The sequence below is a fragment of the Elgaria multicarinata genome, chromosome 2, assembly GCF_023053635.1.
Source record: "Elgaria multicarinata webbii isolate HBS135686 ecotype San Diego chromosome 2, rElgMul1.1.pri, whole genome shotgun sequence".
In the NCBI taxonomy this organism is placed as follows: Eukaryota; Metazoa; Chordata; class Lepidosauria; order Squamata; family Anguidae; genus Elgaria; species Elgaria multicarinata.
Genome location: NC_086172.1, coordinates 84,515,642 through 84,587,730, shown reverse-complemented (window position 1 = coordinate 84,587,730; position 72,089 = coordinate 84,515,642). Strand labels below are relative to the sequence as shown.

General features: G+C 43.0%; 1 protein-coding gene across 1 annotated transcript; it reads right to left on the bottom strand.

Annotated features, from left to right (window-relative positions):
- Nucleotides 1–27,917: 27,917 nt before the first annotated feature.
- LOC134393681 (SITS-binding protein-like) lies at nt 27,918–67,391 on the bottom strand. Its single transcript, XM_063118743.1, has 10 exons — nt 66,776–67,391; nt 58,047–58,218; nt 55,415–55,622; nt 53,532–53,682; nt 53,210–53,413; nt 50,865–51,133; nt 49,671–49,807; nt 40,361–40,482; nt 38,001–38,180; nt 27,918–28,185 (listed from the first exon to the last, which is right to left on the bottom strand). The coding sequence occupies exons 1-10, from the start codon at nt 67,238–67,240 to the stop codon at nt 28,012–28,014; spliced, it is 2,082 nt and encodes a 693-aa protein (XP_062974813.1). The 5' UTR covers nt 67,241–67,391; the 3' UTR covers nt 27,918–28,011.
- Nucleotides 67,392–72,089: the final 4,698 nt, after the last annotated feature.

Below are 72,089 nucleotides of genomic sequence, written 5' to 3'. Positions count from 1 at the left end.
AGCTAGTGTGCTGCTGATACACCAAAGCCGATTTCAAGAAAAAGCGGAGAAAAGCTGAAAGCGATTCTCAATGTACTGGCATGAAGATGGCCCCGGAGACAACCAATCCCCCACTTCCCCTCCAACAAATAGAAAAGTCCCTTCTTCTATTGAGCAAAATCAGAGCCAGAGAAGGAATTGCCTTTGAAGGGGTAGGGCTCAGCCTTGGCAGACACATTAGGAGTGGAAAGTTTTTTTACTTCTTCTGCTTCACTTAACTCATTGTCAATGATCACAGGGCTCCACTAGTCTCTTCTCTCTGATTCACACACAGAGAGAATACCCAGATGTTAATAAGCAAATTATCAGCACAGACCTATACATGTCTACTCAATGAACTCCATGGGACTTATTCCCAAGCCAGTGTATATAGACTTGCAATTTAAAATTGAATATGAAAATATTATGGGGAAAGCATTAATGCCAGCACACACTGGTTCCTTCTTTCCAAATAGGAAAGATCAATGCCAGCCAATGGTTGTGATTGATTCCTTTGCTAAGCTGCTCACTTGTCAACAATGCCTGTAATTGTGGTAGATATCATCACAATTCTAAACAAACCAGAGCGACCTTCCTCCCCACCCCACCCCACCCCACCCCACCCATTTATTTTGTTTTCATAGAATCATAGAATAGCAGAGTTGGAAGGGGCCTACAAGGCCATCGAGTCCAACCCCCTGCTCAATGCAGGAATCCACCCTAAAGCATCCCTGACAGATGGTTGTCCAGCTGCCTCTTGAATGCCTCTAGTGTGGGAGAGCCCACAACCTCCCTAGGTAGCTGATTCCACTGTCGCACTGCTCTAACAGTCAGGAAGTTTTTCCTGATGTGCAGCCGGAATCTGGCTTCCTTTAATTTGAGCCCGTTATTCCGTGTCCTGCACTCTGGGAGAATCGAGAAGAGATCCTGGCCCTCCTCTGTGTGACAACCTTTTAAGTATTTGAAGAGTGCTATCATGTCTCCCCTCAATCTTCTCTTCTCCAGGCTAAACATGCCCAGTTCTTTCAGTCTCTCTTCATAGGGCTTTGTTTCTAGACCTCTGATCATCCTCGTTGCCCTCTTCTGAACACGCTCCAGCTTGTCTGCGTCCTTCTTGAATTGTGGAGCCCAGAACTGGACGCAATACTCTAGATGAGGCCTAACCAGGGCCTCATCTAGAGTTTTATTTTTGTTTTGTTTCTTGCCAAAAGGGAAGAGCTGTTTGGGCAGTCTCTGAATCATAACCAGCAGGCCAAAGACTAGATCAAGGTAATGATAAATAAAATGCAACTCTGACTTATTGATCAAAGCCATGGCTAATGTTGTAGCCAAATCCTCTCAGCTGCTGTATTCTGGCCAACCTTTTAAGTAATTTGGGAAGCAAATCCTTTGAGCATTTTATTTATATGTATGTGTGTTTCTGTGTCTGTCTGCAAGCTTCATCCCATCTACACTTTTGTTCTGGCTCTCCCTCGAATTATCCCACTTCGTTTATATAGCATATGAAAACTTACACCTCTGCTATAGCGCATTGCTGTGATCTGTTGGGGTTCACTCACACACCTTGTTATCCCCATCTCCCAGATCTCCTTTGTACCTCCCCTTACAGTTTATTGGTTGTTTGAAGTGGAACAACTCCCCCTCAGAATCCTTTTGGTCAGAGGTTCTAACTTAACCTGCATCTTTTTCTGTACCAAGTGCTTATTGAAGGAATGAACACCCATGCTTTTTTATAGTGGTGCTGTGGGAACATTTATATTGTTTTTGAGTGTTTTCTTTTACTCTATGTGTATATTGTATTTGTCCTTACTTGAAAATCAATAAAAATAGTATTTTTAAAAAAAGAAAACAGGGTCTTGCACTGTGATTTGCTTCTCTTGTTACTGAGCTGCTGCTGAGGAACAAGATTATTAAAAAATCAAGAGATCTGGCCTGACCCCTTATGGCTAAGACAGTGAACTGGAAAGAAAGGGGTGGGAAAGCTTCTAATCGTTCCGCTATCAATAATCTGGTACAAGTGAGTGAAATGCTTAAAAAGTCTTTAATATACTACCCTGTTTCCCCAAAAATAAGACAGTGTCTTATATTAATTTTTGCTCCCAAAGTTGCGCTAGGTCTTATTTTCAGGGGATGTCTTATTTTTCCATGAAGAAGAATACGGTACACATTTATTGTTGAACAAAAAAAAAAAGGTCTTACTTTCGGGGGGATACCTTATATTACAGCGAGAGGCAAAACTGGAAGTAGGTCTTATTTTGGGGGGATGTCTTACTTTCGGGGAAACAGGGTATGTACCAAAAACGATCTGTATACCTCAAATAAATCCTAACTGTGTAATATCATATATACCCTCAAATAAAAACTTTAAAACCAAAACAAACCAAAAGTGTTTCGACCCAATTTGGGTCTTCCTCAGGGGTATAATGGAATTTACATATATATACAATACAGAAAGATATTTTGGATTCGTCTTAGCCTGCAAGTAAAAAAAGCATGGCTAAGATGAATCCAAAATATCTTTCTGTATTGTATATATATGTAAATTCCATTATACCACTGAGGAAGACCCAAATTGGGTCGAAACGCGTTTGGTTTGGTTTTAAAGTTTTTATTTGAGGGTATATATGATATTACACAGTTAGGATTTATTTGAGGTATACAGATCATTTTTGGTACATAGTATATTAAAGACTTTTTAAGCATTTCACTCACTTGTACCAGATTATTGATAGCGGAATGATTAGAAGCTTTCCCACCTCTTTCTTTTCAGTTCACTGAACAAGATTATTATTATACAGGAGCATCCAGGCATTGATGGAACAAGAGCCCTGACAGATAGCCCATTCACTCCACAACCCTAACTGGCCCCATTCACACATATTTGATTGCAGCTGCTTTTCTGGGTGAGATCCCATGCTGTTCAAGAGTGTGTGTGCAAACAAAAATTACATGGGTTTGATCAGTGATGTGGGTCTTTCCGAAACTATCCTTGCTTGGATAGGGATGAAGAGCACTGATTACACTCAGTTTCCCCCGTGTTTAGCATTCCCCCATTTTGCTCGTTTCTGTCTCTGCTTCCCCCTGTTTGTGTCTCCTGCCATCCCTCACTCAGCTTCGCATGATCAAAGGAATGGAACTGCACTCCTACCATCCTTAACATTAGTGAACAACCAGGGAAAATGTTTAAGGGGGGAATTTAAAGAATCATAAAAAACCAACGGATGACCCAATCCAATTCAAATTTGGTATGCTGAAAGCCCTCCTTAATAACTATTAGTGTGCCAATTTTGATCTCTTTATCTTTAAAACTTAAGCAGATGTAAGCATTTGTTTAATTTCTATTTAAAAATAAAAGATCAATGGATGATCCAATCAGATTCAAATTTGGCATGCTGATAGGTCTTAAGGAGGGCTTTTAGCATACTAAATTTGAATCCAATTGGGTAATCTGTTGATTTTTTTTTAATGACTTTTGAAATTTCCTCCCCTTAAACCCTTTGGAGCTTATAGACCGGAGCTCTCTTTCATTCAACCCTGCAGCCAGGAAGTAGCAGGAGGAAATTATTTGAATAGAAATTTAAAAACACCCACTGGAGAAAAGGCACACCCCTCTCTTTTGTCAGCAATACCGCCCCTTGAAAACTCACCCACAAAACATCAGATTGAAATGAGGGTTGAAAATACACTTTGAAGTTTGAGCACATTCCATGAAGAATTGGACTTTCTGCGGAGCAAAATACTTCACTAAAAAGGGGGGGGCATCCGCAATCACAGCAGGACACGGTCGACATCACCGGAGTGTTTCGCAGCGACAGCAAACTATAAGGTTAGCGTCATATAAGTCCTTTGCATGCAATTCACCCCGACAGCAGACTATAAGGCTGGTGTGATGAAGCTCTGCATGTGTTATATACAGGCTGGGGGAGAGAGAGTAGTCCTGTTTGGAACTTGTGCCAATCATACACAAGTTTTTTTAAAAATTGAAATTTAAAAATAAAAAAGCCGGCCAGCAACAAACCCCATTAACAGCAGCAGCAGCAGCTTGCAGCGGAGTGAGGATACAGTTAGAAAAGATATTTGAGGGAAGGGGAGAAAATGTATCACACAGAGTATAGCAAAAGTTTCAAAGTACAGCAAAAGCTACAAAAGTTGGAGTAAGTGAAGTTAATTTCAGATACACTGAATGTCTCACTTGTTCTTTATTTCAGTGATTTTAACATTAAGATGTTATGTAGAACAGTTTTCTCTAAATTGTGTGCTGTAAAATCAGATATGTGATGAAGGCTATGTTCGGGTGGGCACCCCGCCCCCTTGGGGCTGGACGCGCCCCCTGGGGCCAGACGTGTTGGTGGGCATGCCCCCTTGGAGGCCGACCATGTTGACCTCCTAATAGTCAGCCTAATGTATACAGCTGTGGGTCTGCAGTTACACAATCTTTAGTTCAACATGGGAGGTAAGTTATGTTAAGCAAGTGTTTTATTGTTTGAGTCTTTTAAATACTGATTCAAGGTATATGTCAGGAGCACAGAATTCTTGGCCTAGAGGCATAATCCAGCAGACCAGACTCCCCAATCTGGCACATAGAGGTTCTGGGGTCCCTACAGGAGCCATGTCCTGCCCAGGAGACTGTTATCCACACTGTTATGTCCAATCTGTTATCTCTGTTGGGAGGGGAATCCCCACTGTTATCTCTGATCTCATATAAGAGATAATTGTGGGGATGCGAGTGCTAGGAAGTGCAGCCTCTGTCCCCCCCCCCCCCCCCGGCAGAGCCCATAGGGGAACATTGGGCATCACCAGGCTGTGGGGACTGCCTGTGCAGGCAAGAGCGCCGGCTGAGCCACTTCCTGCCTTGCCCACACAGGGACACTGGGTACCACATGACGTCTGGATCTCTGCCATTGTGAGAAAGAGTGGCCGCTCCTCCTGTGCCAACCGATTCCTTTCCTCCGTGCTGAGGGAGGCACGGAGCACTGTGCTGAGAGCTCTGCTTTTCCCAGCACGGAGAGAAACTAAATTTGGCTGCGGCCAGTGCTGAGTGACATTAGTGGGTGTGGCAACACCCACAGGTCATCCAACCTGCAGAGGGTCTGGTGAAAGGCAATCCAGCTCTGCACTAGGAAAAAATTCTACAACCCTGGTCTTTATAAGCTGGAATTCGCTACAGTGTGAGAGCTGATAAGGAGAAATGAAGAAGCCCTTTTCATAACAAGCCATGTAATGAAGGAGGATTTCTGTATGTGTTGTGTATGGTTTGCATTTATTCCTTGTTCAAAGGTTTCTTTGTCTCCTAAGGGATTTGACTTTTCAGGTTAAGCTTTTTGTCAGTGCAGTTTCCCATGTGTGCTGGTATCAGTGATTGATAGTTGGTTTATCCAGCCCTTTCCAGTTTGGGCTATTAGACGTATATTCACCAATAAGTAAATAAGTAGATCTTTATGGAGTAGCTTGCTGTGCTCATCCATAAATGTACTGAGTAGTGCCAACTAAGGATTTGGTTTGAGTCTTTGACCAGTAAGTTCACCCAATTCTTGTTCTAGCTCCAACGAAAAAGCTGTAATCACTAGGCACCCCCATCCTATATGTAGGTATTTGCCAACCACCATGCACTGGCTCCAGCAAGATGATGTGCAGGGCTCCCATACGAGACAATCAAAGGAGGTTCAAGTACTAGGAATGTATCAGCTTAATTGAAATTTCCGTGATCTGTACCAAGACAGGTTCCTTTTCCATATCCCCTCCCATTTTTCCAGTGGGTATTTGGTTCCAAATGCCACTCCCAAACCAGTTTTGAACTGTGAGAACCCATGTCATTATTAATGGTCAATATTTTATGAAGTAGAAATACTACTCCTTTACAGGGTTTGCATATAGCTGCCGAGCGAATGGACCCGGCTTCACATAGGTTGGAATTACCTTTAGGTTGATACAGAGAAGCTTTCAAGCAAACTTACACTGCTGTCAGAGTTAGATGCATTGGGCCCGCCTGGCATGAGTGAAGCCTGCTCGCACCCCTAGGCATGGCCCCTGCGATGGTCCACTCTTATAGCCCCTTGATGGAAGAGACTCCAACCCCCTTAGATGGGGGTATCAACTCCAACCCCCTTAGATGGAGCCTCCCCACAGCAGAGGGGAGGGGGCAGGCCTGTAAATTGGCCTATTAATCGTCCCCAAACTGTACTTGTTCTTTTTTTCATACTTCTACATGGTGTTTGTTTGTTTTTCAATATTTGGAGCTTGATTTTATTTTTAATGTGTAAAAAACATGAAGAACATGAATGCTGTATAGTTAAAATTTGTTTGCTGCAGTGCTGAATCATGATGCGAAGTTTAGTTGAAATGGATCAAATGGTATTGAAGCAGTAAAACTTTTTTAAAAATTAATTTGCTGCTTTTTGGATCAAGATGGCAGTTGAAATTTTTACTATGCCTAAAACCATCACAGATAGAGGTAGAACAAATCATAAACATTTCATAACAATCGGATGTATGGTTTTTGAATCCACCAAGGACATACAATTCAAACACTTCCTTTTATTTATATATAAGATAAGAAGAAGATAACCAATTTTCAAATGCAGTGAGTTCCTTGCTCACTTTATTTATTTATTTATTTATTTATTACATTTTTATACCGCCCAATAGCCGAAGCTCTCTGGGCGGTTCACAAAAATTAAAACCATCATAAAACAACCAACAAGTTAAAAATACAAATACAAAATACAATATAAAAAGCACAACCAGGATAAAACCACGCAGCAAAATTGATATAAGGTTAAAATACAGAGTTAAAACAGTATAATTTAAATTTAAGTTAAAATTAAGTGTTAAAATACTGAGTGAATAAAAAGGTCTTCAGCTGGCGACGAAAGGAGTACAGTGTAGGCGCCAGGCGGACCTCTCTGGGGAGCTCATTCCACAACTGGGGTGCCACAGCGGAGAAAGCCCTCCTCCTAGTAGCCACCTGCCTCACTTCCTTTGGCAGGGGCTCACTTGTTTGTTGACCCTTGAATTGGCCATAAAGTGAAGCATCTGATGGATGTGCAATCAACTCATTCTGATGTCCCTTAGTTTTTCTTGGATTTGTACTCCACTCAGAGGCCTACCTTTCAGGAAAAGGTCCTGGAGTTTATAGAGCCCATATCTCTCCCAGTGCTTGAACTGAAGGCATTTTTCAGGTTGATAGAATTGTGAGTGATCCAAAATCAAGATCAAAGGGGAAATCCCTGGCACAGGATTTTTGGTCCAACATTTCCAAATCAGTAATTTGATTTGAGGAAGGGTGTGTGTATTTTCTTTGTAATATTCAATGTGTGTATAAAGGATAATCCCCCATAATGCTGTTCAGAGATCTCCATGAGGACCAATGGTTTATCAGGATCCTTATTTAGAAATGAAAGAAAGTGCCTTAGTTGAAAGGCCTCATAATAGATATGTAATTTTGGCATACCATGGTAACCTTGATTTGTAGCCCTGTATAAGATGCTATTGCTAAGCTGGCTCTTTTACCATTGTGTATGAAGCTATATACGGGTAAAATTTGAAAAAGAAAACATTTTGGGGGTGGCAGACATCTTAATAGCTGCTATGCACCCCAGGCAAGACAGGTTGGTGCTTAAGATCCTGTCTTATTTCACTCACTAGTGGTCCAAACTTTTTTCTAAAAAAAAATATAATTTGGAGAGTTGAGGCCAAGCCCCATTAATCTGTATATGTCATGTTGCGACTTTGCTGTCATATTAAAATATAGGACTTCTATTTCTGTCATTGCAGTACTAATGCCCTTTAAGGGATTGGTCAAGAGTAGGATGAATTTTAGGATGCCTTTTAATAATGTGCTGCTTTTAATTATGTATTAGGTTTGAATGTTTTAATTATATGTATTTTGTGGTATTTGCATTTGTGTTGTGCCCCACCTCAATCCGGAGGGAGAGGCGGGTAACAAATAAATAAATAAATAAATATTATTATTATTATTATTATTATTATTATTGCAAAGTCTGCATATAATTTTATCTTATGTTTTCTATCCTGTTTTGTAAGCCCCTGAGTTGGATTTTCCCCCAGTGTTGGATTTTTTGTTTGTTTCCACTCAGACTCAAATGCCTGGCTCTGAGGAGGTTCTCAGAGCCAGGCATTGCCTGTTCAAAGAGATCTCCTCTGCTGTACGCCATTTCCTGCAATGCCTCTCTTCCAAAGCTAGAAAGGTGGGAGTATAAATACTCACAGATAAATAATTATGTGGCTCCTGATGTAGGAAGTCGAAAATATGGCTATATGGATTTATGGAGTTTATGGAGAAGCCAGATACAAGTCATTCTCGAAAGCAATTGCTCCATACATAGAGGCATGGAAGTAACCATTTCCAGTCTACAGGATTTATAATGAAAAGTAACTCTTTTCCACACAAGCTTAATAAGTTGTACATTAGTGCTCCTTGACATATTTAGAGAACTGGTGTAGTGAAGTGATTTAGGACTGGGGAGACTCAGGTTCAAATTCCCACTCAGCTATGAAGTGAATCCTTTATACCTCACAGGTTTGTTGTGAGGATAGAACAGGGAGAGAGAGAGTCATGTCCATTGCCTTGAGCTTCTTGGAGAAAAGGCAGGATAAATATGTATAATAAATAAAATATTATACAATAATAAAACACAGATTGGCAAAAACATGTACATTCTCTGTACTATGTGATATACGTGCACATGCTGTCACTGCACAGGACCAAGTAAATGTTTTCTGGTTTATTTATGTATTTATTACATTTATATACCACCCCATAGCCGAAGCTCTCTGGGCAGTTTAATGTACTGAAAATTAAATGTTGATGTGTTTAGCTGAGTGATTTCTTGTCAGGAGTTGTGTGAAGAGTGAGTGAAAATAAGATCATAGGGACTAAGGATTGTTATTATTAGATTGGTTACTACCAGTATTATTAAGAATAGGCAGGATTGGAATATAATTCAAAGGAACTAAGAACTGTAAACTACAATAAAAAATTTCTTTATTTTGCTGCCATAAAACCACGTGTCAGTTTGGCTGTGTCTCCTGCTCTATTAGTTCATAAATAAACGCATTACATTAAACCTTGAGCCTGCTACATTCACAGAAAAGCCTTTTTCCAAATCTCCTTACCTTTTCCCTCTGCTATAAGGGAAAGGTTACACTTGTCTTTTTACCCCTTCCTCAGGTATTTAAGTGGTGGCTTTTAGCCGGAGGGAGGTGTGCGCGTTAAAGCCTTGTGTGTGAGGTGGTGGTGTCACAGAGTTGTATCTATATGAAAACACAACGTGTGAAGTAGCAGTATGCATCCCCCCCCTTCTTTTCGGTGCAGTGACCCAGCTATTACATAGTCACTATTGCCATCTACTGGACAGAATCATCGTAGCATTGCTTAATGGTATCCCATACCTGGCAGCTGGAAGAAATGTACTGAAATTAAAATATGAAAATTGTGTTTGCTATTGACTCAGAACAAGTTGTTACAACCCTAATAGAAACTACGTTTAAGGTCTATCTACAAGCTTACTACTGAGGATATCGCTTCCAAACAAGGGGTGGTATCCATTGTTAATCCTACATAGGGTGTGTCCATTAAAATAATGAGACTTTAGCGAAGTTACAAATAAGTCCCATTCCTTTCAATGGATCTACTCTACAAAGGATTAACATTGAATACTACACAAATATCCATCCCATGATAAAGCTAACATGGTAATATTTAAATATTCAGGGTGCCAGAAGTCATGGCTGGGATGTGTGTAGCACAGTGGGGGAGAGTAGACTTACCCAATGCCATATCCTATCCTATACTCTTTGGGGCCACAACCAGGGCCACATCACTGGTGCTTCTTTATACCCACAACAGAGCTGGTGCAAGGAAAATCACCCCCACTGAACTCAATGGAGAGGAACACTTTGTTAATAAATTTAACAAAGTCACTGCTTCCATATGCACATTGCCACAATGGATATAGGATATGGTAGAATTTTGCATCCAATCACTGCAAACCAACCTAGACATGGAGCCCATAACTCAGATGATGTGGCATAGGGTTATATCACTTTGGACTTAGATTGAGTACACAAGGGAGAGTTCTTGTGATGGGAAACTTGAAGAAAGGGCATTTTGCACAAACAACCTGGCCTCAGATCACACATAAGGGCTTGTTAATACTTCTCTTCCTAGAACCTTACAAGTACATTGCCTTAGGATTCAAAACACAAAATAGCATTCCTTCACTGCACCTCCACAACTGGGGATGCAAGGGATGAGCATACCACACAGGTAAACTAGAGAAGGAGGCATTCATGCTACAAAGTAGAACTATGCAAATGTCTCCCATCTCTCTCCCATCATCCCCTCTTGGTATATATGAATACTGTGTCTTGCCTAAACTCTGTTGCTGTAACACATTTCCCCTGCAGCAGTGTGGAGCAGTGCTTCTCACACAATGGAAGCACTCACTCCAAATTCAGATGAGCTCTCTGTTGGTGAAGGCAAGGCACTCCTTTGCAGCCACTGCCACTACTCATGAACATTTTTGCCTGGCAAGATCACACCTTGGGTGCATGGAGGAGAGGAAGCAACCAGAGCAAGCATGGAGTTCCACTGACAACCTACAGGGGAAGGGGTAGCTTCCTTCACTGCATTCTCCCCCGCTTCACATGGGGGGAAGCTGAGGCATGAGTAGAGCAGTCAGGTGACATCACTCTCTCTTCTCTTGCAGACCTTCACCAACCCCTACAGTGCATGATCTCTTCCGGCAGGCCTACCTAGTCAAATTTTAAAATGTTTGCCTGTTATTTTAATAATGTATTCGTTTTATATGTTTTTAATCACTTTTATGTATTGTTGTATTCAATGTTGTTCCCTGCCTCGATCCAGAGGGAGAGGTGGGTATTTTATTTATTTATTTATTTATTTTATTATATTTCTATACCGCCCAATAGCCGGAGCTCTCTGGGCGGTTCACAAAAATTAAAAACATTCAAAGTATAAAACAACAGTATAAAACCGTAATATAAAATACAATATAAAAGCTCAACCAGATAAAAACAGCAGCAATGCAAAATTATGAATCTAAAACACCAAGTTAAAATTTATTTATAGACTGTTAAAACGCTGGGAGAATAAAAAGGTCTGCACCTGGCGTCTAAAAGCATATAATGTAGGGGCCAAGCGAACCTCCTTAGGGAGCTCATTCCACAGCCGGGGTGCCACAGCAGAGAAGACCCTCTGAGAAGGGTAAGAAATATATCATTATCATCATCATCATCATCATCATCATCATCATCATCATCTCTTTCTTGCTCATGGCAGTTTTTCTAGACCGACATGATAGGGATTGCCAAGTCATGTTGTCTTTTACAGATTCAGGAATTTCCTGACAATTGAGCATGTTTTAAGTATGACTGCTTTCTGGATGTTGGTGTGGGTGTATTTTGGTAGGCCCACAGAACACCTTTCTGAAGGTTTTCTGTGTAGTTTTTTGATGTGATGCCAGTGACTGATGTGACTAACAGAATTATTATCCTCCTCCTCCTCAAGTCCAGGGATGATTTTACCAGCCACTGATCCTTGCTTGTTACTCTCTTGGTGCCTCCGTTTGCTCTCCATAGGAGTCTCATAGGTACAGGGCCTATCCATATCCATTGGGTGGGCAAAACGCAAACTCCCATCCAAATTTGTGCCCCCACTGCCACCCTGCAAAATTTGCTGCCAGAATTTGGTGATGCAGCAGGATGAGCCCACAGGGAGTGGGATGACATCCATTTCCCTTAAAACAAGGCATGTGAGTGTGATTTTGTTTAAAACAAGGTGAACACTCCCTGCATGCATTGTGTTCAAGGGAAATTAGTGTTTTTCTCCTGCCAACATGCTGTCAAATTTCAGTGGCAAATTTGGTGATGCGGTGGCAGGAAATTTGGGAAGGGTGGTAGCCCTGCTGTTTTCTGGGGGTGGGGGAGGTTGAGATTGCACTCCAGACCACTAATAGCTTGGGCTTAAGTATGTTGGAAAGTCTGGTGTGACTTACTGCAGAGTTACCTTAGATAAAGCGTGGCAACAAAGCATTTAGTATTGGAGGCAATGAGGGCAGACTAGAGCCAGTTTAAACAAAGTTCAAATCAACTTACTTAGTTAGTGCTCTTATACACATCTTCAGAGAAGGCTATGTCTGAATTACAACCACCCCTTAACACTGGATGGTACCTTTTCATTACCCTTTCTATTATAATGTAACATACATGTTACTCTTTTTTTTTGTGGCGTGGGGCCTCTGAATCTTGGCATGGCTTAGAGCCTCAGCATGTCAAAATCCAGCCCTGGTCCTAATTAACATATGTGAGATCAGTCTAGGATTGCCTGCACCAAGCATGAAAAAGAAGGGTTCAGGAAGCATTCGATTTATTTATTTATTTATTTATTTTAAAAGAACCCTCTTTATTTCATTCCTTTTGTTGTATTAAATAAAAAGCATTCAATTTGGGCTTGTTTGCTGATGCTCTGAGGAAAGACTCATAATTCGCAACACACTTTCACTTGCCATGAAATCAAATCCAGCCTGGGCCAAAACCAGACCTCCTCTTAGCCAATTATATGATGTGTAGAAACAAGGATCAGATGGCACATGAGGCTAATGTGTGGCCAATTACAGTTGCTCTGGATTTTTCCAGAGCAAATTAACATAAATGTTACCCATTTGTCATACTCCCCCTTGTTTCCCATTTTTGTTTTTTAATATTAAAGCCTACTCTCTGCTATGTTGGCATGGAGCCAGTTATAACAATCTGGGCAATTACTCATCTTGAGTAACAAATTAAGTTGTAAACAATAACAAACAACATTATTTTCTAGGGTAATGTTATTTATACTTTCAACTGTGAGACGCTCTTTCATTTTCAGTTGTTTAGTTTCTGCTCATGACAAAAATGTAGCTACAATTTGAAATATTTTTTTATTTTGGCCAAGCTTTAGACTTCTCATTTCAGAAATAAACACGGATACCTGTATTTCACCAGTTCACAGATGGCTTGGAGAGGCAGTTCACATTTATTAATGAAAGCCAACAACACAGTCCAAAAAATGTTTGCACCCAAAAGAAGTGAAGTTTCTTATCTAAATGTCATATGATCTGACCTCGGATTCTGTCAAAGTGATCAGCTTTCAAATACCATTTTGCTGCCGGTGAAGGTTTTGCAATGGTTGTGAAGTGTTCAGTGGACTTTGTCCTTATGCAAACAGAAACTGAGCTGATGGGGGGCAAGTTCACCCCTGGTGTAATAAGTCCGATGTCTGCAGTTTTAAGGAGAGAACAGGTTTGATGCATTAAAGCTGAAAAGCATGGTGCTGATAAAGATCCAAAAAACCAATACGTAGTTTTGTAACCGCAGGCTGTAAACATGTTTTGCAAAGTATCTACCAATACAAAGAAAGAAAATCATTTGCCACATCACTTGTGGACTTTTTTTTTAATGAAACCAGATGGACTTTGGAGAAATGTCCACATTTCCCAACATGTTTTTAAAATACTGTGAACACGACACAAGAGATAATGAAGAAATACCTAACTGCATCACCATTGCTTACATCACAATTCTGAAAACATTTTTAAAGTAGGGTGATCCTATGGAAAGGAAGACAAGGCTCTTGTATCTTTAACAGTTGTTTAGAAAAGCGAATTTCAGGAGGTATCTAGCGTGACCAGATACAAAAGAGGGCCGGGCTCCTGCAGCTTTAACTGTTGTGATGAAGAGGGAATTTCACCAGGTGCTGCATGCATACAAATGGCACCTGCTGAAATTTCCTTTTCTGTACAACTGTTAAAGATACAGGAGCCCTGTCCTCCTTTCCATATGGTCATCCTACTCAGTGATAAGATCAGTAAATGACTGACAGGCCTCTCTTAAAGACATCTTGCCTACCATTAATGATCTGGCGAGTGTTGTTTCAGGCACACTCTTAGTTCATGTGGACCAATGGTGCCGCTCGCCAGCATGCACAAGACTGTCCAGAGGCAGAGACGACTGGAGCAGCAGAAGATCCCCCAACATCACACCTGCTCCTGGCCCCAAAAATTCTCTGGGTATCCCTGAACAGGTATGACTATACCTCACATGAACTGGGTGTGTGCCATAGAACAGGACTGGGCATAAAATAAACCTCCAGAGGTTTTGGACTTCAGCTTCTGACCACTGGCTATACTGGCAGAGGCTTCAGGAAGTTGAAGCCTAAAACTCCTGGAGATCTACCTTTTGCCCACCCCTACAAGAGAAGACATCCAAGAGCCCTCTGTAATATACTGTGTGATGGTTTGGATGGCCAAAGATGTAATCTGAACGGAACAGAAAGAGGCATGGAGAAGAAGGAGGACACAAGCCTGAGGCTCCTTAAATGCTTGTTCTTGTAGCATTAAGCCATGGCTTGGTGTTACTTTAAACTAGCCCTCTGTTTCCATAGCAGATGTTCATGGGTTCCTCAGCAAGTGAAGCCATGGATTTTTAAAAAATTGACCTCCCTGATCCAGGAAATGTGAAAGCCACTGGCCTAGAGCATCCCTTTGTAGAAACTCTTCTACTGCAGCTGCAAATAAGAAATGTTCCTTTCCAGCACAGCCCTTGGGCACTGCTGTCGCTGCCCAATAACATCAAAGGGGGGGGGGGAATACTCAAGGCAGCAAATATGCAAGAGTTCCTGCTGGAAGGTAAGTGGTAAGGAGGGTCACATTAAGTCATACACTTTGCCATATGTTGGCAAAGATAGGTGAGCAGTATCCCTCTGAATACGCCTACAAAGCTTGACTAACCCTAAACCAATTACGAGGGAATACCCATTAAGAATTAGATCAGTGGGATATACTTCTGAATAAAACGGGTAATATTTAGGCTCCAATACTTTGCACACTTACCTAAAACAGTGTGACTGACGTCTGAATAAACCTAGATAGGATTGCCCTTTATAAATATGAATATGTAGCTATGGCTCTGCCAACTGTGCAGAGGCATAGTGGCAAATGTAAAAGCCCAAGACAGCTGCTACTGGGGGGCTGTCTTCAAGGCGCTGAGTTGGTGCTGCACCACTGCCAAACCATACAGCATTGCTGGTGTGAGATGGCATTGAGTAATCTAAATGAAGGGAGGCAGCGTGGGCTTTCTGGCGGCCATTAGGCTTGCTGGGCCCACCCCCTCCCCTCTGGCCAGGCAGACTGCAACCAATCAGGGGTCGCCATAGAATCATAGAATAGTAGAATTGGAAGGGGCCTATAAGGCCATCGAGTCCAACCCCCTGCTCATTGCAGGAATTTAGCTTAAAGCAGTGGCTTATTTTCTCTCACCGCATGTGCCAGTTGTGAGCTGGCTAGTTAGCATTACCATTGCCAGACGCTGGTTATTGTAACATCCAAATACAGCAACGGTGGATGGCTGGGGTGGTTTCCAAACCACCCTGGAACCCATGACGTCTAGGTTTTAGGGCGGTTTGTAAACCAACCCAGACACACACCCTTGCTGTATTCAGATGTCACAATAAATCACGTCTGGTGAGAGAAATTATGCTAACAAGCCACCGCGATCATGCAAAACTGCCCAGTGATTCTTAACTCTATGATTTCTGTGAGTGGGTCTTCTCTCAGGGCTTGCCTAGATGATGGGTTTGCCCCAGGGTGGATTCGCAGTAGAGGAAGGTCATCTACATGACGCGGCTGCCATTGCGAAGCCACCCAGGGGCAAACCCCGGAAACTCCACTGAAAAATATTTGGGCATTTACCTCGACTTTTTTGCCTATGGAGGCATGTCACAGCCGATGGCACCCCCTGATAGGTTGCCATCAGCTGGACAGGGAAGGAGGCGGACCTCCAGGAGCTCAGGAGAGCCCTGTGGTAAATTTTAAAAAAAAAACAGTGGGAGGAGAGGAATGGTGCCTATTTCACCCCCCCCCCAATTTTTTTTATTTTATCTGAATCTGCGAAGCTGCGCAGATACAAATAATAATAAAAAAAAGAGGGGCGGAATGGGCAGCCAGAGGGAGGTCAGAGGGAGGAGAGGTAGTTTGGGTGCCCTGCGTCCCTCTCCTTGACCTCCTCTAGCTGCCTCGTTCCTCTCCCATCCCTCCCGGTACTCAGCACAGTGGCAGCGGCGACAGAAAGTCCGCACTTGCATTCCTTCCCGTGCAGATGCCAGGAACGCAAGTGTGGTTGCTGGAGGCCTCGCGACACCAAAGTGCTGCCGTCAAGACAGGGGCTCAGTATCAGTTGCCTGACACTTAACCGATCAGAGCCTTGGACTTGTTAATAGTACTGGCAAAGTGGCCGAGTCAGGGAAATTAGCAGATGATTTTCAATAGCTGGCCTTAACTATGGTTAAGGAAACGGCCACAGGCTTTTCTGGAAGGGGAGAGGCATTTTAGAGAAGGGAGCATGTCTTTTTTCCCTCACCTTGCCCCTTCATGAAGCTGTGTGTGTGTGTGAGAGAGAGAGAGGGAGAGGGAGGAGGAGGAGGAAGAGGAAGAGGGGGAGGAGGAAACATCAGTTTGGAGGAAAGCAAACTGAGAAGAGACAGATAACTGGTTTGGCTTACAAAACCTCATAGAGTGCTAGCTGCAGCCCTAGAAATCTGATGGAGTGTTTAACACTGCACCTCCATTTATGCACAACCTATATAGTAGAAAGTAAACACAAATATGACAAAATGCCAATAAGGAAACCGAACATGGGCAGTCACTACAGCTCTAAATCTCTAATCGCTCGGAGAATTGGGGTGAATACAATACTGCAGCTGAAAAGGGATGGCCTCTTAAATGATGCAAAATTTTTTGCTTATTTTGCACATTACTGCAATCAGGTTTGCATCTGAGAACAGTGCGATTATACTTGTGGAAGGTGCCATGCAGAATTTCTGGCAAAAACTCAGGCTCTTGTCCACAAAGAGTAAACGCTGTATTTATTTATAGAACATAGTTGTTTGATTTTTGCCTAAACATAATGTCATATAAACTGAAGTGCTGTGCTGTAATGTATGTAATTTAAAGCTCTAAAGCTACCCAGTTCTCTAGGTACATATTTTGCTAAGAAGAATCATAAAGTAAATAATGTATCAAATTTTTACTGAATATGAGCATGAGTAGGCATTGTTTAATGCCCATAAAAATTATCAAATGAAACAGAGCAGAGGAGGGCTAAATATAGGGATCAGAGGAATCACTTAGTTCTGTTAGCTCCAGAAATGCTTTGGCAAATGCATTTTATTTCTCTTCCAAAGTCCCTCAGAATCTCTGGAGTGGATTTCAGAGGCCAGACTGACATCTGGAATCAGTATAACAGGCATTTGAGAATTTGAGAAACTGTCCTGGGCATCACCACAAAATGGCTGCCAAGGGAGGCATGGCAAAGGACATGTAACAATATCAACAAACAACAAGTAACACACACTTCATAGAATCATAGAATAGCAGAGTTGGAAGGGACCTATAAGGCCATCGAGTCCAACCCCCTGCTCAATGCAGGAATCCACCCCAAAGCATCCCTGACAGATGGTTGTCCAGCTGCCTCTTGGATGCCTCTAGTGTGGGAGCGCCCACAACCTCCCTAGGTAACTGATTCCATTGTCGTACTGCTCTAACAGTCAGGAAGTTTTTCCTGATGTCCAGCTCGAATCTGGCTTCCTTTAACTTGAGCCCGTTATTCCGTGTCCTGCACTCTGGGAGGATCGAGAAGAGATCCTGGCCCTCCTCTGTGTGACAACCTTTTAAGTATTTGAAGAGTGCTATCATGTCTCCCCTCAATCTTCTCTTCTCCAGGCTAATCATGCCCAGTTCTCTCAGTCTCTCTTCATAGGGCTTTGTTTCCAGACCCCTGATCATCCTGGTTGCCCTCCTCTGAACACTCTCTAAAGGGTTGCTCTAGGCAATGAACTAGATATGTCTTTTAGCCTTATTCTTGGTGATGAATAGCAATTATTTATTTAATCTGTCATTCTTTAAAAGTAGGAAATGTTTCTTGATGTGAATGGAGTATTTTTTAAATTATTTTTTGGGTAATCCTCCATGTTCCTATTTATGGAATTATTATGTGCAGTTCTAACTGTTCTTTGCAGTTTCTCTCTTGTATAGTATTATGATGGAATACTGGGAACAAAAGCAGTGAATACTGATTTTAGCCGTCATTATCAGAAACTTTTTAAGAGAATCTCTACATCACTTGAATAAGGCTGCAATCCAAAACAGTAAACATAATTCTGAATAAATAGGCTCTGGATTGCATTGCATTGGAAATTAACACTCATAATGATGATAAGAAAAGCTACACATCTTCAATTTACTTTACAAGGTAAACCAATAGATATATCTGCTAAAAATACAATTATGGGAAATTGGATGAGAGATAGTGCCCTAAGAAATACTTCTCCACTAGATGTCACCAATACACAACATTCAATATTAGAACTGAAAGAACAAAATTCTGGGAAAAGAAAAGGGATTTATACACCTGATAAAGGATGGCTATGCGAAGGGGATAAGGCTGGCATCCACAAGCCATTTAAGCCATTATGCTTCCATGAAATTGAAATTGGGCATGTCTATATGGCTTCCTTACCCAGACTTAAACGTGCAGATTTGCGTTTCAGGACACATGACGCAGCCGCTCATTTGCCGCAGCGCTGGTTTTTTAACCAGATAATGCGCAGATTCGTAGTTGCGATTTACCACGGCTTTTAATCAGTCTTCGAGTTTTTACCGCAATATAGTTATGTGTCATTGGGGGAGTTGAATCAAATTTTGAAATGTGGGCGTAGCTTTGAGGGCAGCACAACGTGATTGGCCAATTTCCTGCCATCCCACCCATTGTGTCATCCTCTGGCTCCCTCATTCCTTCCCGCCATTTTCATTTTTAATTATATGAATCTGCAGAGCTCCGCAGATAGAGCTTATAAAATTAAAACAAAGAGGGGGAACGGGCAGCCAGAGGGAAGAGACATGTTCAGTCCCCCTTTCGCATCCTCCTCGGCTTCTTCATTCCCCCATTTTTCTCTTATAAGAATCTGCAGAGCTCTGCAGATAAAACATTAGGATTCCTTAGCTTCATATGTGTGTAAGTGCACATTAAGAACTGCACTACAAAAAAAAAAAAAAAAAAAAAAGGTTCAAGCCCAGCGGAGCAACTTTGCTCTGCAAGTGCTCTCCTATGACTGCATATTCTCAGCAGTAAATTGAGGAGATATATCACTGTTGCTGCTGCAGTGTGACGCTCTTTGCCTAGATTCGAATCTATGAAAGTTTGGGTTTATATTCAATGAGGAGCAATCCCGTTGTTGTATAGATGGGGGCCTAGAGCTATTACTTTTAATGGAACTAAAATACTTCGAGAGCCAGGAGGCCAGTTTGTTAATTGATTTGTTTCTTTTTAAATGTAGGGACTGTTTTCTCTGGCTAGTACATTCTCTGTAAAGACATGGTATAAAAAATTCAACGATATAAATTACAGCAATAAAACAGTTTAAAAACAAGAACTCTACATATAAAAACCCAAGCCAGAGAACTAACAACATACTTTAAAAACATAGTCACAAAGTTAGCAACAAATAAATTAAGCCATGAAAGAAGAGAAATAGCTCTAATTACCCACAGTCAGCACAGAATGCTTTCCTTACCCCCCCCCAAAAAAACAGGTTTTAACTTAACTGCTGAAAAACTGCAAAAGAGGCAGTCAAAAAGGGGTTCCATTGACAAAGCATTCCAAAATGGGGTCATCATTACAGAGAAAGTGTAACTCCATAGCTTTGCAGCAGGATTAGCATCAAGGACTGGTTTTGCTGGGCACTTGTCAAGGCCCACTCTGTGGCTGCTAACCCCTGGATCCATGTCCCTGCTGTTGCCCTTCTTTCCTAGCACAGCCTGTTCCTTGCCCCCACCCCCTGAGCATGCAAGAAGTGACAAGAGAAAGAAGCAGCAGAAGCCGCTTGCTTGCTTTGGGCGCGGGTACAAATTGGGCCTGGAGGGAGCGATTGTGTGAATAGACACTGTTCACAGTGGCAAGCAGAACCTGGACCCATGTGTGTGTGTGGCGGGGAGGGTTTCCACCAAAGGCATTATGCCCAAGCCCTATGCCACCCCACGCCAAACCTGCTTTGCTGTTCTCACTTCTGTAAGAATGGGGCATTGAACTTTGTCTCTCCTGCAGATGTGATGGAGGAAGGGGGTGTAAGGGTAAGGTGAGGGTTAAACTGGACCTTGGGACTGGCATGTCTTTTAATTTGTGAATTTTATGGTTCCATAGGAAGGGAGATAAGAACCAGGCAGCTGTATGGGGGAGAAGACTGGAGCCAAGCTGATTGTAAATGTCCGCTTGTCCTTGAGTGATTAACCAGCCCGGGCAGAGGTGTGAAGACACTCCACGCATCAAAGCTGAAGGGAGGGGGGAAGGATAGTATAAAGACATCCCTGTGAAGGGAACAGGGGGTGTCGGCTGAGATCAGTCTGGGGTGACGTATGAATTGTAGTTGTAGTTTTTAGCTTGCTTGCTCTGGGTTCTTATACTTTTATGCATGCTTTTATAGTTTTATTCTGCTAATCCCATGTATTCCTACCCTTTTCCTAATAAATGGTCTTAAACCTCATTTCTGTGAGCCGTGAGTGTCTGTGCCTGGGGATCCATGCTAAATCCAGTCAAGAAGCCAGCTGGTTGCTGGGCGCTCTTCCTTTACAGGGGGTACATATGAGAGGAGATAATCCGTATGGTATGCAGGCCCTAGAAAACATCAGGAGCAAATAGGACACCAGTGCAGTCAAAATAAAATGAGAGAAAGGTGCTTCTCGCAGCCTGCCCCAGAAATGCATTCTGCATTGATGGTTGCCAACCAGCTAAAGAACAGTTAGCTCAGCTGATTTGGGGACAGGTGCCCGTTTCCTGTTTCTGAGCAAAGGAAAGAAAAGCTGCTTTTTCTGCTCTGTCTGCTTTTCCAATTAATTCTTTACTTTTAATGTGTGTTAATGTTTTAATTTTGCATGTGTATGCATTGTGCATGCATGGGCAGGGGGAGATGCAAAAGTGACTTGAATGTACACACAATGCCAGGTAGGCTGCACACAAATAAATTCAAATTGTGATTGGGTGGGCCACAGATATGCAGTAAATGTGGTGAGCAGAAGCCAAGCTGGCTAGTCTGCCACTTAACAGCCTGGCTATCAGGCCAACCCTGCTGCCCATGCCCAGTTGGCCCCCGCCTGAGATCTTTGACTGCCAGCTAGGGGTGGCAGAGAAATTTATTCAGTAATTCTCACTCTCCAAATTAATTTGTGAACTGAATTACAGTTATACTTCAATATTAGCAGTTTTCCAAATTTTGCACTGCACAAGAAATGTATACGTTAGGGGAAAGTGCGTACACTGCTCCTGTTAATGAAAATAGTGCACAAAAATGCCTTCTAATGGGAGAAATTGCTTGGAAAAAATGTGTACATTAGCAGGGAAAGTGCGGAAAGTGCAACCCCAAATGTGTACATTAAGATGTACTTTTTAATATATATATTAAATATATATTAAGCTGTTAAGCTGATATAAAACTGGAACAAAACAAACTTAAGGGTTGAAAAATGAGAAACTGAACGAAACCAGAATAGACAGATTAGTCCACCCTCTTGTCAGCTCCAGCAGCCCATATTGCCCTCCTGAGGATGAGAGCAACATGGAGGAACAGTTGCAAAGAGACGTATACTTCAAGCTTGGAAGGAAAAACACCCACTGCCTATCACTCAACGGACTGAAGATCTTGCTGCTTTTGCTACATTTGAGTATTATCTCCTACAACCATCAAAGTCATATGGATGCTTATTGCTTATACCAGTGTATGTATCTGGAATTTCCCTTTATGTTCTCCACCGACCCCACCCCACCATATATCAATGGAGTTGCTAATGCTTACTGTGTATTGCTACATCCTATGATACATTTTTTCTCCTTTTGTGATGGATGGGTGCTTTTTAAATTATTGTTGCTCTTGTTTGTTGCAAATAAAAAATGGAGGAACAGCATAGGCCATTGGTTCATCCAGCTTAATATTGTCTTTCACAACCTTACCTGGAGATGCAAGGATTGGACCTATGACATTTTGTATGCAAAGCATCTGCTCTACCACAGAGCTCTGGCCTTTCCTCAAATGTGCTCCATCTGTGGACGGAGTCAGGTCAGCCAGCAAGTGGTGAGTAGCAACAGAACAGAGGGGAAAGGGTTAAAAAACACCCATCCCTCTTTGCACATTGCAGACCCAATTGCAAGACTCTGCACTTCAGAGTTTCCAATCCATAAAATGGGTATTGCCCCTAGAACATCTTCTAAATTGGCCCCGCCTGCATTTGTTATTTAAATAACAAAGATCAGACACATTAAATCTGCTCACACATTTAACATAGTTTGAAGTTCATGGCATGAGGTCAGGTTCATGGAAAAGCAAGGCAAGAGTTCAGGTTTTAGGTAGAAACATGTTCAGCTCCAAGCTGGAGACAAACACAAGTAGGCTCAAATGTTGTTTTAGCAGCAAACAGCTCTAAACCAAGACTTACATTGGGCTGCAGTGAAGTCTTGTGGGGCAAACTCCAGTTCTGCTGGGAGAAGCCTCTGGTAGTTGATTTAGCTGCTGCTGGCTCCTACGAAGTTGGAGAGGTAGTGACTCTGCTGTGCTTTCCAGGCTAGAGTCCTTGGGCTTCAAAGATATCAACACAGCCTCCTTGGGCCAGGGAGGCTGTAACAAGATGGGCTTCTCATGTTTTGCTTTTGAGGGAAGTGAAGTTGCCTGAGGCTGTTGCTTTTCTCAACCACAACATCACCTCTTCAGAGTCCATGGCCACATCCCCTGAACATGGGGTGTCTGACTCTGGGGACATGACACCTATGGGCAGGGAATTCTCTAGTTCATACACAATATATGCTCAGATGAATTTACTGGATGACCTTAGGCAAAATATGTGAGTGTGTGTGTGTCATGCCTTCTCTGTACCCATTTCCCATTTACTCTCTGTCCTACTGCCCTCCCACATGACTCCCATGCAGTATCCATATACACACAATCATTCTCTACTAGATTTGCATATGGCTCTAACACACACAACACTCACTCACCACTCTCTTACATGAAGAAGACTTGGATAGCTTGCTGCCCACTTCCTTCTCTTCTGAACTCATCCACACCAACAGCACACTCAGTCCCCATCTATCTCTGTGCCTTCTGTGCCGATAACTCATTAAGCTTCTGAGCAGTTGAAATGTTCAAAACATTTCTCGGGGACACAGCCAATGATTAAGGAGGACTCATTTCTGTCAAGCAAAGCCAGAGCCCTTGCAGTTAATCATAGAACTGGAACGGGCTTTGTAGGCATCTGGTCCATCCCTCCTATGTAATGTAGGAAATACAGAGCTTGAGCATCCCCAGCAGAGGGCTTTCCAGGCTCTGCTTGGAGGCCTCCAGAGATGGAGAGACAGCCCACCTTGGTAACTGGGTCCATGGCTGAACTGCTCTTCTTGTTTGGAAGTTCCTCGTACTGTTCAATCAACCCACAAGAGATCTATAATTTAAACTAAAAGTGATCTAGTGAGACAGCAGATTAGAGTATAAGTCTTTGCCTTCTTCTATGTTTCAGCTCTAGAAATATCTGAAAAGTACTATCATGTCCCCTCTCGGTCTTTTCTTCTCCAAGCTAAACCTGTCCAGGTCCTTCAAATTTTCTTCATAGGATTTGTTTTCCATACTCCATAACCTCTTTATTGCTGTCCTCTGAACCTTCTAATTTGTCTACCGCACAGGTGGGCAGAAGGTAGATCTCCAGATGTTTGTGACTTCAACTCTCAGAAGCCCCTGCCAATATGGCAAAAAAGATAGGAATGCTGGGAGTTGGTATGCAAATCATCTGGAAATCTACTTTCTGCCAATTCCTAGTCTTCATTCTTCTTAAAGTATGATGCCCAGAACTGGACACAGTACTTCAGCTGAGGTCTGACTAGTGTTGATAAAGTGTCCCATCATTTAGAAATGATGGTTCTGTTAATGCAACCTGAAATTATACTAGCCTGTTCATGTTAAACTTGAGATTTGTTCCAATCCCAAGATCCAAAATTCACGTCTATTTCTCCCAAGTCAGGAATCCCCCACTATAACTATACATTTGATTCCCCCTCCCCTTAAATGCAGAACTTAGCATTTGTTGAATTTTATCATGTTCATTTCAGCCCAGTTCTCATTCAATCAAGGTCATTTTGAATTTTACTCCTGACTTCTGAGGTGCTCGCTGTCCCTCTCAGTTTTGTATCAGCTGCAGATCTGATAAGGATTCCCTTCACCCCTTCATCTTAAATCATTGCCAAAAGTGTTGAAGAATACTGGGTTCAGATCTGAGGTACTCATTCACAAACACCCTCCAGATTGATGAGAAGCCATTGATGAGCAGGAGAGATCACACATCATGTTAAACTACAATGGGTTGTTTATTGTTATTATCATTTATTGCATTTATATCCCACCTTTTTTTCCTCCAAGGAACCCCATGGCGGCATACAAAATCCTCCTCCTCTCCATTTTATCCTCACAACAACAACCCTGTGAGGTAGGCTAGGCTTAGAGTCTGTGATGGGCCCAAAGTCACCCAGTGGGTTTCCATGGCCAAGCGGGACTAGAACCCGGATCGCCCAACTCCAAGTCCAACTCTTTAGCCACTACACCACACTGGGTCTTGTTTGTTTGTTTGCTAACCTGACAGACGATCAGGCTTGCCATGGCTCTTCCCCGCCCCCCTCCATTCTCCCTCAGTCCTCCTGCCAGCTCCGGCATGTTTCCCAGGTGCCTTTGTAGCAGAATTCCTCATTTCTTCAGTCTCTACCTCAGTTTTTGCTGCTCTGGTTGGTCAGCTCTGTAGCCATTCCTGAAACCCATGATGAAGTCGCACTGCCAGGTTCGATATACCATGGGTATCAACAACCCTAAAACAAGCCATGGATTCTCAGGGTGGCTTGTTTGTGAAAAATAAGCCACCCTAAAGAAACTATGCTGGGTTTGCACAACACAACAAACCACCCTGGGTGATCAGCCATGGTGGGCTAGCGTATTTTACGACCCAGGACTTTGAGTATGGTTTTCCAAACAGCTGTCTCCACCTGATGGCATTATCAACCAGCCCACATTTAATCTGTTTCCTGTGGAAGTTTCTAAGACTGGAGAGCAGACTGCAGTTACCTCAATTTTTCTTCTTCTTCTGTTAATTGTATCAGATTTTGAGGGTAAACTGGAAAGACCATTTTTCCCCCTGCAAATCCATGTGTTATGTGTTTTAATGTGATGTCTCATTTGTCTCTCTACAGCCACAGTACATATGTGCCCTAGGAGATTATCCAAAGCTGGCATTGACTTTACAAACAGATATACAGATATCCTGCATTGAGCAGGGTTTGGACTCGATGGCCTTGTAGGCCCCTTCCAACTCTGCTATTCTATGATTCTATGATTCTATAATAGATTGATAAGGCCCAGAAGACGTCAAAATCTAAAAGCATTTTCACGCATGAAGCTTAAAAGAGTTCTTTCTTCAATTGATTTGCAACATAAGTGCAAAATCTATGTTGGGCAGGCAGGGAAGAGATGTTTGCTTGCTCTATTCTAATGTCTTCATGTCATCTTGGATGCAAATATTATTTGGCACTAAAAATAAACATAGGCTGGGTCTGCAAGGTCTAACTAAGAATTTTTAAATGAGATTTATGAAAACTAAGTACATGCAGGATTTTCTTGCCAGCTGGTACCTAATCAAATGTAAAATTCCTATACATAGTTCAGAAACGTTCCTTGACTTCTAACAGACTATGCTGGCAATGGGTTAGCATACTAATTCTTAACAGTGCCGCATCACATGAATGATCATGGGTCTGGAAACAAAGCCCTATGAGGAGAGACAGAAAGAACTGGGCAAGTTTAGCCTGGAGAAGATTGAGGGGAGACATGATAGCACTCTTCAAATACTTAAAAGGTTGTCACACAGAGGAGGGCCAGGATCTCTTCTCGATCCTCCCAGAGTGCAGGACACGGAATAACGGGCTCAAGTTAAAGGAAGCCAGATTCCAGCTGGACATCAGGAAAAACTTCATGACTGTTAGAGCAGTACAACAATGGAATCAGTTACCTAGGGAGGTTGTGGGCTCTCACACTAGAGGCCTTCAAGAGGCATCTGGACAACCATCTGTAAGGGATGTTTTAATGTGGATTCCTGCACTGAGCAGGGGGTTGGACTCAATGGCCTTATAGGCCCCTTCCAACTCTACTATTCTATGATTCTATGCTTTGAGTGTCTCCTGATTTCTTACACTATTTCATCTTTCTGTCCTACAGAATCATTTGCAGATTGAGATTGCCAGTCCTTTAGGGACAATGGACAAGTATCATCCCCCACCCCACTTCCAGAGGAGCAGTGAGGGTTTGCAAAGTTAGGACCAGAAGAGGTACCATGTAGAAGAAGTTAATGTAGAGTTAGGATGGGGAGTCAGGCTATAGTGTGAGTCATCTAGAACAGGGGTTCCCAACCTTCGTGGACCTGTGGGCACACCTGGGAATTTCTGAAAGTGGTATGGGCACCGCCACAAAATACCTCCCATGGAGAATGTGGCTAGTCACATAATGGCTGCTGTGGGAACCTGAGGTGCGGCAGGGAGAAATAGCAAGGCTAGAGATTGGGAGGGAAGAGGAAATGGAGAGTTGTTTCCTGGCCTGCCCCATCTTCTGTCCACAGATGATTCCCCTTTGCACGTTCTGTTTCTTTGTCCACTCCCAGCCTCTAGCCTTGCTATTTCTCTCTACCCAATCTTTTCCCTTGCTATTTCTCTCTATGCTTTTATTTCATATCAGGGGGCTAGGGGAACCACAGAGTTTGAAGGCATCTTTGCAAATTAGGGCTCTCGATATTCCTGTAGTCCCCACAATGAAGTTTGTTCTCAGTTCCTTATTTGTAGATGCATTTCCAGAATAAAGAAATGTCATCACTTGGTACAGCCTGTTTGGGAATGAACTGTACTGTACTGTGTACAGAGGGTGGGGGGAATTATTGGTTCAATTAACTCTAGGTGTGTGTGTGTGTGTGTGTGTGTGTGTGTGTGTGTGTGGTGGCTGGGGTGAGTTGGAGGGAGAAAAATGGTGGATGTGACAAGGTCTATAACCCTCCTCCCAACATCACTTCTGCCCTGCAAATAGAACATTTCAAATGCTTCTTTGAAAGCAGAAACAAGGGGGAGAATCTTCTTGGTGGACCCCTAATTATGAAATGATCTCCCTGATGAGGCCCACCTGGGGCCAACATTGTTCTTTTCAGTGCCGTGTTAAGACCTTCCACTTTCCCCAGGCATTTAGCATCATATGATGAGGTTTTAATCAGGTCCTGAATTTTCCTTATTGTTGTTTAAAATTGTTTCAGATATATGTATGCCTTTGCATGTGCTGTCTGTTTATATGTCTGTATGTAAATGGTTTTTATAATGTATTTTTAAGGGTTTAAACTTTGTGAACAGCCCAGAGAGCTTTGGCTATTGGGCGACATAGTAATATAATAAGTGAATGAATAAAATGAGGAAAAATGGCAGCTGGAGTTTCAAGATCCAAAGGCCTGCTTTGAAAGCACATGAGGCAGCTACTTTGCTGAAGCTAAGCAGGTCTGGTTCTGGTCAGAGTTTGACTGACTGATCACCTGGGAATCTCGTGTCACCATCTTGAGTTCTTCTACAATGAAAGAAAGGTGGTATATAAATGTAATAAGATATAACGCAGCAGCATAGGTGTAGTTCCACCAGAAAAGTCTTGAGGAGTTTGAAAAGTAGGCAGTGGAAACAAAACAATTTTGAACCTGCACGTTTTATATTTGTTTTAATATATAGCACCTGGCTGAAAGTTCTTTTTAAAGGAAGAGAGCGCTTCCTTGTCAGCAGTCTGTTTCTGAAGTACAGGTAAACCTTCTGAAATCTGGGACAGTCTGGAATCTAGGAGGTCTTAACGAAAACAGGCACATCCACAAGAGCAACAGAGTAGTTCCTGATAAAGGTCCCGCCATCGAACACCTGAGCAGTGTTGGTGTCCATCCACTTTTGACCTTCTCTGGGCAGGTAGATGTCTCTCTGGTGTTGCCCTTGTTCTGTTACTGGAGCAACAAGTACCTGTATTTAAAAGAAGGAAATTTAAAGGCATTGCTAAGGATACCTGAAGGATGGATTATGTTTAGGGCAGCTGGTGAAGAGATGAAGCTCACTTGAAACCAGTACTCTATTACCGAGTTATACCATTTCCAATAATATTATGCCAGACGGCTGCTAGAGCAAACTTAAAAAGAACAAAAGGCACCATTCTTAGGCCATGGTGTCTTTCCACAGCATGCTAATGATGACAGAGTGATCTGAAATAAGGAAGCTCCATTATAGTTTCTCTCATTGGAGTGTTTCTAGACTGTCCTTTTCCATTAATCACAAAGTAGTCGTGAACATTCTGTGACACCACAAGTTTTCAAGCTTCCCTTTAGTCCTGTGTGCCTAACCATGGTGTTGAAGAGGGAGGTGGTGTCAATCCAGCGCTGTGAAGACAGCCCTCAGAGCACTAAAGTCTTCTTTCTTCTGGTCTGTTGAGGTATCCCTGTCCCAAAAGGGTGATTAAAGCCCTGATTGGCTCTCTTTTTCCCAGACCAGGCCCACCAATAGGATGCCTAGCATCACTGCTGGTACAATGTATTTATTTATTGAATTTTTATTCTGCCCAATAGCCGAAGCTCCCTGGGCAGTTCACAATGCCTCAAGGTCTTCCAGCACTCCCCTTGTCGCTGCACTGGCATCCTTACAAAGAGAGGCTCCTGGCAAGTTGGGAGCTATTACTTATTTTAATTGGAACTGCCAGGCATTTTAAACATGTTATATTATATTTGGGGGCTTGAACTTTCATCCCAACATTGGCTCCCAACCCCTCCAGAGAAAGGTCTGATGTTGTTCGTCCGTTCTTTAGCTTTGCATTAGGTGTATCTTAACAAATGATCTCTTGTTGGTAATTCAGGCCATATTTCTGCCTTGGAAACTGTCTCATTCAATTGCACAGGAGATGTTTCTAAGCGAGCGGTTTTCAGGACGGTGACATGTGATGGTATCTCATAAGCTCAAATTTCACATCTGCTACTTTTTTATAAGGTTTGCATGAAATGGGATTTTTAAAGAAAATAAATACATGAAAAGGCCAAACTGGACGAGATGGCAAATGATTCATTTGCAAAATCCGATCTGCTGCTGAATTTCTATTTCTATGTCTGGTGGATTGGAAGTGTTGCATGGACAGGCAGGAGTGCGGGGGGTGGCGGAGGCTGTCATCTTCTGCTGCCCAGGCTTCCTCTCTGAACCGTTTAAAGCTGATTTTCTACTAGAGGAGCTCCATGACTGGAAGCAACCCTGGCTGAGAGTAACACACTTCTTAAAAATGTTTTTCATTGGAAACGAACAAGTGGGGGAAGATCCAATTCCCTGGGGTAACGGTCACCAAAACTGTGATAGCGGCCACCTTAATTTGATCTGAGATGAAGACATCAATGGAAATCAATATGAGAACAAAAAGGTCTCCAGACTTGATAGCCTTCAAATCTCCTCCCCTACTTCCAATTATTTGCCTTCCATCTTGGAAAGTTTAATGGCTTTCTGTGACCGGTCACCACTTTCATCTCCCTCCCCCCAAAACGTATCTTGTACCAAAGTCATGGATTTTTGGTGATGCGAGGACATTTGCCTTCGGCGTCTGTGCAATGCATGAGAAGCTTGGAATTGATTCTGACAGGAGCAATATTAGGCTGCTGGTGCTAGAGTTCACCTTACTGAAATAAGGCAGGTTCATGGCCATCTGTTTTCCCAAAGCGAATATATATTCAGATGAGATAGTGGGATTCTGCAGACCTGATTTGGAATGATTCTGACATGGCAGGATAGGATAACCAGTTTCAACGTAGCCAGAAAAGGCCATCTATTCCTGGTTTTAAGTTCCAATCATAAACAATGTTAATAAAATATGATCTCCATATAAATGTTTATACTAGTCTTCCTTCCACAAGGGTATTATATTCCTTTCACTCACAGAATTTTTGTGTATAACCAGACTGTAAGATACAAGGGAGAACGCTGCTTTCTAGCATTCTTGATTTTTGCTTATTGTTTAAATGCTTAGCTACTGGGACTTTGTAGTTTACTGGTAGCAACGATAGGACAGTAGGCATGGAGGAGAATTTTATTTAGTCTATATTTTAATACAAACTTACCTCATTTCACACTGTTGAACCACCATGCAAATCAAAACTCAGTTAATCCTTCAAAATTCACACTTTTCCAGATTTTGCAATGGAGGTCTCCATCAAAAAAATGCATACCAAAATGCATATATGAGAGAAAAGAAAGTGAAAATATAAATTGTATTAGGAAACCTACTTGCAAAAATGTGCATGTTGGGCAAAAATGCACATATGAGGAGAAATGAGCAGAAAATGCCCATGAATTTTCACACAAGCTTTTTAAAAAAGTCTCAAAGTTCAAGATGAACTGAATTTAAGACTGGAAAAACAAGAAACTGAGAAAAACTGAAATTGACAGATTTATCCATCCTAAGTGTGGCGCCTCTCGCCTTTTAATAAGACACTCCCATTTTGCCTCATTGCAGGGATGTCTCTGTTTATCTCCAGCCTGGCAGTATCAGCCAGACTCAAAGAAGAACATCTGATAGACAAACTGACAGTCATCTTCCAAACGTTCTCAACTAGCAGCATTGAGCGCTTTGCCTAAAATTGGAGCCAGTTCAGATGATTGAAAACCAGCCGTCACTGCAGGGAAAAGCTCAGTGTAGCCAAGCAGTCATCTGACTGTTCTGCCACACTGCTTGATTGGTTTTCAGCAGGCAATGAGATACTGAGCTGTTCCTGCAGCCTTACTGTAAGCTGAAAGCCAATTTGTGTGCTGCTACGATGCAGCGTTCAGATCACCACACGGCTATCTAGTCCCCTGTAATGTTTCCGAGCCCAATTCAAGGTGCTGGTTTTGACCTATAAAGCCTTACATGGCTTGGGACCACAATACTTGACGGAACGCCTCTCCCGACGTGAATATACCCGGTCACTACGTTCAACATCTACGGTCCTCCTCCGGGTGCCTACTCCGAGAGAGGCTCGGAGTGTGGCAACGAGAGACAGGGCCTTTTCGGTGGTGACCCCCAGACTGTGGAATGATCTCCCTGATGAGGCTCGCCTGGCACCAACGCTACTATCTTTCCGGCGCCAAGTTAAGACTTTCCTCTTTGCCCAGGCATATGGCGGCACATCCTAATTACCCACATTTTTAGTTTTTAATCGGTTTTTAATGCTTTATGTGTGTATGTACTGTGTTTTAGAGTTTTAAATTTTGTATACTTGTTTTTACCTCAATTTTAGAATTTCTGTAAACCGCCCAGAGAGCCCTGGCTATGGGAGTGGTATATAAGTGTAATAAATAAATAAATAAATAAATAAATGTGCACAGATCTGGCCACAGGGCAAAGACTGATTTTAGGTCATATGGCTCAGATAGCAGAGAGGAATTTGCAGGACCACAAAAGAACAGGAATAATTTTATAACAACCAATCATGACATGTTCAAGCAGTGGAGGCTGGTGGATCCAATGTTGGTGAATCCACGCCGGGTTTCAGTCAGAACTCTAAAGGAGCTATCCAAGGTGCTTCCACAGTTCTGACTGAAACCCGGAGCGGATTCACCACCCCACTGACATCAGAGCCACCTGCCTTCACTGGTTCCAAGTTATGGCATTGCTGTAAAGGACATTTCCTAGAAAGGCTTCGTACATCCACAGTCGCATCCAATTGTGATTGTCCCATCCAGTTCACAGAAGGCAGGGGCCGATCTTGCAACAGCAGCTGGCTTGCATGTTACACTCTGCACACAAGTAGACCACTCACATGAGTTGTCATTTGCAGAGGCAGCCGTTGTTTTGCATCATAGAAAATGACTTGGAGCATCATGGTAGGTACTATGATAATAAATAATAAAATCATTGATCTCTTGCAATGTCAGCAGCTAATGTTACTTATGCACAATCTCATAATGCATAAATGCACAATTGGGTAGAGTTGGGGAGGTGATGATGATGAGAACAATAACAAGAATAAATAAAAGACTGAAAGAAATAGAGATGTCTCAAAGTAAAAATGGCACAACTTGACGCATAAAACAGAAAGGCCAGTGAAGCAACTCAGGTGAGTCAGAATTGCAGGTGGAGAATGTTGTTGTAGTTGTTGTTTTTAAAAAAGTAGTGAACAACATTTGGGAGGCATGGGAGGGTTTCCATTTCAGTTTTTCACTTCAGGTGTCAAAATGTCTAAGGCCATCATTGATATACAGCTTTCTTTTTTGGATGCTTCTTTTGATTGAAGAAGTGGGTAGGTGGGATGGAAATGCATCTTTAAATACAGTTGCGATTTCACGGAAAACAGTGCAGGGGTGTGTGTGTGGAGAAAACCCTGCTCCTGCACAGTTTGCAATAGCGGTTCCAGATGAGGCTTTTATGGCCCCATCACCCTGCCTATTCACAGAAAGTTACAAGAGGTCCAGACATTGTCACTGTCTATTCTTGACCCTCTTGGGTTTTCTCGTGTTTCTTCTGTCTTTTTTCTTAACTCACAAACTCTCTTAAGGAATAAAAGACAGGACAGTTGTTCAGTGTTTTCTGATTGCTAGTCCCCGCCTGGAAGCTCCTCAAGACCATTTAAAACATCAAAACTGAAATATTTATCCTAACGGTTTTAATGAGGCACCTATTGCTCATCTTAAAGTAATCTCTGTACATTTTAAAAGGCTACAATTATATTTTAAACACCACAGTGTTTTGAGTGCTTAATGAGCCCTAAGTGAGAGTCTTCTTAATATGATTAAAGACAATGGTGTAGATTCTACCATGTAACAAACTTAGAACGAAAGACACTAAAGATCAATGTGTCGTTGCCTTGATCAAACAGAAATATTTAAGTTTACACATTAATCATAAGTTCAGCAAATAGGAAAATGCTTCAAACGATTTAATTAGATATTGGCTTCATTTGAACTTCAGCTGGAAAGAGACTGAAAATGTTAATTGCTCTTTAATCTCTTTCCAACCACTTGTTAAAGCTTGTTAAAGCTAATTGATTAGAACATTAACGTAGCATGCAATTGCCTTATTAATCTAGACAAACAAGATTTGAAATAGTTGGAGGCATCATTGGCATGAGCTTCTCATAGAAATCAATCCCCTAAAGAGCCTTCACTAGAACCATCCATGTCTCCTTTTGGCCCACCAAATGGCATCTTAGGAGAAAGGAGCTGGGTGCTTTTACAGTTTGGAGCAGGATTCTTCTCCAATATGCAAAGGAATCAGCAGGGTGAAGGAGAGAGGGATTTAATCTGTATGGTGTGCAAAAATTAAACATTATGTACTTATTCATTTGCATTTTATCCCTCCACTCTCAATTAGGAACACACAGCATTGCCTTATACCAGGACAAACTATATGCCCATTTAACCTAGTAGCGTCAAGAATAGGCACCTCTCCCTGCATCTGCAAAGTCCACTGTTGGTACCAGTAATTATTTTTTTAAATGTTAATCACGTGAACCCAGAGACACTCTTAGGAAGTAATGCTGGTGGGCAGCTGGAGGCCAGTGCCTGGCTTTGAAGCACACCTGCCCAGCCTGCAACCCCCAAAAAGGAAGGAACGATGCCATTGCTGCTGCTCTAGTAAGGAGAAAGGCTTGGGGGTGGCAACGGAGCAATTGGGGGGGGGGCTGACATAGAGGAGGAGGAAGAACAGAGATCAGAGCTGGGCTGATTAAAGCTGTGGGAGAGGTTAGGGAGACACAGGAGGGGTCTTTTGTGTGTTTTGGAGGGGGGATTCTGAAAGAGAAATGAGACTGGCATGTGAATCTTGTGTGCTGTGTGTTTGTGGGGGGTGGGGTGGGGTGGGGGAGAGATGGGAGTGGGGCAGAGATAAGGGCACGATCCTGAACAGCAGAGAGAACTGCGGGTTCAGAGGAATGGGATTAGGGGCTCAAGCCCCCACCTTTGCTATGTGTTCCGAATTCTTGGGCAAGATACTTGTCTTTTAACATCCCCAGCTTGTCTTTCTGCAAAATGGTTTTCTGGTGAGCAGAAAACTGTGGGTTCAAAGAGTGGTTTTATGTTCTGATGCTCAGCCCAAATCATTGGCTTCTACTCAGCCCATAACCTGGCACCCGATTGCCAGCAGTTGCAGATGCTCTATCAGTGAACTACAGTTTCCCCACCTCACTTCTAGGATACAGGACAGATTACAAGATCTTATTATCATCAGTGCACTTTCAAAATAATCGGTAGACTCCTAAGGCTTTTGTATATATGTTGAACTTGGATGCAAACTCAAAGCATTTGAAGGGATCCCTTGCTTGCCTTCTCAAACATATATCAAGGGTGGTCTCTTTCCCCCCCCTTCAACCAGATCCCATGGCCAACCGGGATGGCTGTGATCATAAGGCTTCAGGGAGGAAGTTGAGTAAGCTGCACTCGCTGCTCCTTTTAACAACCATCACCATCTCAAGTCAGGGAAGGGGGGCAGGTCCTTCTCACATTCAGCCCTTGCTTTATGTGGCAGGGTTCCCTCAAACCTTCCCTAGTTCTGTAGCTTCTGCTGCCACCAACCTGGGAGTCCAGCTCTTTTCTGGACATGCTGTCTTGCTTTCCCTCTTTTTATAGACTCATAGCGCTGGAAGTCCCATTGAGTCCAATCACTTGCTTTAGGCTAATTCACACATGCCACTGGCTCTCTGTGATTTGAAGACTTCCAGATGAATGTGTAAAATGACACCATCAAGAAAAACGTGGCACCTGCTGCGATATTTGTTGCAGTTCATCCACTCAGGTCAGTCACCAACTGATGCCACAGTCCTCAAGTGAGGAACATGCATTTGTGAAGCAGCCTACAGAGTTGAGGGCTGTGTAACCAGCCAGCTTCCAAGTCATTCTTGGGCCAAAGCTGATCTGTAAACTATCATTCCCAAACATACCTCAGTCTCACCCTAAGTTCCTTTGCACTGGCAATCATAAAGTCTATTCAACAAGGAACTATTCAGTTCTCAGCAGGTCAGTGGAGCCTTGAACTTGGATTATTATCTAAAGAATAGACTTGATATGGGAAGTGATTTTACACAACAGGCCTTTAACTGCTATTGATCTCCTGGGGGTTTCAGTACATTGAAGATCCTTCGATACAACTGGTGGGGCATATCTTGCAATGTGAGGGCCAAATCCAATTTTGGAGATGCTCTTGTGGGGGGGGGGGCACAAGCAAATGTGGTGTGGCCAATAGCAAATACCCCAAATATCAGAAATACTAGCATATTGTACTTACTGCCAATAAGGAAGCATTAGGAGAAGCATTCAAACTTCTAGAATGGAGAAAGAAATTACACAAAAACTGGGAAACCACCAAACTATAGTTGGATGGAGGAAAGGTGTGTGGCCATAAGGGGGACTCTACAGGGATGGATTGGGACCCCAGGAGGAACAGATTGGGATCCCAGGGTTGAGGCTCCCACCCCTGTTCTATACATACCACCTTGTTTAGATCTATGGGCATTTCTACATGTGGCTTTTACTGTATGCTTGTGGTTCTGATTTACACAACATCATCAACCTCCAGGACCCTCCTGTGCTTTCTGGGCATTATAGCAGTGTTATTCCCAACAGGGAAATGCTATAGGAGGTTGATTTATCGTGCTTTGAAATACAATAAATTTCAGGTGAATTTTGGGGATCTCGCAGCTATACTGCAGCTCCAACTAATGGCTATATAATGAAACATACAGAACATGCCCAGAAAGACCCCACCCACCCAAAAAGCATGTCTAAAGGAGGCAATCTTAATCCTGCAAGGAATCCAGATGCAGAAGCCCTTGGAGGACACATGCGAGATTTTAGCCCTGTGTAGAAATGCTCTATGTCTCAGGCTTCAGTCTTATGGGACTTAACTTCTGAGCAGAGATGTTATTTTTGCACTACTATTTATAAAAGGAAGAAACCATGATACGGTGATGGAATGATGTTTGATTTATCATATTTCCACTGAAAAGTGTTATAAGAATTAACAACTAAAATCAAATTAGCCTTTAGGTATTGGCTATTACCAATATGGAATATAATCAAGTGTCCTCTAAAGTCCAGAGATATCCCACCGCAGAGATATGGGATTACTGAAAAAGCAGGACACATATTCTTATTGTATTCTTCATTTCTTCTTTTCTGACTTTTATTTATAAGGATTTTTTTTCACTCTAGCAAAAATCAAAGCTTCACTGAAGATGCAGTCAGCCATACAACAATAAACCAATGTGATCAACTACAAATGACCCATAAAACCTCACTTCGTGCACAGCCACAATAGACTTCTCAATATCCAGCTTATTTTAGAAGACTCGTAGTGAACCAACTGATGAAGAATAGAAGGATCGTGGTAGGAGCCATGCAAGAAAAGGTACTTGCAGCAATGTGACTATCCACATGCCCTCTTGATCCTTGCCCCTCCTGGCTAATAAAAGTTAGCTGAGGGGGTTTGACTGGGTGGGTCCAGGGTGTGGTGAATACTTCTCAACAGGATGGGGTAGTCCCTGCTGTCCTTAAAGAGGTGGTAGTGCGACCATTCCTGAAGAAGCCCACTCTGGACCTAATGGTATTAATACATCTATCGCCCAGTTGCAAATACCCCTTTCTTAGGGGGAGGTATTGGAGAGGGTCATGTTAGAACAACTGCAGGCACTCTTGGAGGACACTGATTATCTAGACCTATTTCAGTCTGGGTTTTGACATGGTTACGGGACTGAATCAACCTTGGTCACCTTGATGATCTTTATTGAGAGAGAGACAGGGGGAGTGCAACCCTGTTAATTCTGTTTGATCTCTCAATGGCTTTTGATACCATTGACCATGGTATCCTCCTCGATTGACTCTGTGGGATGAACGTTGGAGGCACTGTGTTATGGTGGTTCTGGTCGTACCTGCAGGGTCGATTTCAGAAAGTAACATTGTGTGACGATTTCTTGGCCCTTTGACATAAAGCTATGGAATACTGCAGGGCACCATCTTGTTCCCAATGTTGTTTAACATCTATATAAAGCCTTTGGAGACGATCATTAGGGGATTTGGAGCAAAATACCATCAATATGCTGATGACACACAGCTCTATCTCCCTGTGATATCTTAATCAGGGGAGGCTGTGTAAGTCCTAGACCAGTGTCTAAACTCAGTAATGGGCCAGATGAGGGCCAATAAACTGAAACTGAATCCTGGCAAGACAGAAGCCCTGTGGGTGAGTGGTTCCGGAGTCCGGGAAATAGGCTCATTACCTGTTCTGTATGGAGTTGCACTCCCTCTGAAAGATCAGGTTTGTAGTTTGGGGGTACTCCTAGATCCATCATTATTGCTGGAGGCCCAAGTAGCCACAGTGGCTTGGAGTGCCACTGAATTGAACTGAAAATGAACTGAAACAAATTTCTTACCCATCCCTAGGAAGGACATAATATTTCCCCCCTAATAATCCCAAGTATATAATGTCCACTGGATCACCTCTTTTTTCATTTTGACTGACACTCTCTAAAAGTTTATAATTCCAAAGGGTTAGTGAGGCAAGGCTTATATTTCCAGAGCCCACGTGGATTCTTCCTCTGCAAGATTCATTCTAGCTTTATTAAATGCTTTCTACCAATTTCTTTTGTCCTAGTTTCTGAGGTTTTCTGGACATTATACCATCATGTATTCAATTTTCTCTTCAGAACTGCACACAGACTTTCACTCTGAGGAGAAGTAACATTTTCACTACTCTAAGATAAATCCAAATACTGTAGACACATATTCAATCCCTGTGATGTCCATTGCTGATCTAAAAAGGTGCAAAACTAGAACATATTTCTTACCTCATCTCCTATGAGAAATTCATCATCAATAGTAAATGTAATGGGGTCGTTGGGACTGAGCCACCATAAGGGGCGAAAAATAGGATACCCCTGGGAGAGCCACTCCTTGCTATACTTTTCAATGAGCGGAACCACAAAATTGTGATGCGTCTCGATATAGTGCCTGGTGAGATTCAGCACCTGAAGGAAAGGAAGTTCAGTGTATTATTTCAATAAATGGGAGAGGTAACAGAAAAACAATTCTTTTAGCTTGATTTGTGTCCTCTCAAAGCAAGAAGAGAGGCACAGAGAATGAATCCGGACAGTGACTAATAGACACAACAAGCATCATGTGAAAAGAGAGAGGGAGTAGATACAGAGCTCCATCAGATGAGCATTTTATTGGATGCTTGTTACTGAGCACTCACAGATTTTTGTGGGTCCCCCTCATGACATCATCGGCCTCCCACGCATCTCCCAGCCCTTTTAACCTTCTTCACATGACAAAAAAACACCTCAGTAAGTCCAACTTATTTTTAAAGATGGAATTGCCGTTATCTCCTGCTGTGTGGAGGAGAAGCAGCGGGATCAAAATGGCCCACTGAATGGGCCACGTGCATGCTGTTTACTTCCTCTTTCAAAAGAGGAAGTAATGAGGGACAAACGCACAGGCGGAGAAGTGACAGTAAGCAAATGCGATTTTCCCCTGTGTGATCGGGAAACATAGAACAGCCGAGAAAACATTAACTTTGTGGTACTTTGATTTCAATTTGTTGAGACTTCTCGCCATTAACTATTAATCCTCTTTCTAATCTGAATGTTGTCCTGCTAGTCTTTGTCATCATTATCATAAACACTGCCACTTCTAGAGCAGGCATATTACAGTGGATAAATAACAAGAGGACTGCCCAGAGGGTTACAATCTAATGAGACATGGTAAGAGAAGAAAGGAATGGGAAGGCAAATTGCCTAAAGCCGGGTGCTTGGTGCCTGGCTTTTAAAAAGAAACTGTGAGTTTAAAAACAACAACAACAGAAACATCAGAAAGGAAAAAGCAAGGGCTTTCAATAGCTTTTTGAAAGAAGGAAGGAGTGAGGCAAAGACCAGCAGAGGGAAGAGAGTTTCAAGTGATGAGCACAAAAGAGAACAGACTGAGACAAAAAATAGCCGAAGGGCTAGGAGGACTGATTAGAAGATCAGCATTAGCAGAAGCAAATATGGGAGAAATAAAAGGGAAATTAGAGATGAGAAACGGGAGGGGGGAGAAGGAGGAGGAGAAGTAGCATAGCAACAGTGCCAATAGTCATTTGAGCTGGGTAAGAGAGAGAAAAAAGCTGAAGCCAGATAATGATGGGGTGGAGGGGCATGAGCAAGGCATGCAGCTGGATTTAGGATTGGGATAAGAGGTTTAAAATGAGAGATCGGAAGGCCAACAAGAAAGTTCTTACAGCAGGCAAGAAAGGATAAAATGTGAACCACAGAGCTTCATCACACCAGGGTTATACTGTGCAATCACTGCGAATTGCATGCAAAGGACTCCGAAGTTTCCCAGCTTATAGTCTGCTTTGACTGTGAAGTACTCCCATGCACCCTGCTTTAATTGTGCTTTAAAGCCAAAAGACCCGATCTATTTTGCTACCCCTTTAGGAGCGAATCATTTGTTGTTTTCCGAGCGGCCACTGGGGGCGCAGGAGCAGGATTTGATACTTATTAAACTTCAAATTAAACAAATGCTTATATCTGCGTAAGTTTTAAAGATAAAGACATCAAAATCGGCACAGTAAAAGATATTAAGGAGAGCTTTAAGCGTACCAAATTTGAAACGGTGTGGAGAATGTGGATAGGGAGATGTTTTTCTCCCTCTCCCATAATACTAGAACCCGGGTTCATATCCCATGAAGCTGATTGGTGGGAGATTCAGGATAGATAAAAGGAAGTATTTTTCCACACCGTTAAACTATAGAATTCACTACCATAAGTTGTGGTGATGGCTACCAATTTGGATGGCTTTAAAAGGGGGTTGGATATATTCCTGGAGGAGAAAGCTATCAATGGCTACTAGTCCTAATGGTTAAGTGCAACCTCCACTATCAGAGGCAGTAAGCCTGTATACATTAGTTGTTGGGGAACATGGGTGCTGTTGCACCCGTGTCCTGCTTGTGGTTCCCTGGTCAACAGCTGGTTGGCCACTGTGTGAACAGAGTGCTGGACTAGATGGACCTTTGGTCTGATCTTCTTGTGTTATGTTCTTATTATACTACCCAATGATCCCTTTCTTGCAGGACATTGAATGGTAGCAAGGGACCAACACGCAAAAAGATTGTTTGGACTTTGCACTGTCTGAAAGCACATACAAAAGTAAGACATGAAGATACACCTACCCAGTCATCACAACAGACCCATGGTGGAGTGCCGAAGGACATCACTGGAAGAAAAGTCACAATTTGGAGCCATCTAATATACAGCTCTTCGTCAACCAGAAAGCCGCTTGCAAGAGTTCCTCCTGTTCAGTGCATACAAAAAATTGAATGTGTGGGCAAAAAGAAAATTAATGTAAATATGTAGAATTCAGCTTTAATCTTAGATCCAGTGATTCAGGAACTGCCAGACTGGGTTAATAATAAAATCTGCGTCACTGCAATAAGGCAGTGTTTTCTTGAATAATTGGGGGCCTTTAAAAGTATAGCCCAGCGATTATCCTGCCCCATCTCTGTCAACATCTGTAGTACAGAAGAGTTTTGCAAAATGCTGCTGTGTTGCATCTGGCATTACTGTCTGCTTCATCCAGCACTGTAGCGCCTACTCAGCTGATAGCACAAGGGCAACCTCCCCAGAGAGCAAATGGTGCCGTTGCAACACCATGGGTTGAGTTGCTGCGGTTTTGCAGCACTTGCTGAGCCTTATCCCAACCTCTTATTCGCCGGGTGCAGAAGCCAGTGGGATCCAACCGAGAAACAAGAAGCACAAAGCTATAGAAGCCAACGCTGGTCTAAGAGCTGCAAACCAAATCCGCAAACAGTACAGATCGCTCGAGGTGAATGGACCAAAGAGCATTGCGCATTGTGCCACTGATGCTGTTCACAGCTAACACAAGTTTTCTGAAGAATCTCAGAAGCAATGGGAAAGAAAAAGGAAGCTGAATTATAATGTGATTTTACCAAGAAAAAACTTTTCTGACCATCGGACTACTGCAGCAAAAAGAATGTAATTTGGCTTGGTTTATGTTATGAAGGATTCCAGCTGATATGTGACACACAGGGGGTTCCAGCTGGAATAGTCCAGGACTTAGGATACATAGCTGAATTAGAGACAAATGATCCATATAATCTCCTGTTGCAAGTACAAAAAAAAAAAAATCTGTCTGGCACATTGGTCAAGCAGCAAGATATAGAACACCAGTCATTAGAAAAGCAAGACACAGCAGCAGCAGGTGAAATATGTAAGACTGTATTATAGCCCACGAAAAGAAAGTGTTCCATACTTCCGTGCATTTTATTTATTTGGGGTAACTACTACATTTGCACAAGCACAAGTGATTGTTTCAGGGGTTCTTAAGGGTCAGTCCAACTCACCATTTAAAATACAATGGGTTGGATCCGGTTGTGGGACTATTTTCCTTCTAAACATGCATAGGATTGCACCCCTAGCTATTCTTAGAGTAGACCCCATTGAAAACCGTTGGACTTATGTTAGTCATGACTAACTTAAGTCCCATTGATTTCAATGGGTTTACTCTGAATATGGCTAAATCTGGATCCAACCTTGTGATATTACAGCTAAGTAACATGGGGGGGGGGGAATTGAGACATCCTGACTTAAGGCCACTTCCCATTTTACCTACAGTTTCATGCAAAAATGTCACTGCAATTTCATTTCAGCAAGTAAGTTGTGACATGTGTAAAGCCTGCATTGTATTCAAATATAAACCACTGTGTGCATATATGTAGAATCAACTCATATTATGACCCACACAGGGATGGCTTATTAATCTGTCCATGGAAGCACGTTCTCTATAGAAATCTTGCAATGTAATATGTGAAGGGATCTCGATAGACTGAAAAATCACTTGAATGCCTTGAGCTAAAAGGATTCTCCTTTCGCTCACTGACAAGTGGGAGCTGATAAATTTAGAAATGCAAGAAAGGAAGGAAGGAAGGATTGGGTCAAGATCTCATCTGTCTCCACTGTTGCCAGCTGGGCTCCCATCTGGGATGTACTGACGGTTAGCTGAGCAGGCAGAGTTGGAGAATGGCCCTGTGTGTGTCAATGTCTTTCATAGTACTGTAGTGCAGCATTGTAGTGGCGGAGCTGGTCTGAAAGTCACCTGTTCCAGCCTTTGATTTGAGGCAGGATGGAAGCATCCATATTCTGGCAGATTTAGAGCTGCTTTACACATTGCACTCATGAGTGCACATGAGAAAACAGCCCTAAGCCCCATCACATCTAGGTCAAATGCGCGGCTCCCGTCCCTTCTCTGTTGCTGCTCCTATGTCACTTCCTGAAAACAGGAAGTAATTAGCCCCATTTAGTCCGGTAGGAGAAAGCAGCAACCGGACTTCTCTGAGGGGTTTTGCAGTACAACAAAGGCCAGAAGGGGCAGAAGACGCGTGAGGCATGACATCTTGTGTGTAATCCGTGAGTGCCCAGTAATGAGCGTGCAGTAAAACGCTCGTCAGATGGAGCTTCTAGTCTGCTAGCTTAGAAGTCCAAAGGTGCAGCAGCCCTCCCTGTTCTTCTGCCCCAACTCCTAAGGAGAATAACAAAATAATTAAAAACCAGAGTCCAGCCAGTTTTGAACAAGGCACTGTTCCTATCGAGGACAAATGCAGCACAGATGGGACTCTCTTCCTCCTAGAAGCCTAGGGAAATTATGTGAAGGGCAGGCTAGCAATTCAAAGCTCTCTGTACCCTTCTCAGCCTGTAAGGACAGCTGGGCCTTTGGGGCTATAAAAATAGCATTTCCATAGGATTACTATAGGAGCATAACATATGAATCAATTCTCAGATTGTAGAATGCCTGAAAGAAGTATACCAGGACAGAGGGGGTTGAAAGACACCCCCCCCCCAAAATTTTTTGTTTTAACAACAAGTTGCAGAGGAAGTTGCAACAACTAATCAGAAAAGATTTCTACATGACCCTAAATGTGCCAAGCCAATCAGTGAGTGTCTGAACACGAAAATAGGACTTGTCCATTAAGCCCCCTTCCCAAGAGAAAAACAAAATCTTAGCCTTTGGCATTGGCTTTATGAATAGCTATGGAGAGCCATGATTGGTTACCTGTCTCTTTACATTTTTGTAAAAAAAATAAAGTGGCAAGGTCCCAATGCATATCAAGGCAGCTGCACTGGGGGAGGGGGGTTGTCCTCTCCCCCATCCCATTTTGCTGATGAACCTCCAGATATCCAGACTGGGGCTAGTTTTAGAAATGTTTGCTTTGCTTTTAGGCCACAATTAAAGCTCCATCCAGTGAGTGTTTTGTTGCACTCCCTGGGCACTCAGGGAGTTTGCTCAGGTCCCTCACATGACGTTGTCTGCCTCCCGTGCACCTTCCGCCGTTTCTGGCATTCCTTGCATGACAAAAAAAAAATCCCCTGGTTAAGTCCAATGTATTTTTAAACTTGGAATTGCTGCACTCTCCTCTGTGTGCAGGAGAAGCAGCGCCATTAGAACAGCGGACTCAATGGGCTTCGTGCTCGTTGTGTACTTCCTCTTTTGAAAGAGGAAGTAACTGAGGAACGAAAACACGGGTGGAGAAGCGACAGTAGGGAGCGTGTCCTCCCCCCCCCCTCCGGTGTGATGGAGCTTTTAGGCTCACAAAGGGAATCATGGGCAATGGAGCAGTATTATTATTTTTAAAGGCTGGTGAATCTTGTGGAAATATTTAGAAACTGCTTTAGCGACAGAAAGCAGTATCTCTCAACACTAGCTGACACTGTGCCAAAGGGTAAGAATGAACGATAATCCTGAAATTTAAACCCATTTATTCTGGCCTAGTGCGGAGATAATTTTAAAGCCTGTGCATATTCAGGAAGCTAAAGCAATACCACAGTGTTCTAGTATTCTTAAAGCCACTTGAAATAGGAAATATTTTTGTCTAGTCACAGAACGCTGCCTTCTAGATCGAGGAATACAACTGTATGCAATTCATCGCACCCTGCAGATTAAGTGGCATTTAACTAATCCTAAAGACTTTGGCAAGTAATGTGACATGACACTACTTCATCTAGCTTGGTAGGTCCTTAAGGGGGTTGGAGGTAACAACTACACAGCTTTGCTCCATCAGAGCTGAAAAGTGATAGAGCGAACAAGGTATTGTTATTGAATTTATAAGGACCACATGCTGTAAATGAGAACAGATGGATTTCCCTGTGAAAGACAGGATGCAAGCTAGCAGGGTTTAGGGTAAGGGTTGAGAGAGAGGATTGTATTAAAAACCTTGCCTCAGGCATCAAGAATCCAACTCCTGCTGGAAAGAAAATTGCTTTCCGAAACAGAATATTTTGTTGCAATACTGCCTTCCATTTCATCACAAGTGACAGCTCATTGTGAGAAAAAGAAGCAAATGAGCCCCATCTTTTCAGCATAGAAGAAAAGCAAGATTTGCTTTCAGGTTCTGCCATTTCAGTTCTGTTGTTTTGAAATACTATTAATATTTCTCCCCCCCCCCAAAAAAAAAGACCTTCTCATCATTCTTTGCAAACTTTTTTTTGCCATGAGGGGATTATGCTTCTTTATTGCGGTAGTTATAATGATTATAATGATCATGGCAACAACTGAACCAATCAGGTTCATTAAGTCTGGCCAACATGGATTTCCTACAGCACTTCCACATGAGGCTTTTATTGTGCAATTGCCCTGCCTCATTCACAGAATTTTACAGGGGCTCCAGTGGGGTGGCTATATACCACTGCTTCACAGCAGCTCCCCCACAAACCCCCACAGCATCGCTGCTGCAGAGCGGAAACACTAAATCAGATGGCAGGAGGGAGGACAAGTTAACCAGTGGCCATCCCACTTGTCAAGCCCGCCCCACGCCCGATGCCCTGCATTCCCGGGCTTACCCAGCGCTGGGATCTGCCCCTAGAAATGCCCCCGAACCGAAGCTACTGCTGACAGACGGGAGAAACAACATGGTGGCATCTGAGCAAACCGAAAGGTTGCAGCAAAAGGACACCGCAGGAAAGCTCATTTTCGAAGGTTAAACCCCGATGTGTCTGCATCATATAAACAACGCAGCGCCACTGCAAAGCCACTATGGGGTATATAGGGCATATAAACAAGCCCCATACTTTGTTGTCTTCCAGGTGTAACCCCCCCCGCTATTTCCCCACTGCTTCTTCCGTTGTTTTTTTCTTACCACCAAAAACCTGATAAGGTGAGAAAGATGGAATAGCTGCACAGTCCCTTTGGATTGGTAGTGCTAGGAGACCTCCATCTGGAAGCACCCCTAGAAAGCCTACAGCTTTCCCCAAACTGGTGCCCTCCAGATGTGTTTCCCATCCTTCTGGGAATACTTGAAAGCATAGAGTGACCGCTAAGGACTTCTTATTTTTACAAATGCAGTACACTAAAAAGAAATCAAACAATGAGAGACCAAGTTTCCAGATGTGCATGCCCGTAAATACACAATCCCAGTTGCAGTTTTAAGAGAAGAAATTTAAACCTACTGTATTTGATTCGTTGCATCACTTTCAAAATAAACTTCTAACGCTGAATTAATGGTATATGGAATTACGGCAAATAGCCACAGCAGAAAAACTGACATACCAACTAAAATTAGCTAAAGGCAAAGTTCAGACATCTGATTTTTATAAAACATGGCAGGATTTTATTCTATATACTGATCAAGGACATGCACAGCAATACATATCAAAGCCTTTCCTCAAATTATGGAACAGATACTAAATATATATTTGATACAAGGAAGAATTATAAAGGAAACTTCTAAGCAGCCCACAGACTCCACATATATTTTGGTCTGTAAAGCAGTGAAAAATATGAATAGAGATTAAATGTACCACCCTCTGTCAAGAAGTTGATTTAAATTCAATGTATTCTTTTTATTTATTTGGGTTATTGTTTTATTCTTTTGGTTGATTTTGCTTTGGAAAATCAATAAAAAATTTTTTTAAAAAACCACAACAATAAACGTCCTGCACGCCCCACAAAGAGTGTTTGGCTTTTCTGAAGTAGCTACAATAAAACAATCTTCAATTACAATCTCTCAAGACTCTTAAGTATCTCGCTGGCTCCCAACTATTCCACGTGGTTTGGCTAAGCCTAATGTAAACAGCCATGTGCCTGAAATTAGAAATGTCAAAGAGTGTGCAAACAATAACTTGTAAGGATAGATTCATATGACTTCTTGCTAGGCCAGGGGAACTGTGGGAATAGTATCTGGGATGATCAGCTCCAAGGCCTCTTCCAGCCAGAGAAAATTCTGGCCAGCAAAAGAAATCCCTGGAGTACACTCTCTCTAGAAATTAACACTGGCTATCCTTAATCCTGACTAATCTCAGGCTTTTAGTTAGACCTGTGTATTTGTGGGTGGTGGGGAGTTTGCAGAGATACCACACTACTATAAGTACATGCCACATAATACCTCTCAAGATATTTGACATCTTATAGCCATCAAACTTTCTCCACCAGGATGAAAAATAGAAGGCTGATTTCTTGGAACAAAAGTGGACATTTTCAGAATGCCAAATGCTTTGCCACATGCTAGATTCTGCAGTTGCACATTTATTTATTTTAAATATTTCTTGGCTGTCTTTCAGAACAGAAGCCCTCCCAAGGTGATGTACCACAATAAAACACATCAAACTGATATGATATTAAGAATGATAAAAACACAAACACAATAAAACAGAAATATAAAAACCCACAACAAAACCAGCAATAAAAAGAGCAACGAACAACAACAGCAGCAACAACAATCATATTAGGATAAGGCCAGAGTAAAATAACAGGTTTTCAAGGCCTTCTTAAAAGTATGCAATGTTGGAGCATGGTAGACCCCGCCACTGGCAAAGTATTCCAGAAGTGTGGGGCAACTGCAGAGAAGGCCCTCTCACCTGAGGTCATTCACCAGACTGCTCTCACAAGTGGGCAAATGAGAAGGGCCTCTCTTGCTGATCTTAAAGTGCAGCAGGCTGATACGGGTGAAGGTAATTTCAGGTTTTAAAGATTAAAAACAGCCCTTCAAATTGCTCTCAGAAACACGCCTGTAACCAGTACAGCTGGGGCAGTATATGATCAAATCATCTTGCCCCCACAAGCACCCAGGCGGCTGCATTTTGCACCAGCTGAAATTTCTGAACTGTCTTCAAAGGCTGCCCCACATACAGTGCATTACAGTAGTCCAGCCTGGATGTCACTAGTGCATGGATAACTGAGACAAGGTCTGTCCCCTCCAGATAGGTTCACAGCTGGTGTACTAGCCTGAGCTGGTTAAATGCACTCCTGGACACTGCAGCCACCTGAGTTTCCCCAGATAGTGCAGAGGCCAGGAGGACTCCCACTTCGTCTTTTAGGGAGGAGTACAACCACATCTAAGACCAGTTGAAAACCTCCATCCAGAGTAGTATGTTTATTTATTATTTATTTATTTATTGCATTTTTATACTGCCCAATAGCAGAAACCCTCTGGGAGGTTTACAGAAATTAAAACCATGAAGACTATTCAAAATATAAAACAAACAGTATAAAAGCATAGTATAAAATGCAATATAAAATCACAACCAGGATAAAACCAAGCAGCAATGCAAAAATTAACACAGATTTAAAACACAAATTTAAAACAGCAAAGTTAAAATTAAGTTGATAAGATTGTTAAAATACTGAGAGAATAAAAAGGTCTTCACCTTGCATCTAAAAGAATATAATGTAGGTGCCAAGCAAACCTCTCTAGGGAGCTCATTCCACAACCGGGGTGCCACAACAGAGAAGGCCCTCCTCCTGGTAGCCACCTGCCTCACTTCCTTTGGCAGGGGCTCGCAGAGAAGGACCCCTGAGGATGATCTGAGGGTCCAGGCAGGTACATATGGGAGTAGATTGGTTTCCCAATCACAATACCTCCATCTTGTCTGGATTCAGTTTCAGCTTGTTTACCCTCATCCATTCCAAAACAGCCTCCAGACACTGGTGCAAGAGTTTCTCAGCCTTCCTGGGATATGTTGATGGAAATGAAAGCTATTGCTGAATATCATCTGCATACAAAGATGACACTTCAGCCCAGACCTCCTGATTAGTCTGCCTGTGCCTTGCCACTTGACAGTTGCTGAGGAGGCAGACGAGAACTTCCATTCGCAGAGAGCTTCCATTTGCAATCAGCAGTCTAAAGCTGCAAATTAGTATTACCTCACGGGAAGCTGACTTTTACTTCACTGGGCCTTTGGTCCATCTACTTCAGTACTGTCTACACCAGCCTTCCACAACCTGGTGCCCTCCAGACGTGTTAGACTACAACTTCCATCATCCCCTGCCACCATGGACATTTCTGGATGGAATGACGGTAGTTATAGTTCAACACATATTAAGAGTGCCAAGTTGGGGAAGGCTGGCTACTCACTCGCTGGGGCCCCCCAGGGTTTCAGACAGAAATCTTTTGCAACCCTGTCTGGAGATGCCAGAGATTAAAACTGGAATTTTCTGCATGCGAAGCACGCATTCTCCCAGTGAGCTGTGGGGTGGATGCAATCCATGTGAAAAATCATCTGCAGCCCTAACACCCTCGGGCTTTTGCCAATGGGATGGTTCAAGCTGGGATGCCATCCATTTGCATTTTGAAAGCTTTTTAGAACTCTTTATTTTGGCAGAGCTGAGTGTATATGGAACGTCGTAATTTTACTATGTGTGTGTTTTTAAATATACTGGTGAAATCAAACCAATCCAATGTGGCACCAAACAGAACTCTGGACCGTGCTGCCCCTTAAAGCTGTGCCTGGTGTGGCTTGAATCAGCTATGAATCAGCTGTCCTTGGAAACAGCTTGATTGTGAATCAATTGTGAATGGATTGGTTGGAATCAGCTTGTTGGAACCAATTGTGCTTGGTGTGGCTTGAATCAGCCTGGCTGATGAGCTGAGCAGATTGTGGACATTCATTTCCCTATTAGGACATAGGAAGTGACCTTATACCAAGTCAGACCATTTGGCCCATCTAATTCAGTATTGTCTACTGACTAGGGTGACCATATGAAAAGGAGGACAGGGCTCTTGTATCTTTAACAGTTGTATTGAAAAGGAAATTTCAGCAGGTGTCATTTGTATATATGGGGAACCTGGGGAAATTTCCTCTTCATCACAACAGTTAAAGTTGCAGGAGCTATACTGCAGCTATACTGTGACCAGATTTAAAAGAGGGCAGGGCACCTGCAGCTTTAATTGTCGTGATGAAGAGGGAATTTCACCAGGTTCTCCATATATACAAATGACACCTGCTGAAATTCCCTTTCCAATACAACTGTTAAAGATACAGGAGCCCTGTCCTCCTTTTCATATGGTCACCCTACTACTGATTGCGACTCCAGGCCTACCTGGAGACACTGGGGATTGAACCTGGGACCTTCTACGTGCAAAGCAGGGCCTCTGCTGCTGAGCTATGGCCCTTCCTCTCGGGGGAGACTTCTTTGGCCTTTCTAAAAGAGGGCCAGAAAAGAACTGGGACAAACAGACTACCAAATGATATTACCTATTGCGTCTGGAATGAAAAAGTTGTAACCAAGGAGACTGTAGTGAAGCACAGACGGAATGATCCCTTTTAAACCAGCGTAGCTCCAGTCAGATCGTCGCGGGTTCATTTGGAGGAAGAGTGGCAGGTGGCTCGCTCTGGAAGCAATGAAAACAGCTGGGCAGTCAAGCCAGAAACCTTCAAATGCACAATAATCACTCCGGGGGAAGACCCATTATTGCCTCAAAGTCACAAACAGCGTTGTAAGGAAATGGGCATGTCAGCGAGCCACGCGTCTGTTTTCTGACACAGTCAAAGGGAGTACAGAGGCTGTTTGATGCAACTTGAATTCTGAACAGGAAACACTCCAAACTGCAACATTTTACTGCAGGTCCTGATTATTCCTCCCATTTCTGGTGTTCAGGCTGTGAGTGTCATTGCTTAGGTAGCCAAAACAGTTAGGGTGAGGGGAAGGTATGAGCAAGCTTGGCAAAACCCCAAAGTCTTTAAAACAAAGTACCTCAGGAGGAGCAGGGAGGGAGGACATGAGGACTGAGCATGTGCAGTGGCCACCGAATGCTGACTGACTATTGCAGGGAGGGAGGGATTGCTAGACAGAAGACCAAATGAGAGGGAGAAATGGAATAGAGGGGCAAGAATGCTGAACAGCAGCATTCTACACTGCAACATGCTGTTGCAGGCAGTAGAGGCTGATGGCTCCGATTTCAGGGGGGCTGTGAATCCATTCTGGGTTTTAGTCAGAACCAGCCAGAACTCTAAAAGAGGTATCCAAGTGCTGACCCTATTTGAGGGATGAGGTTCACTGCCTTAGATCGCTCCTTTGGAGTTCTGACTAAAACCCAGAATGGATTCACAAACCCACCAAAACCAGAGCCACCAGCCTCTATGGTCACAGGCCCCACTCCCCACCCCCAATGTCTCTAATCCCCTTCCTTGAAACACAGGAGCAGCTTCTCAGAGTGATGCTACTTCTGGTTCCTGCAGGAAGGCAGCATGGAATCCCTCATATGGACTTACTTTCTGCTGCAGGCACTAGAAAGCAAGAGAAACTGTTGGCAGAGAGAGAGAAAGGGAGGGAGGGAGTTAACACACAGGGAAGGAGGGGGGCGCTTTTAGCCTAGCAAGGCAGTAACATTGCAATGATTGGACAGTCTTAGAAATATACATCATTCAGAGATTTTGCCTGAGACAAACCTTGTGCCAGCACTAATTATTGATGAATTTCCCAGTGTAGCAGCCATCAGGGCTAAGATGCGGATGTACTTATCCCCTCTGAGTCCTGTGGGAGGCGGGATGGCTTGCTCCATAAACAAGTTGCCTTCACCACCTTCAAAAACCACATACTCTGCTCCCAGTCGCTGCTTCAAGAAGCTCACTTGGTCCATGTACCAGAGCACTGCTGCCTGGCTGGTTACATTCAGGCAAGCAGAAAACTGCCCTTTCCATCGGCTGAGCAGTGGCACCTGCAATAGGAAAGTGGACATTAGAAGGACACTGTTTGAATCGTTGGCTAATTACTGTATACAGTTTAGCAAGCAATTCATTCCTTGGTGTCTTGGATCCAGGACCCTGACCTCTCATCTGATGTTCCTGATGCTCCTGAGTTAATGGATCATGGTGGAGGCTTGGTTACAGAACAACATCATAGTTCCCACCACCTTAAGATCTAGAAAGGCCCCAGAGACCAGCTCCCCTTTGTCAAGAGAAGGTCATTATTGTGAGAATGAAGATACCGTTTCACTGCAGTCACGTCTATGTCATTGCTGCCCAAGGCTGCTGAAGCAGACCAGGCCTCTTTTAGGGAGAAGGTCTCAGCCAAAAGGGAGGCAGGACTAATCAGCCTAAAGGAAGCCAAAACCATATTTAAGGCTCAGTCACAATCTGCTGCTTGTTGGAGCAACATGCAGGGAAGCTTGTCCAGCTTCCACCCCAGCATCACTCAGAGCTCTCCATGGTGCTGCTCTATTTCCGGTCTCTCTGGGAAACTGACTTCTGCTTGATCACAATCCACTGTACATTACCTGCCCTCAAGTGAACTGGACAACACTTTGCCAGCTAAACACTTTGTAATATAGCCAGCTAAACACTTTGTAATATCCCAGTTAGGCATTCTTTTGTATTAAAACAAATTACAATGGCGTTATTAGACAAAGGCTTGAGTTATATTTCTGCCCAGCTGTGGAAGAAGGGGTTGGTATATCCTATCCTGATTTTCTTTTTGCAGTATCGTATATCAAATTATAGACTGTGGCTTGAATCCACAATCTTCCTCCCACAGATGAAAGGGCTGCTTCTGTCCATGATCCAATGGAGCATTATTGTTGGCAGAATGGGGGATGAGGTGAACTTACCATGCAGTTCACTATGCTCCCTGAAAATCGGCTCCGGACAGTTGAGAGACCTTCTCGAGTAGTGTCAGAGGTGATACTGGGGGCTGCAGAGTATAGAGCACTCAGCTGGCTGAGGCAACCCTGTTCCCAACCCATACTCTAATCACTATATTGTGACTTGTGAGGGTCACTGTATGGATATAATTGATTAATATAAAGGAAGATGGTTTGCAGATCTAGTTTTATTACCCCCATGAGTTATAGATGGGTGTGCTCTCAGGGTCAACAAGCCTTGAAATCCTTTATTTGCTATTATTATTATTATTATTATTATTATTATTATTATTATTATTATTATTATTTATTTATATAGCACCATCAATGTACATGGTGCTGTACAGCTTTCCAGTAGTCCTCTTAATTCATAGGGACCACTCATGAGTGTGTGGTTTCAAGGTTATGCTCACTGAATTACTGCACACCTTGTCTCAAGTTCTGTACATGACAGAGGTACACCTCTGTATTAATGTGTGTCATCAGCACTAAAACTATTTTATTAGCTCATTAGATTTAAATTTTTAAAATAATCATCTGCTCTATTATATTTTTAATAATACATTGCCTGAAAGATGTTACTTTTACAAACGTTGTCAAAGATATCGCTATATTTCCCTGTAATCAATTACAGGCCTGAGGCTAGAGAGCTATTGCTGAAGCAGAGCTTAATTTGTTCCATTAGTTATGGAGGGCCTTACTCAACTTTACAATCTGATTGGATCCCTCAACATAATTTTTCCTCTACAAGCAGCTTGGGCGAATCCTCGATTTGGATTAGGCCTCTGGCTCCCCCCAGCCCACCTCTTCAGCATATATTTTCTCATCTCTGACTGTATGTTTTGTCCTCTGCAGCCAACAGCAGCTCCAGAGAGTGGTTTGGATTAGGCCCACGGCAGAGGGTCAAAGGGTATTTCCTGCTTTGCCAGGGACCCATCCAAAGAGGGGGGTGGGTGGGTAGCGGGGTGCTTTTTGAAGAAGAAATAGGACGTTGCCAATCCAATCACACCTTTCCTAGACAAGATGTTCGGCCTTTAGGGTCTGCTCAAGTGTGCTGCGCAAGCCAAGCCATCTTTATGCCTCCTGGTTCCTTCCACTCTAGGAACAGCTAGATGCAATTGGTCAAACGAAAGAGACAATATTAAGGATGTGTACCGAGTAGTCGCCAGATTCTGAGTGGTGGCTCAGCCAAAAGTCCTCTTTGCCTTCTTGCAGAGACATCTGAAAAGGTTGGGAGTTGATGCTCGCATAAGGGGACAGAGTGATGGCAAGTTTTAGAGGTTTTATAAGTGAGTAGTCCATGGCTAGTCTTACAGGATGCAGCCTTTTCCTTCTCAGCACAGGTAAATATGTGTGGTCCTGTGAGAAGATCAACAATAATTTCATTTGTGGAATTACCATGGTGGCTGAAAATTCTGCCCCGTAGCTCTGCAGCTTGTCCAGCCACCCCCACCCCCCCACTCTCTGATCCACATACCGTATTACGAAGCAGCATTGTGGAAAGCTCGTTGACAGTGATTAGCCCCTCCCCGAGATGATGTCTTTGCAGGCTGTTGAAGAAAGATCTTAATCCTCGCTCCATTCTGGCAGCAGAATCTGCCACCCCATAATACTTCCAGATAGGCAACCTGCATTGGTAGAACGAAAAAGAGGAGTCTTGCTTGATGTGATCAGCTAGTTATTTGTCTGGTTTAAAGATTTTTCAAGGTGAGGAGAAAACCACAAACCCAACATATCTGAACCAGGACCTCTCTGTGTAGATAGAAAAAGGAAGGGGGCCTCTTATAAGCAGATGGCAGTGTTCATAGTACAAGAGGGATGCAAGGATTCATGTTTGACCAAATTGAACTAAAGCAAGGGTGGGTAACCTACAGCTATTGGGCCGCTTGCGGCCCTCGGTCTAATTTCAAAAGCCCTCTGCATGTGATCAATTCAGGCCTCTGGCAAGAGTGATCTGTCCCTTCCCTGGCAGCCCACTGCATAACAAGGAAGAGGGGGGGGAGAGAAAAGGGTGTGTCAGAAAGTGACAGAAAAGAAAGGACCCACCCACTTTTATCTCTGGCTTTGCCCACCACTGATGTCATCCCTGCACACTGCCGACCAGTGGTCACCAACAAATTACCCACGAGGGAATGTAGCTGTCAAGAGAAAAATGTGGCCCACCCATAAACTAAAGGGATCCAATACACAACCAAACACAGCACCTGTAGCAAAGGAATTGTCACGTTAGGCGACATCAGCAGACCACCTTGCTCAGCATTTTGTCTATCAACAGTGGTCAGCCTGCTATTTCAAGAAAGCTCAGAGGTGTCCCCTCTCGGCTTATTAATCTCTAGCATTTGGCAGGTTTTGGAAGGTGGAAATTAAGGTTGTGCTTTGTGGCTGCCATGATTAGTAGCTACCAGTTGATATATTTTCCCTGTGTCGTATTTTTCACCATTGGCTGAGCATTCATTTTCCAGAGTTCTACCGCCACAAGCCACACAACAGTTAAAGTGCCATCTCTAGTACACCAATATTGATAATCAAAATCAATGGTCACGGTCACACTCTTTTATAGGAGTTAAAGAGTGCAGTATTTACGAGCAATAGTGATTGGCTGAATATATGCATCACTGTACTGCTAGTGGATGCAACCGAAATGTTCTCTCATGTGCCACTGTCATTAGTTATAGCCACTCCTAAGAAAAGCTAAGGCACTTGATCATGTCAGCAATCCCTGAAGGACTTCACAAGGGCAAACTCATTCACCGCCAATGTTCTAACTAGTGTTAAAAAGGGTTGCATTTATAAGAACTAAATGCTCATTCTTTTAATTCATACTTAGGAGGAGGTTCTATTTAACAAGCTATTGGCCACTCATAATGAGCATGTTCACAGTAAGGGCCAAACATGATGTCACAGACAATTATGTGTAACACAATAACGGAGCTGCTTATTTTAAAAAGGGAAAGCAGTGTCTGGACGTGTGATTTGGACTAGAGAAACTGGAGTGGACGGGTGCTTAACCCTTTCCCCCAGCCACGGTTTTGCCACTCAGGATGACTCCTCCAGCTGCTTCCCCCTTCCCCACGGGGTTTGTAAATGGATGTTTGGGACCACAGAGGAGAAAACAAGGGCCTCGTGTGTGTTTTTTATTAGGAGCAGAGAGGTGGTGGGTGAGGAAAGGGTGAGTTTCCCCAATCAGCTCATTGTTAGGTGTGTGTGTGTTTGTAATGACATCGGAGTGCTGTTATATGTGTTTGCATATGATTTGCAGCTAGCCCTCAGGATAAAGCTGCTCCTAATATCTTTAAGGTCTTGCCACTCAATAGCTACTTGGCTGTCCCTCCCCTGAAAATGTCCCAGTAGCTTTCTTACCTAAGCAGGCCATGATCTGGCAGCTGCCGTGGTTGTCCTGAGAACCGGCTTCCCACTTCCTGATGGGCAAAAGTGATGTTTTGACTGGCACACACCGTGTACTGCAGGGAAGCCATGTCATTGCCAAGGTTACTCTCCAGGCAAAAATGCTGGTTCCTCACTACCGAGAGGGAGATAGGGAGGTCTGAGCCACTCATCACAGTCACCCCTTTGGAGACAACAAAGAAAAAGGAATTGGTCAGTTAAGAGTTGTTTCATTTTCTCATACATTTGAAGCAATTCCAATATAATTCTTGATTGACAGTGAAAATTAAAAAATCTCTCTCCCCCCCACCCCCAATTTCTTTGAGGAGGATGAATATAGGAGAATAACCATAAATGTATCTCTCTAGTGTCTCTTTATTCTGCATTCAAGACCACAAGCTTCTTTGCGGCCTCTTAATTGCCCTGCAATGCAGAAAACTCTTTCACACCGAGGGCCAAATCCCATGTTGGAGAAGCTTTCAGGGGCTGCATTCCAGTGGTGGGTGGAGCCAAAGGCAAAAGAGGCGGGGCCAAAAACTGGCACCATATTTTAGCTTAAAGCTCTTACAGCCAGTTAACTAAGCCAAAGAAGAGGCATCTCAAAAGCTGCACAAAAGCTGGGAAAACACAAAATGATTGGTGGAAAGGGGTGGGGCCAGGGAAAAGGGGCGTGTCCTTCTGGGGAACCTCAGAAGGCCAGACTTAGCCCCTGGGCCTGAGGTTCTGCATCCCTGTTCTAAGTCAACCATGTATGGACTACAACTCCCATCACATCCAACCAGCATGCCCTAGCAGATTATTTTAGATGGGGATTATAGTAGTAGATGGATTCTTTGTGGCTCTGCTATGTGTACCAAAGTCACATAAGCCCTGTACACATGACCCAATTTTACCAGTTATGTATCTCATGGCTGAGACCATATAAACATTCTGTTGTTTACTGATGGAATAATATGAATAATAACTACAATTAAGTAAACAAAATCTACACATGCGTATGGAATGTAAACAGGTCTGTTTTGATTGTCGATGTGTATCATCTCCAAACGGAACACAGCATGGCAAGAGGTATTCCCTGCCTTCCAAGGTGGTTAATCCTGGGACAGGAATCCTGTTCATGATGTGATACTCAGCCCAGAGATGTGGAACATCCACCTTCAGGAAGAAGCCTATTCATTCTGCTCTTCTAAACTGCCATCAGGCAGCTGGAAGGTTTCGGACTCTTCACACTAGTGGCATGAAAAATGCTTTTTTGAAATGCTATTTTTTGCCACACGTGGACATTATTAACATGGGATAGAATGCAGAAGAGAAATCAAAAAGATATTCTATCTAGCCAATATAAGTTTTTACATTTGCATTATGGACAGATTTAAGCACAAACGCATTTATGCTTCATGTATGAAAATACCTTTTGGCTCCCGTCTGTCTATGAGGAATGCAGGGGCATGGCCTAATATTAGTCAGAGCGACGTGGCTGCGTGAGGTGGCACATGGTGGGTGGTGTGGATGGGGTAACATCAGCCCACTGGCTGTTCTCTGTTGGAGGAGATAATTGTGTGTGTGTGCTACACAGACTGCTCTGCACCCTGTAAGGTAGCCTTACTGGTACTAAAATTAGCCTATATGCAGCCTTGTCTTGTCAATTTCCTAGTACATTACCTACCTTATTTCATAGCTCCCTTTGACATCTGAAAGGTACAAGGAAATTGACACGGCACATATATTGGATAGCCATAAGTGCGCTTACTCACCTCCAGTAGACACATCATCATCATCACCCCATCTGCACATTTTTGAAGCACCAAAAAAAAAAAAAAAAAGTGGCAAATGAGTGCCACTCCTTCTGAAGTGCCATTTCGGCATCGGTGTGGGGCAGTCACTGGCGAAGGAAGGTGGAGGTGATACCGCCAAGATTGTGAAGAGAAGCATGGAGATTTTTTCCAATCTTGCCAACCATCTCTTTCGAAAACCCCAGCAACCCATGATAAAATTGCTCACCCAGGTTCAGACAGGGGAGTACATGGAGGGGAAATGTGCACACCTGTTATGCCTTACCTAGAGGAGGATTCATCAGATGAAGAAGAGCGGGGACAGCCAGCACAGCAGCCTCCAGCTCTCCACCTGGCTCTGGCTGGGGCCTGCTGTGCTGGCTCTCCTCCTCCTCCTCTTTCGGTGAAACCTCCTCTAGGTAAGGCATGACAACACCTGCAGTAAGTGCTACAAAAAGGAGCAGCAAAAAAGAGGGGAGTTAGTAACTTCCATTTCTGGACTAGCAAGAGACTTGGGGAAGTGTTGAAAAGGTGAAGGACACTGAGAAATGCCAGTTCAACATGTTAAAATGAGAGGATCACAGTCCCGGGAGGGAGATATTCTCCCCTCCTTTTTTTGATGCACCTGTGCGCAAATTGCCCTATATGCAGCCTCATCTTGTCAATTTCCTTGAACCTTACCTACTATATATGAGAATTTGCTACCCTCTCATGAGGCAGCTGCTTCACTCTAGCTAATTGTTGGGCTGCCCTTGTCCAATCCACATTTAAAGCCATGGATGTGTAATCTATAGTTTCACAGTGTTGGGAAATCAAGTGAGGAAAAGCAATCTTACCAGTGGATCCCAAAAAATATCTTTCTAAGACTGAGCCGTAGGCATTTGGGGTTTGGGTAAGGTTGCTGATAATGAATGGTTGGGACTTGATGTTCACGTTGTTCAGAGGCCAGTGCTGGGTGCTGACACTTGCGCCTCCGTACCAGGACATATTTACCATGGAAAAGCAGTCCTGCAAAGTAAGATAAAAGAGAGAAAATCATGTAGAAGAACAGCTTTGGTTCTTAAGAATGAGAAGGAGTCTAGCCTCACGAATTTGCTGTGGGAAGCACTAGGCCAGGAATAATGTAATACACAAAATACTGAACATACAAGAATAGGCCTCTAAGCATGATCACAGATGCTGGAGCCAATGCACCCCTACATCTTCATAGGCAATATCACCGTTAGGAGGGGTACTGAGCCTCTTTTAGCCTGAGGTCTGAATTCTGTTTTGGAGAAGCTCTCAAGGGTTGCATTCCAGTGATGGGCAGGGCTGAAAACAAAAGGGGTGGGGCCTAAATACCAAAAATACCGGCGTATGTTAGGCTACAGTTCTTACTGCCAGTAACCAAGCCTTAGGAGAGGCATATTAGAATGGGGAAACAAAAGCTAGGAAACCACTGAATGACTCATGGTCAGTGGAAAGAGGGTGGAGCCAGAGGAAGGGGCGGGGCTACCTGGGAACCCCAGAGGGTCAGATTTGGACCCTAGGCCTGATATATGACTTTCCTATATCCTGATCTCTCTTAAGATCCAGAGCAGACATGAAGCTACCTGATCATATATCCATGGTCAGGACTGTCAGATTGTGTGGGGTGGTGGTGGGAATATAGAACCACCAAGAGCCCATTTCTTAAAGCCTTCCAGTCTTTAAGCCACTGAATTACATGGATCAGTTGGTTCAGAATGAAAGTAGTCCAGTAACAGCCATTTTAACTCAGTATTCATGTTTCCTTTTTGCCTAACTATTTCTCATGTTACTTTCAGTAAATGTATTATAGTGTTCTTCCAGATGCGGCTTTTCTTGTGCAATCACCCTGCCTCATTCACAGACTTTTACACAGTCCAGACATCATTGCCTTACATTTGTAACTCTCCCATATTTTCCCACTAATTCTTTCAGCTTTTCTTACCAGAAAAACACACACCCATGATCACACAATCCCTTTTGGCTGGTGGCTGTGAGCCCTCCATCTGGAAGCACCCAGAATTACTGTAGCTAACAGAATGTAATGGTGTTAGTAAGACTGAAACCAGTTCTGATTTATCTCATATAAAATAATTTCTTGATTGTTTCATGATAAGGGATATGATTCTCTGGATCTGAATAATTAGTTTAACATTTTGATTATGCAAGCTCGCCAGGTGCCTTCAGCTTTGGCATTTTCATCCTATATTGGTTTATTGGGCCCTGGGAACATACAGCGGAGAGCTCCAGTAGGCATGAATTCTAAAGGGCTGCGAACAATGCCAATTCAATCCAGTGAAAATTTAATCCTTCCCGATTAATCTGCCTGCACTCACATACCACTATCGAGGGGTTGCTAATCTTGCCATTAAAAAAATGTCAAACAGGTAGTAGATAATAATAAATAACTTGGGGGGATAATTGCAGCGTTTGCTACTAATTGCCAGGATTATCATTCTTGACTTGAAAATAGTTTTCTCTGAACTGAAAAAGCCCCAATACTTCTCTAGATGTTAGAACATGGCTGCCAAGGCCTACTGACAGAGTTGAAAGTTCAGCCCTGTATTGCAATTATGGAATAAGCTGGCTAATGTACTATTCTTCCTTAAACCCCTTGGCCTGACTTCTAAGGATTAAAGGTTATTAGTCCCAATGTTACATACTCCTTCAGCTTACTAGGCATGCAGAAATGCTGCTAAAACAACCTGTTACAGAATGCTGCCATTGTTGGGCAATGTAAAACACACAAACTACATCGCGGTATATTCACAAGTAGTCTGGCTTTGTTTCCCTGAAGGTCAATAGGATGGAGCAACCTTCAGGAGAAATATAGCTGGCTACAATCCTCAATTGATTAACCATGAAGTAAATTCCACTGAATGGTGAGACATACTTTTGAGTAACATTTAGGATTGGGTCATATATTGTCTATATCCTCCTAGTTACTCTGGGTTTCTTTTCCATTTTATATATGAATTTTATATATGATTTTATATATGATGCTGCAACATGGCTGCCAAGGCCTATTGTCAGAGTTGGAAGTTCAGCCCTGTTTTAGAATGATGGAATAGGCTGTCCCCAGGAACACCATCACATGGACAAATGTAATGTGTGGAGTGGGCTAGCTCAGCTCTCAGCCACAATTCCCTTCAGCATGACAATGTAAAAAAACAACAACTAAGATGCAACTGCAATCACTGCAATGGCTGTAGATTACATCTATGCACACCTAGTCCAAGCGTTGTATTGATTCATACACCCCGGGATTGTATAGACTACCAGCATGTACCCACCACTAAAGTTATGCTGTAAATAATGCTCATAGACTAGAATGTCGTGAAATGGGCACATATTTCGTGGTTTATTATGTCTCAAGAGAAGCATGCTCATCACTCAATGTCTGCAAATCAAGTGATAACTTACATGTGTGAATGAATCATCAAAGATAGAAGATCACAGATCTTCTCCAGGGCCAGCCCACGATATTTTGCTGCCTGAAGCAAAGAACAACATAGTGCTTCTTCCTGCTGACTGGACTGGCAGATGCATCTATCTTCAACACTGATGATGGGACAGCATGGCCTACTGCATCTGAAAGCAGCAGGCTAACCTAGGGAGTGCAGACCAGGCTGCATGGCACACAGGTCTTTTCTCCAACACTTTGCTGCCAGCTTTCAGTGTCTACTGCCTGAGGCAACCACCACACTCTATCTGATGGTAGGGCTGGCTCTGGTCTTCTCTCATATTGTCAACTCAATTGGGCTTTCCAATTAGGTATGTATGAAAAATTTGTTTTTGTTTACAAAACATTCAAGCATGACCTGTATGAAGCCCTGAATAAAAGCATGAGCACACATCTATGTAAAATATTCACTGGACATGTGCTTTTGTTGGATTTGCACAACCTCCCAGTTCAATATTGCACAATTTTACTAATTTGAACAAGTTTCCCCTGCAGATCAGCCCCAGTTTAGTCTATGGAGAGAATCTGCACAAATTTAGGGAATTTGTGCAAATTTCACATTTGATCATTGCTCAGTTTGCCCAATTCTCATGTTCACGCAGAGCAAGAAGCAATTGCAAATGCGAACAGGAATCATGCGATGAGTGGGAAGATGATATTCAGAGAATCCTGGTGAACTCGAACATCAATCATTCTCCCATCTGTATTTCCAGTGAAGCTAGCTCACATATTCAGCTGCCTATCATTAACAAATCCACTTTCAAATGTTCAATATATGTGCAAGACAAGCAGCATTGTGGTGGGGGAGGCAGCTCCCATTCTGTCCTGCATTGGCTGCAGCAGACTCTGAGTAGGAGGCCGAAATCAAAACACAGTTAAGCAATCAGCTACATTACACACAGTCCTGAAGCCAAGTTAAGAAGGAATCCAAGGGTCATCAATTATAGGGCAAGGTGCAAGAGCCAAGGTAGAACATGCTGGAACTGCAAGAACAGTGTTGTTTCTAGACTGGCTGGGCAAACACTGAAGGCTTTTCCCATCAGAACCTACTGAGCCCAACCCAGGGCTCAGCTGCAGTACTGAGCCCTGAGTGCAAGTGGGCACTCCTTCACCTGGCCATGGTCTGAGCCTGCACCTTCAGACACCTGCATTCTCAGGGGCTGGGTAGTGGGTCAGCATCCCCCTCTGACTAGGAAGCAAAAGTGTATACTTTTGGGGGAAATAAGATCTGAAGTCCTATCTCCTGAGGGTCCAGGACCTTCATGGTCAGCCCTAGGATCTCCTGAAATGTCTTGTACCCCAGGTACATTTGGCTCAGAAGGCTCCAGATCATTGTCTGAAGAGGATTCCTCCAGAGGGAGCATGACACACCCCAACCTATGTCTGTTCATTATAATATCAATAAAGAACCCCAGCAGGTACAGATGTTGAATCTGTTGCCCCAATGCCACTCACACACCCCAAAATCTTCATTATACCCAGTTGAACTTTTTTAGGAGCTCAAGCATTCAGTAATGATGTTACTGAGAACCAGAATGGTGCAGTAGTTACCATATTGTATTAGGATGTGGCACACCCAGGCTTAAATACCAACTCACCCAATGAGGTTCAGTTGGGTTGCCTTGAGCCAATCAGTATCTTTCAGCCTGACCTACTCCACAGGATTATTGTGAGGATAAAGATTGTGGGGGCAGGGGAGAAAACTGTTCACTGTCCTGAACTTCTTGGAGAAAAGGTAGAATAAAAATGTGCTAAATAAATGAAATGTGTGAGGAAGTAAGGGCAGTAACAAATGCTGCTGCTCCACTTACACCATCGTTGTAGCGCTAGCAGAAGGGACCTCGAGTGCAATGCCAACAGCATTGCTTGCGCAATGAGTTCTTTGAAGAAATCCATCATGCCAGCATTCACTATTGCCATTGCACTCAGGTTCACTTATGCTAGTGCTACCTCGTTTAAGCAGAACTTCAGCATAGGATACTGCCCAAGCGATCCACATGCCTATATATTTAAAAAGTAGTAAATAGGAAAAGTACGCAAGGCTACATGGTTTTGACTCTGACCTGGCTGTGCTCCCATCTTATTGCAAAAAAATCATGAGGTTGTTATTTCATCTCAAATATCCTCATTGCCCCAAACCCTTGAAAAGCATTTTCTCCTGCTAAGTATGGGATCAGCAAGTTTTATCTCCCACATGATTGCATAATCACTGGCAAATATCACAAGGCTTCTTATGTGGAAGGCCAGACACATTTCAAGGGGGATTTGGAGTTTTCGAAGGTATAAGTGTTAGCAGTTATGCCATCTCATTTGCACAGTAAGGTCGGTCCACCACTCATTATCCCTGTGATGCTGATCACACAGTTTGGCTCAAGAGGAACTGGGGACGTGGAATGTGAAAATGACGTCTGTCTCAAACGGCTAGTTTCAAGGACTAAAAGCATGAGCTCCTCCTCACTGAGAGCAAGCTAAAGCCGATGCAACTTTCTCCACCTCAGCAATTTGCATCACACATATAGAGAGTGCGAACGTGAAATACTACCAAAGCAGTAAAGGTTCTACCCTTCCAAGATTATTTTTTTAGAATGCAGGATCTCATGTGGGAATCGTGAAGGTGCATCTGCACATGTCTGGTGTGTCCATCTACATAAGTACTGAACTGAGGACACGGGTTCCCAGCAGCATCACAGGGATGGTCCAGGCTGCACTGTCCCCATGACCAAACCACACTGTCCCCATCTGATCAGGGAAACTAAGCATCCATCTCAGTGCTAGAACAAGCCCTGTGTGGAACTGCATTAATATCTTCTGCACGCAGTTTTTATTTTAAAGGGTGGTGTATTTACCAAAACACCCATACACATATGCACACAGGATTACCGGTCATGATGACAGTACACTACCTCCAGTATGCCTCTAAAATGAGTTGTTGGGAGTGGAGGCTGGTGGCTCTGATGTCAGTGGGGCTGTGAATCTGCACTGGGTTTCAGTCAGAACTCTAAAGAGCAGGAGAGGGCTATTGCACTCCGGTCCTGTTTGTGGCCTTCCCATCAGCGTCTGGTGGGCCGCTGTGGGAAATTGGGTGCTGAACTAGACAGGCCTTTGTGTTCTTTTTTAAAGCTCTAAAATTTGATAAAATATAAAGTACAGATATTCACAATGTAAAATGCTTTTAATCCCCACCTTTCCCAGTTTATAGCCAATGCTGGGGAGAGAACATGCTTTTTTCCAGAGTGTTGACGTGAATATAATATAAAAGAGACATCACTGCAGATGAAATGCACACACATCCCACGACTGCATCTAGTTTTGTCAGGTCTGGGGAATGTCTCAAAAAGCTTCAAAACATCTGTTCGGTCAGGATGACCATGGGGCAAAAGAAACACATATGTACATCAAGAGCAAAGATGTCTTTATGATATCACCTTCAACTCTCTTAAAAATGACCGTTTGTTTGCAGTCCAAACTAGGGATGGGCAAACGAGTGATGTTCAAGTTCGCCAGCATTCTCTGAAGACTGTCTCACCACTCATGTCACGTTCCGGGTTCCCGTTCGCATTTGCAACCACTACGCACTTTGCACTAATGGGAAACTTGCCCAAACCGAGCAGCAGTAAAACAGGAGATGTGCGCAAAGCTCCCCAAATTTGCTCCGATGTCTCCAAATTTATGTTACTCTCCTAATTTGGCAAATTTCCTCCATAGACTAAAGCAGGGCTGATTCAGTCTACTGAGAAAATTTTTACGAATGAGGAAATTTGTTCAAATTGAACTGGGAATCAGGAACGAAACAAACATAAACACATGTTCAACCATTTATGAATATTTTCAGCAAACACATGCTTGCCTTCATGTTCCGGACTTTAAACAGGGAATGCTAGTATGTTTTGTGAGCAAAAACAACATTCTCATATACTCCTAGTCCCAACATCTCCATTTTGATTACTCAGTCATTGATATGGAACTGAATACTGCTGTGCGTTCTCTGCCTTATAGTGCAGTCAGGCAAAAAGTTGTAGGCATCACTCTACACTTGAGATGTCTTTTATTCTAGAGGATTATTGTTTATGAGCCCATGGTAACCTGAAGTATGGCAAGGTCCTTTTGGTTCTCTGTGACTCACGCTCTCTCTCATCCTAAATGTCAGCAGAAATGTCCACGTCCCCAAACTCTGAAAGGGGTTGGCTTCATTTTGAGACTTGTGGTGTCTCCAGATGTGGCTTTTACTGAGCCTTCACCCTGCTTCATTCACAGAATGTTACGGAGGGTCCAGATGTTGCTGCCTTCCACTGGTAGTCACCTCCCCCCATGTTTTCTCATTGCTTTGTCCGTCTTTTTATTACTGCAAAAAAACTGTTAAGAAAAGACGGAATAGCTGCACAGTGCCTTTCAGGAACCCTGTGTCTGGAAGCACCCTTTAGTTAGGCTACAGTTAAACTTCCTTGACATATAAAAAGACCAGGCAAATTCAAGCCTAAAACAGAAAGCTTTACTGATTTTGAGGCATTTGACCCAACTGTGACCCTCACGCTCAAAACAGAGGGTGCTTCCAGATGGAGGGTTCCTAACACTACCAATCAAAAGACATTGTCCAGGTAGTCTGTCTTTTCGCCCTTTCTGTGGAAAGGGAAAATATGGAAGAAGCGATGGGGAAACATGGGAGAAACACAAATGGATGATATTTTGATCTAGACCTGCCATAACATTCCATGAATGAGGCAGGGTGATTACATAATAAAAGCCTCTTCTGGAAGCACCCCAAATGGCTTAATTAGAGCTGTTTGTAGTGTTATCTGACCTCTTCCACCTGTTTCTGTCTTTCCAGGATCCTGAAATGTAAAATGTAAAATTACCTCTTTCATACAAAAAATATTGACTGCACGGATTTTGAGTTAATTTCATGTATGACTAGCTAATTTCAGTATGGAATAAAACAAAATTAGGCATATGTGGTACATACAGAAAAAGAAATAGGGCATATCATCCACTGATTTCAGAAGCTATTTTCATTAAAGAAAAGTTTGCATTTCCCATTCAAATATAAAACGAGTGGAATTTTGCTTGATTTTTTAAAAATAATTATCTCCCATTTTCTGTTCTGCACTAGCAATGTTTCGTATTCCATACTAAAGGATTTTTTTACATCACCCATGAAAACTTACTTCCATGTAAATTTACTTTAGATCACATCCTTTTGTATGATTCTACATACATACCTATATTTCAATGTCCCATTGTAAAATCCTTTCCACAAAATATTTTTAGCACTGTTTACTATTTGATTGGAACCTATTTACTTTGAAGAAATTCCCATTCATTTCAACTGGACATTTTCAAGTATGTATGTTTAGCATTGCAAAGATGAACTTGTATGAAGATCAGACATCCAGGAAACACCAAAATATCCTTTGCAGCTTTGCATATCTAGAGAAAAGCACCGTTCTTAGATTTCAGTGCTGCTGCAGAGAGATTTCTTACTTTCAGAATTGCTTTAACCCCCCCCCTTTTTTTAAAAAAACACAAGATAAAGACTTGTGTTATCACTCTATAACCAATAATCTGAACTATTAGCCCTTGACTGTTGTAGCTACTGGCCTTTCTTAGCTTATCATTTTCATTGTGATGTTATGCATTTTTATTTCTTTCATTTTTAGACACACATCTCTTCCATTCTCTGGTTAATCACAAAACTGCCATGGTGCAGTGAACATTGACTTCGGATTTAGTTGGCTGATTTATTAATGCATTGTTGTCATATTTTATTTTGTGCAGACAGTTGAATATTTTCCATTACACCTTGAGATTCTCAGAGGGTTTATGCAGAAGATATTGTTTACAGGATTGTCGTAAACTGGGGACACAGAAATATTATTTTTCTACATTTCCTGCAAGAACCAACTTTAATGTGGCAACTCTTTGTTATGATTGCCACTGTTGTTAGTCATCTGACGTCTAAGAGGGCAGGTGTTCAGTCTTTGCTCATATCCCTGCATGCCACCTTACAAGAGCTGAGGATCTGCCCTATAAAGTTAGTTGTGGAGGATGCAATATAAGCAAAACAGTTTTGTGAAATAAACCGAGGGTGTTGCTAGTTACCTTTAGCTTCACCTGGCAGTGCAGAGGGGTCCAACTGAAGCTGTAGCAGTCCGTGTTGGAGGAAAGACTTGCTTCCAAGGAGATCTTCAGGTCTGCCATGGCTTCCCAGGTGTAGCAGAATTCTGTTTTGTTCAGCCAGCACAGGTTCTTCATGAAAGGCACCTCCACATCTGGGAAGCTTCTCACGTTTATCACCAGCAAGGTTTTCTCTTCGCTCAGAGTCTGCAGGACAAGGGAGTGAGCTTTCCGGTCCCAGGTCAGGCCGCTGGCGCTCCCTCTCAGGATCCAGTTCTTGTTTGGCTGATCCACCACTTGCCAGTAAATAATCCCAATGGTCATTACAAAGAACACAGCCACCCCGAGGCAGGCAATGGCGCCTTTCCAGGTCTCATTCATTTCCTTCAGCCCCGAGTCCCACGTCACCTCTGGGATCGGACTCGGGTTCCTGGGACGATTGTGAGGCATTTTACCATATGCAGGATTATTTTAAAAAATATATAATAATGATCTAGCAAGGAATTCCAGGCCATACAGAAGAACTCTTTGAGCTTTGCAAGAAGCTCTGTTCAAATTTGAGCCTTTCCCCCCTGCTGTCCATGCATAATTCTACACTGTCCCTGCCCGGAGGAGGAGGAGGAGGAGGAGGAGAGGCGGGGAGCAAAACGAGTGGGGAAAGGTAAAACTTTTCAAAGCTTTCCCCAGCACTTCTCACTGCATGATTCAAAGAGAGACGTAAGTCTGGGAAAGTGATCCTAGACAGTTCCGCACTAGAGAGAGCCTGCAAAATATAGCTGCAAGTCGGTCGTGTCAGATCCGTTTGCCCCAGTCAGATTTGTCACAGGTGTTTGAGCCATGACGTTTCTTGGGCATGTCAGGCTGTGCCTAATCAGGAGCTCTGTCCATAGCTCAACAGAAGCCCTCAGGCGCAGGGGGAAGCCTCCGTCCTACACGAGAGAGAGCCTGATTACAGACCTTGCCAGTGGGTGGTAGCTGTGTTAAGACACTACACACGACCAGTTGAACTTATTCCACATGTCTGGGTTGGGATGGAAGCTTTTGAAGCACAACAGACCACCAAAATGGGCTGGTTTGCTTTGAGAGCATTGTTAAAGATCACTTGGTCTGACAAAAGTTAAAACCTAGGAGTGTAATATAAGAAACGTGTCCTTATATTCTGTTGAGCCGCAACAGTTATGGAGAGGGAAAATACTCATCTCATCCATCCTTGGTGGTGTAAATAAGCACAGGGGCCTTGAATGTCAATTTACATTAGTGAAAGTTTGATTCTTACAGTGGAAGACTTTACACTGTCAGATGACTGTGTTATTTTGGCAACAAATGATAGGAAGATGAACTCAGTCTGCTCAGCTCAGCTCAGCTCTACACACACACACACACACACACACACACATCTTTTTTAAGAGGTGTGCAGGGCAATCCTATGCATCTTTATTCAGAAGTAATTCCTATCATGTTCAATGGGGTTTACACCTTGTTAGGTCTGTTTTAGAATTGCAGCGGAATTGACTTTATCATGAGGAATCATGGTCCTATGTGCCTCTCTTTTTAAAAATACTGTTTCTTACTTTTAAGGCAGATTCAGAACCCCTAGGTCTGAGGGCTCTTCTGCAGAAAAAAGAAGAAAATATTACTTAAAATATCCCAGTGAAACCCACAAAAGATCAACTTCTCACTGATATAAATTGGACTTCTAAGGAGACTCTGGGGCTGTCTTCATGGTGCCAGGTGGGCTCTGCCTCCCTCTTCAACCCTGCGCTTTCCCTCTCCCAGGGCAGTGTCAGGTAATCCCGATGCCAAGGAGGAAATGTGGGGTTTGTGGGCAGCCATCCAGGTCCCAGATCTGGTCACCTTCCACCAGGCTCTGCCCCTGGGTTGACCCTGGATTGACTGCAGAGCAAAATTACATGGCAGAAACGCCACATTGACATTGCTCCGTTAGAAATGCAGTGTCGTGGGGAAGCCCCATGGTGGCTGTGAAGCTGCGCCTGCATTGTCTAACCAATGCAGTGCAGATCCACAGCCCCAGCGGGGCTTTCCCCACATATAGACAGCCTCTCTGCATTTATATATAACCCAGAATGAGACTGTTTACCTTCCCAAATGTTACCTTTCCAGATTAGCAGCCATAACTGTTAGAAGAAAGCATTGAAGTAATAAATGAACTGGGGAGGTCAAGAAGAATTGGACTAAAGTCTCATATGCATTCAGGTAGTAGTAGTAGTAGTAGTAGTAGTAGTAGTAGTAGTAGTAGTAATTTTATTTTAAAAGTAACTGATTCTTTTCTGCAACAAGATGGTGTTTATTCCCATGTAAACATGTTTAGCATTAGGGCAGCAGAAGCAAACACCATTTATCCCTGTAGTCAAGATGGTGATTTAATGGCACAATGCAATGCATGTTTAGACTGGAAGAAGTCCTACAGTTCCCAGCATTTCTTAGCCAGCATGGCTGGCTGGGGAATGCTGGGAGTGGCACACTAATACTGTGTAAACATGCATAGGATTGTGACCTAATTGAGTTTAAAATGTGAAACTGCACATGCTCAGAGCATTTATCTCTCACTTTTTAAAATCAGTGTTGGCAAACAGTTTGGGAGGGGGTTGCTCTAATATCAGCAATGTAAAACCAGTTGTAAAGCATGGAACGGCAGGGGGTGAAGGGGGGGGAGAGAGAAGAGGAAATGTTAGATGCACACTTCCCAAGTGAAATGACGTGCAGGACCATCTGTGCCCACCCCTCACCCCCCGGTAACAACACGAAGTCCAGGGTTTTAAATGATCTAGTTGCATCACTGTTCCAAAATTTTACACAAAGTTAAGAGTGATCAACTGACTTCCACTGAAAATAAAACAATGCACCCGATGACAAAAAAAAGGGTCAAAGCAGTTTAAAATGAGCCAGCTAGCAGGGTTAACGACACATCACTCACCAGAAACAGCAGGAAAAACAACAAAGTTCTGGGATGGGGATTTGGTATCCTTTCCAGCCCTCACCGGGTTCCCGCTGCAAGAGGAAATGGGACATGATTAGTGTGTTATCTGAATATAACAGCTAGAGTGCCAAAAAGTGCAAGTAAGGATTAAGGAAATACGACAAAGCACCTTCAAAACAAAATCGATGCCAATAAAAAGAGGGTGGTGCACACAGGGCTTCACTCAAAAGTGAAGCTTAATCTAAACCAGCTTTCCCCAACAGGGTGCCCTCAAGATGTCAACTCCCATAATTCCCAGCCAGCATGGCTCAAGGAGAACTGGGTCGGGGGGGTCGGGGGGGGCTGGCAGATTATCCCCACTAATAAAAAAGAGTCTTGGTGCTTCAGCCATATGAGCTCTGGGCCAACTTGATGTCTCAATGCTTGCCAGTATTGCAGAAAGAAAGTACTGCGGTTTGGTGTGCCCCGGCCCCCACCCGCCCACTACTGTACAAGGTCTTACCGTATGTCTTCGATTCTAAGACACACTTTCCCCCCCCCCCATATAAATATCTCTAAAACGGGGTGCATCTTAGAATCGTGGATGCGTTTATTATTTCTAAAAATCAAAGCTTTTTTTTCTGTTGGTGGTACTGAAATTAGTGTGCGACTGAACGAATAAACAACAACAATTACAATCGATGGCATCTTAGAATCGGAGAAATACGGTATTTGCAGAAGCAGCTGTTGAGCTGTAGCTCCTGAACAAAGGCCCTGAAATAGTGCCCAGCCTGAGGAGAGAAAAGGGTGCCTCAAATGCATGTCTCCATTTAAAAAATTAATATAGAGACTAGTCATCATTCCTAGATATCTCGGCTGCCTACCGAAGCACAAACAAGATTATGTTATTATCCTATAAAGCCCTAAACAACTTGGGACCAGGAGATTTAGCAGACCACCTTCCCTTATATACACCCAGGTGACATTTAAGATCTTCAGAGGAGGTCTTGCTGGTCATTCCAAAATGAAAAGAACATTGTCATGAAGAACCTCAATGGTGGCCCTTCTTTGCAGCGGCACCCACCATCTGGAAAAACCATCCCTCATGCGTTTCGGGAGGCGGAAAACGTAACATCCTTTCACGCCTCCTGAAAACATTTTCACACAGACTTTCCCTGGACTGTAACTCATTTTGGTTTTATACAGCATTTTTAACTTTTTGAAGTTTTAAATTTATTCTGACTTGTTGTATTTTATGGTTTTAATTGTGAACTGCCCAGGGAGCCTTGGCTATTGGGCAGTAAAAAAAAAGTAATAAATAAATAAATAAATAAATAAATAAATAAAATACATAAATACCTTGCATGCCTGAGGAGCTTATTGAAGTTCTGACAGAGTGCTGTCTGTCCTCTAGTCAAAAGCTGGGTAAGATTCAATAGGAAAGATACATAGCTATTTTTCTTTCATACCTGGGATCCTGGATAAAATACAGGGTAATTAGTTCGCCACGACACATGGCTCCATGACAGCAACAATCCTAAAAATAAGAGATGTTGCTCCTCAAGAAAGATTAACATCTGGCAAACCTGTAGAAATATAGGAATTTAGCATGATTTCTATGAGTATGAGCTTTTCTACCCAGGCCTGTCTATCAGCCGTTAATCCACAGTATCTACTTTCGGTTTCATTACAAAATTGAGGTGCAAGCAATACACAAGGAGCATTTCCTTTCCTGTTTTTCCACATAACTTCTACAGCACTTTGCTGTAGAAGAATAGTGTAAATACACAAGAGGAAAACACACTATTCTTTTGCTTTCACAATTAAATGCTGCATTTTTACTGCTCTAAAAATCCTCCCCAAATGTGCAAGTTAGACTCAGAAGTGAAGTAAAGAACCCATAAACAACAGTGAGTGGGGAATGCCGAGCACACAATAAATGCTCCCTGTAGAAAAGCCCTATATGTCTTAAGTAACTTCCTTCCTTTGTGGGACAATTTTTTCACCAAGATTACAGTGCTGGAGACAGACCAAAGAAATCAATACATACACATAACTGGTGGATTTCCTGGCTCATGACCCTAACTTAGCTGTGCCAGGTTTTTTCATGACCCTGAAGATACTCTAGAACAGCATTATGCAAAGCTTGTGCCCTCCAGACGTTTTGAACTATAACTCCTAGGATTCCTGACTCTCTGGAAGAGAGAAGGCCGTGCCAGAAAGCAAGAGGGAGAAAACGAGTGGCCCTGCCCACTTTTTGTGTGCTGGCCCCGCCCACTGTTGGGTGTGCTCTGCTCCCCCTACTGGTGGCCCCTGGCTTTCAAGAGGAGCCTGAGGGGTGTTGCCCTCAACAGAACTTAAGAGCTGTCAGTCAGGTGGGGT

Excerpts from the sequence above, each read along its gene's own strand:
- LOC134393681 (XM_063118743.1), bottom strand. The coding sequence starts at position 67,240 with ATGCCTCACAATCGTCCCAGGAACCCGAGTCCGATCCCAGAGGTGACG. Across the intron at positions 53,414-53,531 it reads CAATGCTGCTTCGTAATACG|GACCACACATATTTACCTGT; the intron begins GTATGTGGATCA and ends ATCTTCTCACAG. Across the intron at positions 38,181-40,360 it reads GGGTCTGTTGTGATGACTGG|GTGCTGAATCTCACCAGGCA; the intron begins GTAGGTGTATCT and ends CCTTTCCTTCAG.